General features: G+C 47.2%; 1 protein-coding gene and 1 pseudogene across 2 annotated transcripts; both read right to left on the bottom strand.

Moving 5' to 3' along the window:
• Window positions 1-1,811: 1,811 nt before the first annotated feature.
• Window positions 1,812-20,998, bottom strand: LOC144151713 (uncharacterized). Its single transcript, XM_077682834.1, has 8 exons — window positions 20,562-20,998; window positions 14,277-14,372; window positions 10,469-10,825; window positions 8,691-8,883; window positions 7,947-8,113; window positions 6,981-7,137; window positions 6,204-6,346; window positions 1,812-2,396 (listed from the first exon to the last, which is right to left on the bottom strand). Exons 1-8 carry the CDS (start codon window positions 20,565-20,567, stop codon window positions 1,989-1,991), a joined length of 1,527 nt encoding a protein of 508 aa, XP_077538960.1. The 5' UTR covers window positions 20,568-20,998; the 3' UTR covers window positions 1,812-1,988.
• A 4,149-nt stretch (window positions 20,999-25,147) lies between these two features.
• Window positions 25,148-31,034, bottom strand: LOC144153978 (uncharacterized; annotated as a pseudogene). Its single transcript, XR_013319418.1, has 3 exons — window positions 30,973-31,034; window positions 29,077-29,199; window positions 25,148-25,849 (listed from the first exon to the last, which is right to left on the bottom strand). The product of XR_013319418.1 is annotated as an uncharacterized LOC144153978 (transcript).
• Window positions 31,035-72,089: the final 41,055 nt, after the last annotated feature.

Raw genomic sequence — 72,089 nt, 5'->3', positions numbered from 1 at the left:
GTCGTAGTCGGGGCTCGCGCTTGTTGGTCAGGCGAGGGTGAACCTGCCGGTGACGTGTAATCCACGGATGCCGTTGGAAGGCGTGGTGGTGTGGGCAAAGGCGTTCCTATACCGTGGTGGTTTAGGACAGCGGCTTTCAAGTCGTCACACGCACCGGGTCCTGGGGTCGGCAGCTGGATCTGCTCAATAAGGTCAGCAGGTAGCTGCTGTAGTGTGACGTGGTACCTGATTTCCGGGGACCAGATGTCATTTACATAAAAATGGCTCTCCAGAATGACGAACCATGCAGAGTGGTTTGTGATGGCGCCAAACGGAATCAGCAAGGGAAGGTCTGGGAAAGCGGAGAACGTTCTTCACGTGCCGTCGTCCGCGTTGTCGCTGGGGAAGCAGCGTTGCGAAACCGTGGCGAAGCCGCTTGTCCGGGTCACCAAATTGTAGGCGGCCGATGAGGCGGTGCGGCCGAGCCCAAGTTTATTTCGGTTGCGTTGGCCGTGCCATGGTCAGGACGAGGTGCGTAGAAACGGGGTGCCGTTCCAGACCGGGTACCGGGTGCCGGGTGTCTTCCGTGCCAGCTGGCCAATCTGCTGATGATGATGGTGGCGCTTAAGAAGATGATGATGGTGGCGCTACATGGTCTTTCTGTTCAGACTCTTTTTAAACCGCAGAGTCCACTCGCAAACCATGTTTATTCTCTCTCTCTCTTTCTGAAACCAAAGGACCGCGCCCCGGCGAATGGGAAGAGTGGTGCCGTCTACTGTGTTGGATGCCAGGACGGCGAAGAACCGGACTTGTAGGAGTCTGGGAGGCGATGAAGAGCCCGAATGAAGAAACATGAAGGAGTCGTTTCCAAGGGTGCAAATTCCACACGTACAAGGTCGCAACTGGTCCACCCGCCGCGGTGGCTGAGTGGCTAAGGCGTTGTGCTGCTGAGCACTAGGATGCGGGTTCAATTTCCGGCCGCGGCGGCCGCTTTTCTAATGGAGGCGAGCAGCAAGAACGTCCGTGTGTACAAGATTTCGGCGCACGTTAAAGATCGCCAGGCGGTCAAAATTAATCCGGAGCCCTGCACTACGGCGCGCCTCGTCGCCGGCGTTGTGTCGGCGCGCTAATCAACAGCAACTGGCCAACATTGTGTAAAAATTAACACGCGTCTGATTATCTCAAAACAAAAAAAATAGCACGTGAACAGCGATAGCAGCTCTCCCCCCCCCCTCCCCCCACTCCAAAAAAAAAAAAAGAATTATCGAGTCGACGTTTATCGGACACGGCCAACGCTTTGCAGGCCCCCTACCGGGTATTAACTGTGCGCTTGATAACAGGTTGTTTGTCTTTCGTGCGGGCCAGTTTATTATAAAAGCTTTTACCAGTGTAGGTGGAGAAATATCATATGTATTGTTACACCCTGTTAAGTAACGCCAGTGTTCTGAAGCTTACTACTGATAGTCCCTGGCTATTGAAGCATATTGTTATGTGTCATTGTACGCAAAGGCTAAATGCGCTTTGGGCGGGAATACTACGCACATGTAACATAAAATCGTAACATATTTCATCTCATTGAGTGATGCAAATACGACGAAGGCAATGCTCAGAAATAGTACATGCAGGAAGCCAAGTCTGGCTAACGTGTGTTTAAATGAAAAGTGTCAGATACATAAGTTTAATAACACTAAAAACTTCTTTAAAGCCATAGTTAATCTTGTCTTATTTAGTAATGTGAAGTGGCGCTTTCTTAAGTGTGCAGAGCCCCTGTGCTTGTACGGAAGAGCCACTGAAAGTGATGAAAGAACACAATGACACAGTAATGAGAAAACACGATTTATTGTCTTTAGACGGTAATAACACCTACAGGTTCTCAAAAGCACAAGTTTCTCCTTTAACTGCACTCTGACCAAGTTTTGTGTCTTGTGGGTGTAATGTAAATGTGTGAGGGTCCACACCAAATCGTTGGTGAAAATTACAACACAGAACTCGACACTAAAGTTCGCACGTTAATATTGGTGAAACTTGACGACGCTATGCTGAGGTCCGAGCACTTTGGTTTCGTAAAAGAAGCTACCTGGAGTTGGATTTAGACTCACGAGAGGAACATAGCCTCCTGTGAGCCACGGTACCACGGAAAGTCCTCCAGGGGCTGGCAACCCCTGACGAGAAATTAGTCCCCCGACACCTTGGTTTGCAGGGATCGCCGGAAGCTGTGGCTGCGGCGGGCGTTGGCCTGAAACTGCTTGCGCATTCTGCACGCCTCCAGGGCTACTAAGGGACGCGTCAACGGGACTCTTGAAATTATCGACGTTTGGTCTGTTGCCTTGGACGCTAGCTGTACCGGCGCCTCCGGTATCCTGATGGAAGCCTCCACCGCCACCACCGTTGTAGTCGAAGTTGGGGCCACCCGCGGGCTGCGGTACGAAGCACACAAAACAAATTTATCTCGTATAGCAATAGGGATGAAATTTTCACTTATCAGAGCCTTTCACGCGCAATTTTTACTCGATTACTCGAGATTTATGGTTACTGACTCACTGCACCGTGTCGTTAGCAACAGCTAGATAATAACTGCATGCCCTTCTTGGAGATAATAACTGCACGCCCTTCTTAGAAAGCCTCTCTCTCTCTCTCTCTCTCTCTCTCTCTCTCTCTCTCTCTCTCTCTCTCTCTCTCTCTCTCTCTCTCTCTCCCTGCCAGGAAAAAGTTCGAAAGCTATGAGCACATAACCGCGTTGTGTGATTTTCCCACTGCTGCAAAACTTATAGCGTGAGCTTTACTTCTGTCGCGATTTACTTCGATGGCATCGAATGGGCTTACTACTGCAACTAAAAGTAAGCAGGTGAATAGCGGCGATATTGGCTCTGTGACGTCAAACACGCGAACAGGGGAGCACTTATCAGACTCTGACCGAGAAAAGAAAAAAAATTTCGAACCAGTTCGTTAGTTCTCTGGCCGGCATAGAAACTCGGGGTATGTTCTGGCCACCTAATCCGAGGATCGCACACGTGTGTCGACTACGTTCTAAAAGTATTTCAGATCTTTAAAACGTGAAAAAGGGTTGCGAGGCGTTTTTGTCTTGTATATTGCCGCGAACCATGTATGGGCTTGCTTATTTATTGTTTGTTTTTACTGCCGGGCCACGCTCGGCTGTGTTATCTGCATTCCAAGCAAAGCACGTCTTCCATTCTTTATTTTTATGCCGCACGGGCTATCACATTCAGATAAGCAAACTGTTTCGCCCTAACGTCGCTAGCCCAGAATAATCGTCTGTGATCTACAATGTTCTGGATGTGAATCGACGGTTCCAGAAACACTCGTGCCGAAAGATAAAAAGCCTGCAGAGCAGACGCCTCGGCATTCGATTCTGCGACGCTCGCCTACGCACGTCACTTGTTGACCGCTGCTTCGCCGCCTTTGTATTCTTTTGAGTTGTTAGGGGAGCACAAGTTCGCTCCAATAAACTTGTTTCTTTTCCAAAACAACTGCGTCGTCCTTGGCTTCGTGACAATATTTTAACCTATAATATAAGAGACGCAGCTGCTTTTTCATGCCAGTTTATATGAATAGGTTCCGGAGTGTCTATACTGCGCTTGAATGTTCGATAAAAGACCTATAAGAAATTTATTCACGTACCAAACACCATCAACCAGTCCCTGCTATTGCAAATGAGCTATCCTTTAGCACCGGAAATAATCCGCATAATGGTGACAAACGTGCCATGACGCTAGGCAAGCGAAAATGTAAACGCATACAGAAGTGTAAATGATTTACGTCGTTGTTGGAGTAATGCGAACGTTAAGTTTTTAACAACCCGCGTAAACTGCTATTCCATGACGCTATGTGCAAACCGTTCCAGAAAACCTCAAGCATTCAAGGCAGCGTCCAAGGTTTCCTTTTCACAGCGAAGCTTTTAATTTTACCGTTCTTGACGTTGCACACTCAGAAAACGCTCGCTTCCTTAGTCCGTAATCTACGGGGATGATAAGCGGGTGACATGGCTTCTTTCACCTTGAGGGGGGGTTGTGTGTGAATCCTCTCCGAACAACGAGACCAGGATTTACGTTAACGAGGATTGGGATGAACGACATTGCTGCCCATGAAATTGTGATTCTGTGATTAAATTATGGTTAGCTTCATAAGACCATCATTTCATCGCAGAACCAACATACCCCCTTTCTTAGTGTTCTCTCTCTATAGGTAACACCGCGGTGCGTTCTGACAAGAAACTTTATTACCGTAACGTTTTCTAGAGAAATGGAGAGAAGCGCGAAAGCTTTTTCACATCAAAACTGCGTCAGAAGTGCGCCAAAACCTTCGCTAAAGGTGCGTTCAATCGATCGTCAAGCCTTCAAAGAACCAAATCGCAAACGAGGAACAAATCCATGCGACGATTTTTCGCTCACTAAGTAAAGGCGTTTACGAACGATCTATCTAAATGTACACCGATTCGTGGTTTAGGAGATAATTGTGCACTGTTGTACTCCTTATTCACGATCGATGTGTGTATTATCCTATCTAGAACCATTCCTTTTTCGCGATTTTCAAGTAACCGTTCCGACGCAATTGAAGCCCGATTTCATGCACGCGCCGTGTGGCCACATACTTCATCAGAGCTTTTTGGTCGACCGACCGGCCTACGGGGGAATGGATTAGTTTTTTGACAGTGTGCTATCGATCCCACTAACAAAGCTTTCGCTTTAAATGGAAACTGATTCTTTTTTTTTTTCTTATTTGCGATAAAATTCCCGCTGGCATAAAAATAACCTATTTACAGGTACACATAAGGCACCTGTCTCTCGGAGGAAGGCAAGAAGGAAGCGGTGGTGGGGTCCCTAAAACCACCGCTGGAGGTCGGAGTGTCTGCCAGGATGGAGGCCCGTGCCTCTAAGATGTCTACTTCTGGCTGAGTCTAGTGAAGGACATGCCCGTAACAGATTATCCACATCAGCTTGTTCGGCAGGAGCTGTGCAGAAGAGGCAGGTGTCATCGAACGGGGCATGGTAGCGTGGTGGCGACACCCGAGTCACAGCAGATGAAAGAGCCACTCCAACGCGAAGTCCTCGCAGCAAAACCTCTTTCCAGCGAGCAAGACTACTAGGGAGGTCCGCTCCACCAGGTGGGATGAGGGTACATATGGCGCGACGCGGATCTACCTTCCGTTGGAGAAAGTTTTCTGGTGGACCTGTTGTCAGCATTGACAGCGGTCGAGGAATAGACGTAGGGTAGCTCTATCCTCTGCAACGTGAGGGGGTGTATTCCGCCGAACCCACAAAAGCTGGAGAGGGCAGGGGTACGGGGTGTGGATGTCCCTTCACATTGTGGAATTGTTGGCTACTCAGCGGGAATCCCGTTTTGCCGTCGTAAAGTCCGTGTCAAGTTTCAGAATGTAAACCACTGGGGCGCGCTGTCTACGGACAGAGCCTGTAGGCCATCCCGGATGGCTGTGAGCACCGCCAGTAGACATGGCAGGGTGCGGATGGTTTGGTAGAGGCAAGTTTGAGAGGCGTCTGGGTAGACGGGACACTGCTGTTTCCTGCTTATTGCTAATCAATCAATCAATCAATCAATTTATTAATGTCTGAAAATTATTCATGGGGGTTATATACAGAAGGAGATCCCAAGGTCGGCTACTGTAGTGGGACCTCCAGGTGGTTGAATGTAGATAGAGGGCATTGCATGATAAGCCATGATAAGACAGCTATTACTTGAAAAATCTGCAGTAAACACGTCATGAAGGGCGGGAGGGTTTGAGATGCTATCGTCACTCGACAGGGTTGCGGTACATAGATACATAAGATAACATTTGGGTTGTCAGTGCACTGTTAGGGATACAGTCATCAGTGACCGAGCAAGTTACTCGTGCAGGGGTCGCTGCTGTGCGGAGTCATACGTAAAACAATTCATTCACAGCCCCTATATTTAGATTACGCTTTAAATGAAATTTAAATTGAGATTGAAATTGAAATTGTTTATTGTGTAGCTTTCACACGTACGGATTCAAGCAGCAATGTCTCCGATGTCTTTAGCCATTAGCTAGTTGTTGAAACACAAATATGCAAGTCATAGAAGCAAGGGTACCCTGCCAGCGAAGTAGAAGCACGGCATCGAAAGTTACTGACAAAAGAAATGAACCAGAAATACTAGGAACCGCGAGCGAAATTTGGCAATGTTTGCCACCATTAGTATAATTCGGTAATTGAACTATCTCCTCAACTCACACCAAGCGGTGGGCTCGTGATCACCGAGCCAGGCGGAAATCCAGCGAATCCGGGCAGGCCTGGAAACCCGAGCACTCCGGACAAGCTTGGGGGATTCGGTGCCGTTGCGGTCGGAGGGCCAACCAACGCAGGAGTAAGAGGAGCTGTGGATAGATCATCCTTCAGTACGGGTCCAGCGCTCCAAAATTTATCAATCAATCCGATTATGCAGTCTGGCAAATATACATAACTCCATTATCGTTAGTGTGTCCAACACAAAAAACATGCATTATGCAATAAGATGTGCAACAATGACGATAAACTTTCGGTTTGAGTCGTGTGCTTTGCCATGCTATCGACAAATTTGTGCCGTTAGGAACAGTGTTAAGCCTTTTCTATATATGCACATGGTGCGAATTTCGAATTCGCATTCGCGGCACCACTCGTACGGCAAAACGGTTATTCTCGTTGCTGTAGCAAATTGCCAAATGCTTGGAACAGTTGAACTTATCGTGTGAACACCACCTGGCATTTGGCAATTCGCTGTAGCAGTGAAAATAGGGAAATATATCATTTTGCCGCATGAACGGCTCCGGAGACACGAATTCGCAGGCGAAATTCGCACCATGTAGAACGGGCTTTACAAATGCACTGCAGTGAAGCACGCCCAAGTGGCTGTTTTATATCCGACAAGTACGCCGACTTTTGATGGCTTGCGTGCTCCTCTGTAGCCAGTTCTTTCCCTTTGACTTACATTTTTTCACAAAGCAAAAAAACTACCTTTGTGGCATTATGTACCTGCTGGTATCGCATCCTCCGCGCCAGGAGCTCCATGGACCCCACCGTCAGCGGCGACAGGCGTGTGGCCCACATGTCCGGGACCTTTGTTGACGGCCACGTCAGCTGGACCTTGAGCCCCCTCCACTCTTGGTTCCTTCGTGTCCACGCTGGCTTGCTAAGTATCAGAGTGCATTTAGTTGTTTGTATCACAACGCATGAACCACCGCATCTTCCGGATATTTTTGCCTTCGTTTCCAGTAAACACATTTAAACCTACACATTATCCAACTAACGACACGTCGCGCTAACGACGTTCGCGTATAGGTAAGCGTCGTCGATTTGAATTTCAATTATTTTTTTTAATTGACGTTTATTTCCAAAGCGTGAGCATGAAATATGAATGGGCACAAATTGACTGGGAGGTCCCTACGTAAAAACCGCAGGCGGGACCTCCCATGATAACAGTTAAAGAATGAATAAAGAGCAAGCAATACCAGAACACACATGTTAAAAACAGCAAATAAACACTCAGAATAAGAAAGAGAAAGATGGATACAAAAACGAAAGACAAAATATTACGCTAAGAAATAGTACCCTTAAAAACAACAATGAGTACAACGCCAATGTATTCACAATATGGGATATGAATGCCATATTCACAAGCAACACAAAGCACATAACACTGCAGTTACAGTACAGTCAAATGGGAAGTTTTTAACAAGAAAGTTTCTAGTTTAGATTTAAAAACGCGTAGTGAATTAAAAGGTTTAATATTAGGGCTCAGTGAATTCCAAAGTGAAACGGCGGAGATTTGAACAATGTGTTTGCCATAGTTAGTGTGTATACATGGAAGTTGCAGGAGGGACAAAATTTCCAGAGATTACGACGGCTCTGCCTCGACTTCCGCACATAAGTAAAATTTAAGGTGATAATGGACGTTATACCAATCTGGACATTTTTTTTTTTTGTATTAGCGTTACTTACGTCCCGCTGTCCATGTGCTATATGAACATCTGTCGACACGACGGGTGTGAAGGGGAAACCTCCATTGGCTGTAACCGCTGGAACTCCTGGCCCACCGGAAAACAAACGTGGCGGCAAAAGCCTTGCGCCCGACGGTGGAGATCCCGGTGGACCAAAATACACCAGGGCTGCAAAAAAAAAAGTATTATTTCTGTCACAACTAACGCGTGGCTGGTGCCGAAACTTGACCATGTTCGCACTTCCGGAACAAGAGAACCGAAAAAATGTCCCCTCAATACCATTTTCTGGCGGCTAGCTAAGATACTCGTCCCTCTAGATTACTCAATAGGACACTTGTAGCGCGTCATAAATTTTCTTCAGAAGGTGCACAGACGATGCCAATTACGTATTAAACGAAGTCACGATCAGTAACGCTGAATTATCGGCACTCGAGAAAGGCCAGGCAGTAAATCAACGCACCCACAAGAAGTATTGGTACGTGTAAGCCAAATTTTATCTTCTGTGTCCTCAACTTATGATACGGTACATCAAGAAATGCTTATCTCTCGTCTTGACTGGGCATTCAACTTCAAGGCTCTTGTGTTTAACAAGGTTTTCTTAATCTGTAGCAAGATAGAAAGAATTCCCAGTGCTGCGCAATGCTCATTTATTCAGTTGTGTTGACAAGGAGGCATAACTGCAGTTCGCATAGCATGAGTGATTAATATCAATAAGATACTAATCCCTCCTCTAGCTTACCCTTACCTATTCCTGCCGGCTGTAGCCGCTTGGTGACATCTAAGTCAACTGGGTCGATAGCACCGTGAACGCCCGGCTCGTTAGGTTCACCAGTTCCCGGGAAGCCGCCTGCGTCTGCCTCATTGGTTGGTGTCCCTCCATCCGTGTCTTTCAGTCCATTACCGCCGTCCTTGTTCCCGTCGACGTCCCCAGGTTTCTCCTGCAAAGGACCAACGCCTTGTCCGTTAAGGAAGTCGTAGTCACTCGGCACCTGAGGAACAACCGTTTTAGTTCCTTAGGAGGACTTCATCCACATACCTCCCCTCCCCCCCCCCCCCCCAAAAAAAAAAAACAAAAAAAAACGGCATAACCTCTTTTATAGTCGTTCGCACATTCAAACTATGTATCGGACGGGGAAATAAGTATATAGGCGGTGAAAGTTACCTGCCTGTTTCGCATACGGGTGATGTTACGATTAATGCAGTTCCGCCGGTCCTTCAACTTATATGGTAAGTCTTATATGGAGGCATGTCCGTACAGTACGATCGTAAAGCAGATCAAATGTGAAGTATAGGCGCCACAGGCCGCAAAAACTGGCTAGGTCGTGAATTTTTTGGTGTTTTCAAGTTGTCTTTGCTGCAGGCTTTCTTGCTAAAGGTGAGGTAGATGAGTATCCTGTCTACCGCACTGATTTTCTGTAATACCACTTTGTACTATTTACAGTGCAAACAAAATAAACAGAACTTTTTTCCAAATGGCAACCTCCTTCTGAAAAGTAATTTATCTATTTCTGAAATATTTGTTAGGAGCGTGCCTTTACACTGGCCTAAACGTTGCTGTAACCGTGTTATTTCGGATCGGCATAAGACTAGCTTTCTTACGAATCTCTTTTGCTGGGTCACGTGTTAAAAATTTCTGTTGGGCTGTTTCAGCCCCGGCGGCCACGTCTGCATGTCCGTCCCGCATGACGTGTGGACCCTCGCGTCAGTGATAAGACAATGAAGGATCGCTGCCCTTCATGAGGATACAGTGTACTAGAGGGTAGAGGTGAGTCGTGCGGGAGAAAACCAATGGAGAGTGCGGATCTCTTTTGCGATTAAAAAATTGTTTGGAGCACAGACGTTCCCCGGAGAACTCCTGTTGCACCCAGCGCCCCCAAAAAGTTTTTAAATGAAACTCAACAGCTATTCAACGGGTTTTATAAAAGTTTATACCATAAAATGAAGAAATACGACTATTTATGACAATGAATAAGGAATATTTAAAAAAACAGTTTCTAAAACTAACATGGGATCAGCGGCCGCCAGGGGCGCAACTTACAACAGGAGTTGCTCAGCAAAAATTTTCATCGCAAACGGGACCCCCCCCCCAATCGGCCCCGAACGACACACCTTCCTGCTTTAGTACACTGTAATGAGGAGAAGCGAGTTGATGATGACAGTCCTTCTGCTCTTCCCCACATACGGGAAGAGTGGTATGATGATACCGTTGTTCATTCACTTTTTCAGCCTGGTGAGACTAGGCGTGCCACATGAGAAGCATGACCATCATCCTTCTCCTGACGATTAGAACCGGTATCACAATATAGATTCATTACTTCCCTTTTCAAGGTACTAGAAACAGGAAAAAACTCCTTTCTCTATCGCAGGAATGGCATCAATGCACCGTTTTTAAGAGTGCAAAGATACGAACTGCTAACACAAATTACGCGGTATTTATCTCAAGCATAGAAACTCTACATCACAGCTATAAGCAATGTTATGAGGTTAAATTGAACCAACGAGACAAGAACTCATTAATCTTACGCCCTGGTCACCGAAGTCGTTCGAGTCCGAGCCCCCTCCGGCGTATGGAGGAGGGAAGACAAGACCATCGTCTCCCGTAGCTTCGGAAGAAGGCGATGGTGGTGGGAGAGGTACGGGACCGGAGTTCGGACTTCCGGTGAAGACCACGTCGGCGGGATCTTTGGAGATGTCGACGCCTGGTTCGTTTGAGCCGACGCTGGCGCGAAAACCACCTTCATCAGCTATGTAGTAAACCCTTCGACCGGGGAGGCCATAGAAGCCTCTCTTGTTGCCCAGTGCGTCCCCGACCTCCTGGTGAAAAGCTCCTCCAGCCCCGCTTGTGTCGTACGAAAACCTGTACGGTGTGGCTCCTTGAGTCTGCGTGCAAAACACCGTGTAAGAGATAATGAATTTCATAAGTGGTAAATAGCCCACCTCTTTACCGGCTAAAGCAAGAAAAGAGAAGCTGACCGCATATGATGCATGACACAGATCGACATTTGAGTGAAAGGCCAGCGCTAAGCCAATGCTTACAGCACTCAACTGTTCCCAGTTCACGTAAAAACTTACGCAGTCGGCTAGCCAACTGCGAAGCATTTGGATTGAGAATAGATTGTAATAAGTATGCTTTTCGGCTGAATTAAAATTTGACGAACATAAAAAAACCTGAACCCACGCGAACTAAGGGAAATATACTTTCTTTAAGCACTTGAAACGGCTTGTTTAGGTGAGCTTCTTTCATTTGCAGGGGCCGGTAATATCGAGGCATATTTGTAATCGCTGGCTTTATTAGCACTGCGTTTCTCCTGCGCTCATTTCCGGGCACCTTGGAGGCCGCGCTTGCAACACTGTGCAGCAGGTAATTTCGTTATTGGGGGTGTAGCGTGAACATAAACTAAGTTAAGCAAACAAATATGAAGTAGTAAAGGAAATAACGCGCGCACATCTTTTTCGTCGTCATCTTTGTGACAGTACGGCGTTCGCAGGATGGATTTTGTGTGATTGCTCCTACATCTTTTTCATCCTCAAGAGGACAACGAACGCTTGGAGCAGGGCTTTCGGGTGAGAACTCGTACGACTACGAGTCACAGAACGCCACAGGCAGTAATCGAAGCTTCGTGCGGCTACGCAAGACATCACGATAACATTGTACTAAAAGTTCTGCCTTCACGCGCTGCCTTGCAAAACGTGCTAATGGGAGCTAGCATTAGTGAACCCATGTAGCTAAAGCGGTCAGATATGGTTGGAATACGTAGAGTTTTGTACTAATACATACTAGAGTAACATCTTTCGCAGCAGTTGCGTGCCGTCATGGGCGCTGTCATAACAGCTGAAAGCGCTCCTCTTCAACTTGGCCAGGCTTGCCACATGGCTTCTTATCGCTCTTGGAGCCAAAATCAACGAAGCAGGGTAGCATTATTCAACGTGGCATTAGTTTTTTCTTGTTCGTCTTGCATGAAGCTCTTAGAAAATCTCTGGCGCATACATCTTTCGGTGCTATACTTTTCCATTGATAAAACAACTTCAAATATTATTTCGATAATGATATTACGTTTACATTGGGTTTTTTTGTTTTTTGGCTTTTTTTTTCAGCCACAGATAACCTCTGAGCTTGTACAGGCTATTCCAAGCAACGATAGAACGCTTCTCCGCGCTACATAGCGGCACGCTCGCTGAAGTGAGGCTCGCTGGGACACTAGCGCCAGATGTCTCTCTAGTATACATTATTAGTATGAAAATCTATGCTGGAATGGTCGTTCGCCTGCAAGCCGTCTCCGTTCGCCACGTAAGTGACGAACTTGACCTTCTCTTCAGCGTCCTTGACGCCATCCGAACCGGCTGCGTTGCCCTCCGATACTTCAGGCACCTTGCGCCATGAAGCGTCAACGCCGGCGCCGTGGGCGTGGCTGTATCTGTAAGAGTAGCCAGCGCGTTTCGTGAGCACAGTCAACGTAAAACAGAAAAGAGAAAAAAAATCCATGTTACCACAACCGTTTCGCTTTGAGTGTAGGGTGAACATGGTCTAAGCGCGCTGCCTTCTGAGAAGCTGTAATTGAGGAAACTTGCCTATGCATGGGACATAAATTTGAGAACGGTGCGTCAGCGGGTGAACTGGTGCTGAGTCTTGGAGCATTGAAGAATGGCTCAGGCGAAAGCTTAAAGCTGGGTAGTAGCAGATTCTAATATCACAGCTGTTCACATTAGGAACTCAGGGGGGAAATATATGCTTGAACAAAAGAATGGTTTTAATAAGTTAGTCTGTATTTGGGAAGACGTAATATTTCTACTGAAACTAAAAGTCGTAAGAACAGCGTATGATTATGGCTATGCAGGTATTAGATTGGCCAATCTAAGGAAGTTAATTATGAGTTGAGCTTCTTTCACTACAGGATCTTTTTTATGTCAACCCTTTTTTATGTCAGCCCTTTTATGTAAACCCTATATGAAGAGTGTGCTATCAAATCGTTTGTTCATGCAATCGTGGCAAATACGCAATCGATTCATGAACTGCGTGTCCCATCTGGCGAAAGCACGCGCAAAGTGGAAATCACCTTACAGAGCAACCTGTAATCGCGTAGTTCCCACGGCTTTAGATAAGATGTCTTCCGCATATATTAATGTGTAGGCGCATTAGGCATGCAGCAGCCCCGCAGCGTCCCTAAATAATAAAATGCTGCCTCGTTCAGTTCAGTTGTCATAAAATGCTTCGCCGAAGCTTGTTTGCGGTGGCCCCCGTGTGTTACCTCACACCATTGCTCAGTTAGCAGCGGCAACATAATGAGCACCACGCAAGGTGTGTCCCTGGCTGCTTGGCTGATGTCCAGAAACTTTTGGCGCGTCGCACAACACAGGGACGCCCACAAGCGCTGACATGCCAAAACTGTTTCCTATAGACAGTATTCTTTTAATGATGCTTCATTTCATAAATGGCCTCGGGTGCAGCAAGAAATGCTAAGAAGTAGTGCAGGAAGTATTTTAAGCTGAATTCACGGCTGTGGCAACAGTGAGCGCCGACTTATAACTTACCGTGTCAATGGTTCCAGGAGCTAATAAAAAAAGTCATGTGGTCGTTAAGAAAAAGATATTTGGAATTGGGGTTTTGAGTATCAAACACTCCAGGAAATAACAATATTTGGGAGCTATCACTCAAAACAAGCAAATTAATGAGTGCACAGACACGTACTGAGGCAAAAGTACACATATCTTGCATTTCTGGATATCTCAATACTTTCGCGAGTGAAATACCGCACAGTTTTTTGGTATTATGCAAAGATTTCCCGCAATGTTAATATTAAAGGGGTAGCTGGTCTTGTGTCTAATGTTTAGTTGCGTTCCCAAAACGTTGCTCCCGTTATATTCCGCAGCATCGGCAGCAGCTTTTTACGATCAATTACGCAAGTCCTAAAGATGTCTGACGAATTCTTTCAGAAGGTAATATTTTTCAGAAGGTAATAATATTCGGAGTATTGCCGTTTCAAATCGTTACTCCCAAGCTACTGAAAGGAATGCCTATTGACTGAATTCGCTGAATTGGAATTGCTGCTGAGTGTTGAACTTGAATAGCACGGGCAATAAATGTTCCAGTTTTTATTAACCGTGTTCTCCTGGCATGCGCGATGTTCAGCCAATATCGCAGGCTAGCAACGGGAAATTTTGTTCCCCTCTTTTTTTTTATTTTTTGACGGAACACTGCTCACGAAAAACGATTCACCTGTTGCATGTTTCTTCACGCATTAAGATTCTCTAAATTAGGATTAGGTTTGTTGTGAAAATGGGAACAAAGGGGGCCAAACGTGAGCAGCAGTTGCCACAAAGTCTGCCGACTTACCCCTTCAAGTCCGAACTGGTGCGCTCCACCCGGGCCGTGCGCTGCGGGCGTGAAGGCCTCATTTGTGACTACCGCGACCCAGAGAAGGAACAGGAGCTGTAAGGCGATGTATGACCAGAGCTTCACTTCAAAGCGCATTCCTATTTGCATACAACGAGCGACATGCGCAGGCCAGTGCATCTGTTAGCGCGCAAACGGTTCCCGTTACCCCACAAAGCCCAAACATATTTCCCGGCAAATAAAAATTGCAGATATGTGTACCTTTATTTAGGGCTAATGCGAATTCTTTCTTACAAAAAGAAAAATGAAATTTTAAACCAATAAAAAATTGGGGAAAGTATCATATATGATACAGTGGGCTTTTCTGCTGCCTTTCTGCCAGCTGCAGTCTCATGGCTTGTGGTATTCGAAGAATCTGTTCCGTTGCTTTTTCACGGCGACGCCTAATAGTTAATAATAACAGCCCCATAAAACTTTTGTACACACTAGGGGCGGGCGGTTCATCGGTTAACTTTCCGATTAATCGATTAATGCTATTGTTTAATCGGCTAAAGTCGTGTGAGTGACATGAACGAAGAGTGCCGTGTTAAAATTCTGGGCAAGCATGGAGAGGCTTATACTTGTATTCAAATTTCCCGTCTTACGTCACAGCAGGCACGATGTAAATGTGCTCAGAGATTATAATGATGAATACCGCAAGGTCATAGCTACGACAGACGGTAAAATGTCTATTGGAAAAACAAATATGCACGATAAAAAAACTGCGAGCGGGCACTGACACCACATTACCGTTGCATAGATTGACTCTGGCGGAAGTAAACCACCATCAATCGGTGCCCCCTGCGATTACGGCAAGTGCCGATGATCTTAATTTAATAAATAGTGCGAATTACGAATGCGGTGATAGGCCCCCCGTCATATCAGGGCCAAGACGATCACCTGTTTACTTCACCTGGAATGATTGTGAACAAGGCTAAAGAACACTGATATTACTTTATTGTAATATTATTCCGTATTTTATTAAAATATACTTTTCATTTTTCTTCACAAACAAACGCAACCGATTAATGGATCAATTATTCCAATAAAGCTCCTGATTAATCGCATTAAAATTTTTAATCGACGCCCAGCCTTAGCAATTGCGGCGCATGGGATGTCAACGTGGATTTTGGCCTTGCGGTCAAACTGGTTCCCCTGTTGTATGGCTCTTTTTATGACTGTTTTTGAGCAATTCCTTTCACTATTTGTCGCCTACATGGTAAGACGAAACGATAGATGACCCAGAATAATTATCAACATTTTTCTCATTGATTGTGTCGGAGAGGCCAGCGGTGGCGGGGAACAGTAATCTTCATCATCACTTTCCGACAAGTCACTAAAACCTCTGACATCTTCGCGGGCGATGATGCCGTCTAGTCTAACCTCACTACGTAACTAAACAAAAGAATAGCAAAAGTTAAAACGTTTACAGTTGAATGCTGTGTTGAAACACCCACTGTATCAAATATGATACGCGAAAATTTGAAGCAAGGTCAAAGATTGGGTGGGCCCCAAAAATGACAGCAAGGATATTATTTTGGTTGTACAACGTTTTTTGAAGAATAAATGGCGAAATGTAGGATGAAAGAAAGAAATAGTCCCTGTTTTTTTAGTAAAATGATGCCGGTTGGATGCCACCGCGCTAGCTTCCGCGTGCAGCCGGATATCATGAGCTGTCAGCACACCTCTGGCGGATTTCTCGTGTGTGTAGTTCAGACATGAACTACTCCCATGAGTAAACTCCGTCAGTGTATCAATCTGGGCTTTAGTCTCAGCTTTATATGATTTATCATCCCTTTCTGTCTTCAACCACCGCCTATCAAATGTGATACGCTGGCCGTTGTGGGGTCGAAGTGAAAGATGCTCCGTGGTCTTTTCGCATTACAAAGGCCCTGCAACACTTTTTTAACTTATTTTCGAAATCGTAAATACTTGCAGAACGTAGTCGTCGAGCAACACATCCAGTATTTAGATTACGGGGTCGTAAAATACCTCAGGCAAAAATTACGACTCCACGCCCATCAGAAAGATTAAAATCTTGCTCAGAAGGTTTCTTTCTCTTTCCCTGTCTTGGCATTCTCCGACCGCCCGAATGACGTTATTACAGCGATGTAGCGGCGATTGGCCAGCTTTCCTTCAGTTTCAGCACTGAACGCATTCGATAGATACTTTAAAAAGACAGCCACAAAGCAAAGCAGAAGCGGAAGGCGTATCTGCCGCGACGAGCAAATCACGCAGTGCCGCTCCGTGCTGGCGATAACTGTAGCGTTCGCGGTGCTTCCAGACGAGAAAGAAAGGGTGAAAGCGTTTATCGGAAGGGTTATAGAGTCCCTTTAACAGACCATTTTCTTCCTTCCTCTCAGGTCTAACCTCCATTACGAGTAATATATATTTCGTATTTCCAAATAGGCGTAGCAGGCTGACTTCCGTGCAAAATTGGGTACAGAAAACCATGATATGATGACTGTCGTTTTTTTGGGGGGAGGGGGGAGGGGAGGGGAGAGGGGAGAGGAGGGGGATATGTTTAGCACGATTTCTTAACTAAAACATGTGGGTAATTACCTGACAGGTCGATGCAGGCATTGGCCCGCCAATTTTGTTGCGGAGAAAGCTCCTTGTCCTCTTATGCTGTATAAAATGTAGAGCGCTAATGAGACCTTTGACTCGAGCATTTGTAACTGGCATATCAACTTCCACTCAGTTATAAAAGCAAATCAGTCGTCTTTCGTCTCGCTCCGTCCTCTGTCACTGATATGCTCTACAAACAAACCTGAAGTGATAAAGTTTAGAATAAAGTTTTTCTTTCTATAAGATGTTGATATTTAAAAAAAAATATGTGAACTATGGGCCGCGTCGAGAAGAGCGGAAATTTAGTGGGCGTTGTGAAGGAAAGTGCCCGAATAACGAAATGCGTGTGTACTGGTGATTACTGGGGTAAATACCTTCAAAGCTAAACAAATTTTAGAAATCATACCCAATTTATGCAAACGGCTATCGTGGAAAGGCAGTGTATTATTATACCATTATACTTCACTTTAACATTAACCTCATTTTTGTTTTTTCACGTCCTCTTCACCTTGCTCACATGAGACTAATTCGGGCGGAGCATTACCCAGTCAGTTTGCAGAATACCATAAACCTCTTCAGCCTCGCTATTTTTATTTTGAGAAAACGTTATCTCCAAAATTTTCCCTTCCTCAGTAAAGGTGCCCACTGATTTTCGCGGAGTCGATAAATTTTCTAGGTGTGCTTCGAGATCCCTGCGGAAATAACGATCTATAAAATCCGCTTTCTCGTAATTCGTAATAAAATTTATAACTCTTTCCCTGAATGAGCCCCACATAACTGAATTTGATGAAACAAAGCTCTTTCAAGCTCAGCGACTTAACAACGAGCCATTAGGATTTTCATTTAATCCGGACATATTGTTAAGCTTAACCTCATCTGTATTAATTGGAGCATCAACATTGCCCATGTGCGGCCAATTCTCGGGCACCCGGTTTTGCTGGGTGTGCGGTGAAATGCTTACAGAAATGCGCACTCCCAGACACCGAAAGGATTAGCTTACTGTTATTCTTTCTCGTGAGTTGTTAGCACAACACTGTCAAGACATCCTTTCCCTTTACCCGACAAAGCACGCCCGCGTGGTTGCTTGCAGGGTAATTTTTGCATCAGATACCTGTATTCCTTATGCGACATCTCAATTTTCACCATTTAACTTACTTCTGTACTCGTGCGGAAAAACAACACTTTGTAAGTTCCAGCCTCTAACCAACAGTTAGCTTCGTGGTGGTTCCGAATGACATGCTCCGCTAACTAATTTTATAGAACAACTTCTTATGCAGAATTTCGGTCTCTCAAACATTCTAGTTGACTTATTAAATGCGCTAAATGCTCCAACACCCAGCTCTGAAAATAGCAGCACCTTATTTTACAGAGATTTTGAAATAAACAAAGGATGGATGAACGTAAGACTGCTTTACTTTAGCACAAGCAACTGAAGGCATGTGTTGGCGCTGAAACACAGGAAACATGGTAGGAATCATTACTATCGTTTGTCCTGCCTTGCAGTGCTCACAAGATGTCAGGTATCATGTAACCAATTAGCCCGACCTTTCGTCCTTAATTAGCTCAAAAAATATACATCTAATCTGGGCCACAGAAGAAAACGTTTTTTTTTTTTTACTTTTCTGTACTACGGCGTTCAAATTGAATCCACGTCATCAAAACCACTGCCTTACTAGGGCCCTTTTACGGCATGGCGTTTGTTTGTTAGCTTTATTTTGTTTTTCCACTCAACGTGAAAGCTGTCGGAAGTACAAAGCAGTGATTAGTCATAATGGGCTGCAGCGCCGTTATCCGCTTACTGCTGCCACCCAATGCATTTCAAATTTCGCGCCTTCGCAGTGCTCGCGCGCCCCCTGCCTGAAACTGCGCCAGCGGGAGTTCTGTTTTTTTTTTTGTGCTTGCTTTAATTTCGTATTCTGGAGCTGTTTTGCGTCATTTCGAACGCACAATTTTTTTTTTCTTGAGCGGCTGGAGCATTTCTGCGTCATTTCGAAAGCGCCATTTCTTTCTTGCGAGGCTGGAGCCTTTCTACAGTGAACTAGAATACTTGGGTATTCTAGTTCACTGTGGCCTTTCGGCGCCATTTCGAACGCGCCATTTTTTTCTTGCGGGGCCGCTTTTTTCGCTTGCTATCGTAAAAACCAACCCAACGATCGTTCCTAACTAAATGAACGCGGGTGCTGCCGGTTATATACACAGATTTCGCCTGAAATGTACTTGCAGTTTTCTTATTGGGATAAATAACGGGGAGGTGTATGACAAGCGCCAGCGCATCACGAGGTTCGAACGGTTATGACTATTTCTCAGCGTGACTTCCCTCAGCGTGACTCCCTGACCCCGGCACAGAAGGCTCTGCACTTGGGTCCGTTATCTCGCTGCGCCGCCTGATTCCGGCAGTCGCATCGACCGTTAGAGAGCTACGACGACAAGGCCAGCAAGTAAACTGCTCTGCACTTAAAAAAAGGTACGTTCCACGCCGGTAGTTTCTCGACCACATTCTATTTTTACTAAGTACAGTGAAATCTCGTTGATACGTTTTTCATGGGAACCGGAAAATAAAACGTATTATACGAAAATTGTATTATCCCATGATGTTAAAAAAAGGAGGTAAATATGCATACTCCGTCAGCAACTCGTTTTTATTTTAGCAACGTTGAAGTTGCTGGTCAATTTGTGCGGCACTTTCTTCTTTTCAACGTCCAGGACTGCATTCTTCTGCAACGTAAATAAGAAGCTAGCGGTATTTTTCGCTTCGCCGGGTCCTGCTTTGTATGACAATACGTGTCGTGCCTTAAATAGGTGAATCCAGCCGCCGGGTTCTTAGAAGTCTTCAGTGCGCAAGAAGAGCGCGGACGGGTCAACTTTTTCGCGTAGAACTCACCCTTCGACGTTGACTCCTGCCGCTCTAACTTCCTTGAAGCATACAAGCAGGACGTCTTCCGGTGCGATTATAATTCCGGTTTAGCAAGCTGGCGCAGTGTATCGCCTGACGTATCATCATCATTGTACGGAGCGGCCACGCCTGGCAGCGATGTTTTCGCCACAAAACCGGCTCTGCCGCGGCCTCGGCGGCTCTGCAACTTGCAGATTGTGCAGTTTTGGAAAGCGGTTTGAGCTAGTATAGCGAAGAGTAAACGTAAGATTTCTATAAATGGCGGTCAAGATCCACTTTCGCGATTACATTATCCAATTTTTAGCAATACTGTGATCGTATTAAACGCACAAAGGTGCATTTTTTTTTTAATTCTAAGGGTCGTTGGCCGTGAATAAAAACAAAAACGTATTAGGCCGAAAAACGTATCAGTGAGATTCCACTGTAGATTTCAGCGGAACATTTTAACCTGGGGCGGCGACAAAAACAGCTAGGTAATCAGTACAACGAAGTTAACGGTATACCCCTTTATAACAGCTAGGCTGTGCGTTGCACATCCTAATTATCATTAACAGGGCATCTGTAGGGGCTAGTTGGTGCTGCATAGCTTGAGTGGGGGGGGGGGGGGGGGTGCTTAAACTTTGACTAGTAGAATAAGGACGAGAAAGACTACAAAACAGGGCAAACCGCAACTAACAACTGTCTTTCTCGTCCTTGTTCTTCCAGTCAAAGTTTAAGTGCCCCCCCCCCACTCAAACCTAATTATCATGTCGTACTGGACTCGAAAGAGGAAGCAAAGTACTTGCCTTCATGTTTATCCGTTCGTGTCGTTCGGCGCGTAATAGGTACGTATTACTCAGAAATGCAACAGCTGCTGCTCCACGACACGCCTTCTTCGTTCTGTCCCTTCATATATCGATGCGATGCGCTAAAATGTCACCTCGGTAGAGCCAAGAGCGGTTGATGTCTTCCAGAAGAGGAGACGATCTGACGCTACGAATTCGTGGATCGCCGCGTCGTCCTCCGAGCCCTTGCTGTCCGAGGACCGATGAGCTTTATTAAGTGAAGTCCTGGTTATAAAACACACACACAACACGCGCGTCTCACGTAGCAGGCGATAATAGCGGAGACGGTTGCCGCCGGCTCGCCTGCCAAAAGGAAGCCTGAACACAGAGCCTTCTTCGCGATCTAGCCCTCTCCGCCCTCCACAGCCTTACAACAGCTGGTGCGTATAAGCGTTAAGATGGGCTCGGTATTCTCCTAGATAAGCTTCTTCTTAATTGGCCTTGCCTGCCATCAATTTGCGTGCCTCGCTTGAAGGGAAGAGCGGACTCTTTCTTCATTTTGCGACGTAACGACCACGATGAGTCATCATCGCAAGGCCTGCTCGGAGGCCCGTGAGGGTATACATGTACGCTTAGCGCACAATCCATCTTTACCTCTCGAGCCTATTCTGGTCTTTCCTCCGTCAACAGTTCGCGGAGCTCGTTACGACACTGGATGCCTTCTCGTTTGGGATACCTGTGTCGGAGCTTGAGTGTGCGCCTGTCATCAAAACGTTCATTAAATAGAAAGGCGAAAACACGGGAGCGGGCGTGCTTTTAAATGCAATACAGACCTGTAATACCATCCCCTGTGTGAGAAAAGTGAACCGCAAGTAACGTTTCGAGATTTGATGAGGCGTGCTAACAGAAGGCGCACACGGAGATGATATAAACAAGCCTGGATGCTGGGCCATTCTGATTTTTTCTCCTGCTCAGCGGCATTTATTGATAAGATCATCGCGTTGCAGCGTTGCGTGCACAGTTCACCACTCCAAATAACCTCCAGTTAATTACTAATGGTAAGGCATATTACTTACGTAATGTGTTAGGTCATCGAGCATAGAAAAATTATGAGTCATTCTCTTCGGTCAAGGTAGCTGACCCAAAAATTTTGAACTTTTCCTAGTACTGGAGCGACCTAGGCTTTTACCGTTGCACGCAGGTCGTACTGCAGTAAAAATTAGAGGCGACGGCAACGCCAGTGGTGCGGCGGAGTTGTTGCGTGCTTTGTTGGCAGGGTTAAATTTTCTGTCCCGCCGGACCCCTGCTTCGGTAACAAGCAAGCACGCCAACCAACAAACGCGCGTAGACGAATGCCTCACGCCATGGAACGCCTCGCGTTTCAAAGACAGTAGACCCTCGGAATTGGGCTCCAGCATGAACGACTACCGCCACCTTTGTGGAGCGAGAGGAAGCTAGCCACTCACGTAACTGGAGCGCGGACAGGGGGCAGTGTTTTTGTTGACGCAGAACGTAATGCACGAAACACTAGCCATAAACTGCTCCGCTGTAAAACCTGAAACTTAGTCGTGTCTTAGTCGTGTGCACGGAGCAAGAATATAACAGGAGGGGAAACGGCCCATTGCGGCAAGCGCGGGCGAGTGACCGGATAACGTCACAACAACAACCAACGCGGACTACAAATGTGCGCAGCTGTTACGGCGAAAAATAGGGTACCTGCACTAGAAAAACGATTTCATAGCGGCCACGATTCATTGTGGGGCTGTGCAGTGAAATACCGATCGCGTCAGCCGGGTAGTTTCTTCTGGTCGATGTTCTGGGCCATATAGCCGCATCTAAATGTAAAGGGACAACGTGCTGACTTATTGTTACATAGTGACTCGCCGATCATGGGTGTGCAATATGTCAACGTGAGGCCCACAAAGGCTCGAAATTACCAACATATAATCATGTACCTACATGATCTACTCGCAACATATGAGCAGGTGTACAGTTGTCCATCGGCACTCACACTGCGTGGTATAGATTATGGTATTAGGCGTACTACAACAGACGCTTCGATCACGTACGCGCTTCAATTATGGCCAATATTTCCGCACACCATGTGACTTTCACGAGTAATTTCTTTACATTTATGAGCGCTAAAATTGAGAGTGAAAGTGCGATTTATCTGTAGTATAACGCTTTACAGGCGGCTTAGCAACTCCCTTAGTGGTGAAAGATATCAGGCTTGAACTTTATTGACAGCAAATTAAGACGACTAATTCCGGAAACATTTTTGAGGTCTCTAGAAGTTTCTCTCTATAAGCTAGTATTCAAGGTAACGGCTTGCTGGAAACAAAATATGGCCTTCATAAATTGTTTTACTTGGTTCTTTAAAGGAGCACACAATGTCTCACATAGACGAGTGATGCTTCGAATATAATGATTGGCTGCACTAGACATCTGTGTAGCCTGCCAAAGCTTGCTTGCTTGCTGACAGAATGTTCCTACGCCAACCTGTCCGAGTTTGATACCAACTTCCACTGGTAGAAGGCGCTACGGCTAAACCTAAATTGCCTTTTAATGGCATTCTCTAGCTTCTGTCAATTTATATTAGCTTTAGGGATTTTTTCTACACGTTGAGGGTGTTTAGTAGACTTCGCAAAACTTGCCTTTCGTGGATATTAGACGTAATAAGCAGAATCAGACACAGTGCAAGCCGCACTGAGCGTTCGAACTTATGAATGACTACTTTGGATTGTTCCATAAAAAATAACCAGAAATAACATCAACATGAATGATGGCACCTTGAAGCAGACGCCACCTTTTTTCTAGGTGGCATTTGCCACTGCAAATCTGTTCCAAGCTCTGGGCCGCCCATTTTTTAACGTGGCGGAATCTGGGGGTGTAAATTTGGTGGAATTTATGGTAACATTAAACTTTTTCGCAAATTATTTATTTGAGATAAAAATCGTCAAAAGAACTCTTGTTTTGGTTCCCTTTGGGATACGAACTCTCGTATCACAAATAAGGCAAAGATGTCTGCTTTTGAAAATGTCCCCAATTAGTAAAAGCGGCCGCTGGAAGCAAGCTACAGAATGTATCTGACCATCAACTTGGACCACGCACACATGGCGCCAACTAGAGGCTTACTGCGAACGTTATTTCCAATCTTTTAATTAAGCAACTGCTAAAACGGACCCGAAGCTAAAGGCCCTAATTGTGAATTGTGATTTGTTTTTCTAGAATTAGTTCTCTTGCGTAAAAAATGCCACCCAACATTATTTCTACACGTTTTAAAGCGCGTCATTCTGTCCTTGTGTACTCCCAGGGCGCATTTTGTCAACTTTCTTTAAAATGTCCTGAAAGCTGGTGTCTTGCTGCTACAACGCCGGTTGTAGGAGACCCTTGTCACGGAGCTCCTCTGTCACAAAGAAGAAAAACCAGCTCCTATTAAAGATAAATACAGATCGCTTCACTATCTCGGGGCCACGGCGCGTTCGCTAGCCGCGAGCGGCTGCCAAGCTAGAGAAAATATTTGGGTTCCCCGCTAAACCAACCAAAAATAACGCCTGGTTACCAGGGAAACCAATGGGAGCAGCGCTGCCTCGATCAAGTTGTGAAACAAGAAGAACGAACAGAACACCGTGGGGTTAAAAATGCATTTTTCAATACAGACTCACATCTTTCTACTGTACCGGAAGGACTGAGTGCCTGTTACAAGTTCAAGGCATCCTTGGAATGAGGACGCTCCTCTGGCTGCTGCTGTTTGTGGTTTGTGGGAAAGGAAAAGGCAATGAAGTGCACTGGGGGATATTTTTGAGGTCGGGAGGGGGTTCAGCTGCATACAACCCAGTGCGGGGGAAGGGAAGTAGAGGGAGAGTGAAAGGATAAAGTGGATTGTTACAGGAAGATTGAAAGAGGAAAGATACAGGGCTGTCAGTCCGGGCACATCAATCAGTAACACGGCAGTCCGGGCTACGGCCGCTGTTTGAGGCCAGTCGTCTACAGGTAATGGAGCAGATGGACGATGACTTCCCCTTGGGTTGCCGCAGACCCCTTCGGGAACAGAAGGTCCTCCATGCCGGCGCAGGGAAGGCCTTGACACTGGAGCGCTCGGTGGAGCTCTGGTCTCGGCGCCGCGTGGTGAGGGCAGAAGAAGAGTAGATTCCGCACGTGTAGGGGAGTCCTTGCGCCCATGTCGGCGACTCCTCTCTCTCTCTCTCTCTCTCTCTCTCTCTCTCTCTCTCTCTCTCTCTCTGGCTCTATCTTCTATTATGAAACTTTGCATGCTTTAGGTCCCGTTCCGGGACCAAGAGAGGGCTCCCAATTTTTTTCGTCGGTAAGGATCCTTCGGCGTCTTTTAGGTCGCTTCAGGAGGAGAAAGCAGCCTATTGCATTTTTTTATTGAGGCACTGCGCAATGCAGGAAATAACAGTTCTGCATGCTAGCAGTCAGCGGCCAAGAATATTCTCCCAATGCAAACATCTTAATAGGCGTTTGCCAGAGACGGGACGGCATTAGTCATCCAATAAACGGTGCTTCAAAGCAAGCTTGGGCTGAGTAGCTCCTTGCAGACCTGCCTGCCTTCAGTCACTCACGCAGAACAACAGCCAAAGGAAGCCTTCAAGGACACCCATCTTTATTTCATCTTTTTTTCACACTGACAAGAAAGACACTGTACACGCGTTCACAGAGAAGAGATGGCACACGAGGACAATGGGAATCCAACACGCAATGTTCGTTTTCCTTCACAAAATAACTTAGTAGTGCTTGCCGTAGCCAAAGCCGAGACCAAGACCGTATCCGTGGCCGTATCCATGTCCGTAAGCGAGACCATGGCCGATGGCAACACCGTGTCCGTAGCCGAAGCCATGTCCGTATCCGAGACCGTGTCCGTATCCGAGACCGTGTCCGTAGCCGAGACCGTGTCCGTAGCCGAATCCGTAGACGGGAGCGGCGACAACCTTAGCGACGGGAGCGGCGGCGACGGCGATGGGAGCGGCGACGACCTTAGCGACGGGAGCGGCGACGGCGACGGGGGCAGCGACAACCTTGGCGGCAGAGACACCGACGGCGGGGACGGCGTGGTGGGCGTTGTAGGTGGCGGCGGCGGGGTGGGAAGCGGCGGTGCCGGGCTCGTTGGTGGCGATGTGGGCGCGGAATCCGTGGCCGTCAGCGACGTACTTGACCACACGGACGCGACCGTCGGCGTCGGTCAGACCGTAGGAGCCGACCTTGTTGCCCCAGGCATCACCGGCCTCCTGGCGGAAAGATCCACCGCTGGTGTGGGTCTCCTTGTAGCCGAACTTGTAGTTGCCGTGGAGCTGCGGGAATGCGGGAACGCGAGAAGATCAAAATTAGCTGACAAATGTCATCGTAAAAGTTCCCCGAAGAAATGCTGCTTTAAAAACAAGCACCACTTAGTTTCATTCAGCAGAGGTGCAAAACGTCTTGCGAATAACTGTAGAACAGGAAACGGAGGCACTAAGTACTCCTCTTAGTTCACCGCATATATCAACAGGTTCGCGATTGATCTGGATTGCGAAGTAGTTTTATATTATGCACTAGAGTATTTGACTTGGAAAGCAGCAATGTGGTCAGATTTTTTTTTTTTTTTTGAGGGGGGAGGGGGGGGGGGCGCATATTGGTCACGCAGAGCTTCGAGTTGTAACTTTTCAGTTTATTCGAGTGCGCGCGAATTTTCATGTAGCGAGAAGCGGAAAAAACAATGACACTGTTTGAAAGGAGCGATAACTATTTTATAACAAGGAATAGAAGCTAAAGCTTGAGGAGCAATGCCGGTACATGTGATGTTCTCAAATATTGAATATATAAAAAAATTCCTTAAATTCAGAAAGTATTTTTAAATGTGGCTTTAAATTTGGGTGCCCATTTCAGTCCCTGCGCGTTTGTCCCATGAAGCTTGTCTGATCTTGGCCTTTTCAAATTGGTAACTTGTTTCGCTATTCGCGGAAATGTTCCGCGGTGTATATGCATTAATATTGCAAGTATTGCAGCACTAAAGTATAAATAACTAATATCGGGACTTTCTTTCAAGAATAATATCACCGCCAAGAACCACGGAGGGGTAAAGATCGTGCCAAGATTATGTCAGCGGAATCTTTAACCCTATCCACGGGACACCGAAGATAACACAGCTTTGCTATGAACAGGAGAATGAAGCGTCGTACGTTTTCTCAGCATTTGCTCTTCGTTCAACATTGCGATTTCAGAAAAATCGAAAACAGATTGATGAACTGAGTTATCAGGTTCCCAGACCTCTTGTCGCTTTATCGTTTCACTTGCTTTCTGCCACTTTCCACCACTCTCTACCACTTTCGGCCTTTTCGACCTTGAATGGGGGCAATCGTGTCTCGCATCGTTAACAATAAAAATGTGGAAAAATAAAGGGGCCAGCAAACACGGCGCAGAAACACGACGCGGCCTCTAAATTCTCGAATTATCGAACATAGGTCGGACTCGGACGTGCGTGTTAGCGACTCGATATCCGGCCGTGGGTGCGGGGCAGATTGCGATCTCGTGAAAAAGCGCCGTGCCACAGCGAACGTGTTCCGGGCGCCAGGTGAAACAAATACAGCGCTGATGTGTGTCGCGTGCGCCGCCTGGAGAGTATTCAATCAATCCGAGCGGCACTCACGCGTGTCTATCTGTTCCGTTCGCCCGCTTGTAGGCGGGCCGGCGTTGGCGGGTACAAGCTCGGAGAGGAGGTTTCGTCATCGCGGTTACAGGGCCGATATCGCGGTAGCCTGGTGTGAACGTGTTCTGGCAGTGACGAAACGACGCGAGCTGAATGTGTTACGACGCTCGTGAGGGATCGGACACTTCTGAGTACTTTCCACGATGTCCCCTAACCTACACTCATCGTGTCACATCGTATGCCGCATCATTCCCGCCCTTTATTACACTGGAGTGAAAAGTTTGCCGCACAAGCAAGCCTAGCAAACACGCTTTTAACTCCCCGAAAAGCTGCCGTAGTTGTACATGCTTGGTACAGAAAATGGCCGGAAATTTAAAACAAAAACGCGTGTCAGTATATACTGGTATTATGAGCCCGGAACTCCAGGGTACGATCGAAGTGCGTTATCTTATCCCCTACCTCGGCACGTTGACGATACCTGACGGTAAGCTGTCGTCATATCGCATGACAGGTGAACTTCACGGCGCGTACGTAGGACATGTGCATGCCAACCACGGAATCCTCGAAAGGTGATTTCGGGAAAGCTCTGTCGTAGTTAGCAGCAAGTCCCCGTTCCCATAAAGTCAAAAGATAGGCTTCGTTCGCAATCCACTCTTTCTACAGCCATAGAAATGCATAATTAATGCTTATATTTATTTCCAAACGAAATGTCTTGTCAGTGTTTGCACGAACGCCTCAACACGCACCGAACAAATGCTGCACACTTTTCTCGCCGGGCCGACGGCTGCGTGCATGTTCCTACGATCAAAAATTAGTCTAAGAAACCGTGGTTTGTACGTTATGTAGTAAGACTAGCCTGACAAACATTCTTAACACCTTGCTTTTCCAAAACACACCTGAATGGCCGACCGCTGCGTCCAAGGTAGCAGATTTGAATAACAACGTGGCTTCTATTGCGTAATATCACAGCGCAGACCTACGTTTTTTCATTCAAACGGCAAACTGGGCCTCGTAATTCGCATGCTTGGCCACTTTGATCGCAGTGGTTTGTCATTCACATGGGTTGAGTGACAGCAAACCCTACAGGTGTTTTGAAGCCCGGATGTCTATGTAGCAAGGCTAGCGGCTGCGTGTACGTACGCCTATACATGCCAGTTTGCCGTCACGGAGATGTGATGGCGCTGGCGTCGGTAATGATTGCCATCGAATTAGTGGTGGCTGCAAAACTGTATGAATTCCGACAACGACTAAGGGTGCGTTCCAATTTACCCTTTCGACGGCTTCATTGCCGTCTAAGTGGACAGTCCACCATGTTAAGCCTTGTTCCAATTTGAACGAAGCAGTCAACGAAGACTGCTTCGAGGAGACAGCATCGAAGTCAGCAACGATGCAGGCTCTCTTCCTGTCTAAACTAATAAGTGACGTCAGCGCCACCTTTTTGTGTAATAATGTTGTTACAAAGTAACGTGTTCTTATATTAAAATATTTAGTATCATTTACATGTGGCGAAGATGTTTTTGTTTAATTTTGAAATTACGCAATGTTTGCAATAATAACGGCGATATTATTTACGAAAGCTGTGGCTTACATGGCTCAACATCTCTGCTACGAGGTTGTCGTCTGCGTTGGTGACCGCTGCCCCGTTCCAATTCTGCTTCCTTAAGACGTGTAGTTAGTCTGCTTCGTAAGCTGTGTTCCAAGCTGTCCGTGAATTGGAACGCAGTTTAAGGTAGTGATCTCCATCAAACAGCAAGCTGTAGGTGGCGGAACTGACATTGTTAATGAATTCCGTCGAAATAGTGGTGACTGAAAAAGTGTAGGAATCCCGACTACAAGTAAGGGTATGATAGCCGTCAAAAGAGCGAAGTGTATGCCGCGAATGCTTATACTCACGTCCTGGGAGCGGTGCTGGGAAGAGTGTCCTGCCTCGGCGACGGCGGCTACGGCCACGTGTCCGTGGCCGTGTCCGACGAGGCCGGCACGGGCGACAGCGACGAGGGCGAGAAGGATAACGGCCTGGGCAAAAGAGAGGAGGGGGAGGGGCGAACCATAACAAATTAAACCGCTGCGACACACCGTTGCCCATTGAGGGCGAACGGCTCATTGATTCGCATTGCAGTAAGCATAATAGTAGCAACTTAAATACAAATATGACAAACTAACAGCTCACTGAAATTATTTCCACTTAAACCAAGTACGACGCAATCGCATTTAAAACAGAGAGAAATCATACCGTGTTTTGGAGTAGTACGGCCGAGTGTGAAGTTTGTAAAATACACAAAAAGATCGAGGATGCGCATAGTGAAATGTTCCGCTTATTCAGTGGTGTAGTGTTCGATTTTGCCATCATAAAATTAATGGATATCAAGAGGAAACGCATCACATCATTTCATAATTAGGAAGCTTAGAAGACGGTGCCGAATCCGCTCTCCTTTCTTTCCTAGGTGAACCATTCGAGTTCGCCTGAGAAAGCAATTATCGTCCTTCTATTCGGCTGCTTTTTCATTCATATAAGCAGCGCAGAACGAGCGTACAATGTTTCAATGAAATCTGATTTTTTCGTCGTAATAATACGTTCACTAATCGTAGCAATCCTGCTAAACCAAACATGAACCATTTTTAGTTTCGACTTACCAAATCCAAACTGTTCTGTTTTATAAAAAGGCTGGCTGTTCTAGGTGAATCCCAAAAGGCGACCTGTTTAAAATCGTCGACCCATTCGTTATCGATTCATGGACCCGCTACGCAATCGAGGTGTAGGGCTCTGTATTTCCCGAATGTTGTTATTTCTTAAGCTCATCAAAACTTACGGCGATATTTATTCCTCCAAACCGGTTAACACTGATGAAAGGACCGGAAATGTATGGCCATAGAGCGCAGTTAATTAAAGACATAAAGGCAATTATTGAAGCACTTCTCTAGGCAATTGTAGCAAAATAAGTTCGATGTGATTTCTCCGAAAACAAAGGATGCGATATGTTAGGAATAAATTTTATCTATTATGTTCGTGTTACCACCTATGCTAACGTTAAATTCGTTTCTTAAATTAGAACTCTGAAGGGTATGTCATAATATTGGCACTGGGAATATATAGTAGAGTCCCGTTAAAACGAACTCGAAGAAACCGTGCAAATTTCTTCGCATTATCAGAAATCTGTCTTAAAAGAGGATGTTTTTGTGACATTGTGAACGTTACAAGAGAGCAAAAAAGTTGCTCGTTTTAACCATAGAGTTCGTCTTAACCGAGTTCGTCTTAACCGGAGTCTACTGTATTCGCTTATTATCACAAAAGCGTGGAGTGAAATTCTGCACGTCTCTTGATTAATATGCATTGCATTTGGCGTTTGCAGTATTGAATCTCCGGAGCTGGTACCGCAGATAGAACGAACATTTTCAGTTAGGCGTAAAAAATTAAAAAAAAAATAGAACTGACATCGTAAATCAAACTTTCATTACATAACACACGCATCTTAAGGTGGCATTAAACAGTCATTATGCAAGGATAGTTTCTTTTATGTATTGTTGTTATAGTGTCATCAACTCCTATGTCCTGGCACGAGTTAACCATTAGCTCCGTTTACTTTGTGTATTCTTTAGTATAATTAGTATAATAGTTGTGGCAAAGCAGATCAGCAATCGTTAATGACTTGAAAGCAAAAGTCCACGCCGTGGTTTGCCTGTCTAATCCATGGAGGCAAGCACGTGGTCGACAGTCGAGGCGAGTATAATCCATCCGGGGACGGCTGGAGGGCCAAGCAGTCGCAGGAAAGCGTGTGCTACGAGCCGTACCTTCATTGTAGGACCTGCTGTTGATCCGGTGGGAGCCGACAGAAGTGACATACCGCAGCCATGGAGCTCCTTTTATACTGGATCAGACCGACCGTGCTCGCCACTGCTGCAGGGAACGCAGGTTTAGATGACGTCACAGCTTGTCGATGAAGGAGGTGGGCTGCTAGCTCCCCGGACACATGCGGAACGGAAAGGGCGCGCACCCCCCCGGGGCGATATACCAGAGCCCAAGATTTGACCTGCCTCCATACCATAGCTGTCGCCACAGGCTTGGCTCCCGTCCGGCGGAATGGTCCTTCATCGGCGCGGACGTCCGGCCGGTAGTTGTCAGGACTCTTTCCTCCTCTCTTTCTCCGTGGCACGCGTTGCATTGGTATAATTGTTCCAGCTGGGCATAAGATAAAGGCGCCTTACTTGGTGAGGGGTTAGCGAGGTCGTCGCGGACAAAAGCCGGGCAGCGCCTCGGGCGCTGGCCGGTCGCTTGCAGCTGTCGCTTTGGTCGATCAACGTTTTAGTAGTGCAACGCGCGGCGAACCATTTACTGGATCGTTGTTGTGTACCCCGATTCGTTGGCGGCCCCGCGAACCTTGACAGTCGCGGCTCCTCGCCACCCCTGTCCGAAGTGCCCGAGGTGCAGGGCGGGGTCTGGGACCGCAGGAATGCACCCCTCCCCTCCCCACCCACTGCGAGCGCGCGCCCAGCAGGTATGCGCTGTTACGAGGTTCGCCTCTAACGAGGACCCAGCACCCCTCTTACACCCATGTCTTTCGCCAGTTTGTGCGGAAGTAAGGAGCACAAAAAAAGAACGCCGGTCGCACGCGCGCGCGCCAAGCACGCGCCAGCGTTTCTTCGTTTGTTTCAATGTCCGCACGCCGTGATTCGGTATAACGGCGTTCCGGTTCGCTTCTCGCACTCTATACACGCTCGTGCCGAATGCGTGAGCACGCGGCGGGCGGGCTATCTTCATATTTCCACGAACAGGAGCAGCTGCCACCAGCAGTGGTCAGCGAGAGAAAAATTGCTGCCTCCTTTTTTGCGATATAGTATTGAGTGGCTGGGTGGTACAAAACGAATGTGGGGTTTTCTGTGGATAAGATTTCTCGCACTCAGCGGAAGTTGGGAACTGGGTCGAAAATGAAACGGGTGTTGACGGAGGCGGTAAGCAAGATTGGCTTGATTTGGGTTATGGCTTCCCTTTCTGCTTGCGCTCACTGCGGTGTGCGTGCCAGAAACCTGGAGAAAAAAAAAGAACGACTGCTCTGCAAGGCTTGCATTCTGGCATTGCGGCAAGTGTTAATGACCTGAAATTCTTGGCGGACTCCGCTCTGGGTTGCTGCTGCTGCTGCTGCTGCCTCGTTAATCGTGTTTGCGACAGATGATGTTTGCTGATTTTCAGCGCTGCCCGTATAGCATTAGCGACCTCCAAAGGCGACGTCCTTAGTCGCGGGATACAGTGTACTCATGCATGTGGGTACCATTTCTCCTATTCTACTCTTCAGAAACCCGCTTGAAGGTGAGGGCATCGCATGGCCCCGTCCGGTTATTCGTCAATGTCTTTCCCAATTTATGTGGCGACGCACTCATGGTTGATATTGTTATAGGCCTACAGGCTTACGTACCGAAGGCAAAGGCTACTGAGCTACATATAGACACACCCTACAGCCGAGATTTTCCATACGTCGCCACAGGACTAGCGGTTCCGACACTATTGGCTCCGATGGCTAATAAAGTCCCCCCCCCCCCTTCTCGCCCAAAAAACGCGCTTCAGGTAAGCTATTTTGCACAGAACTGCAGTCAGTATATCAAAGTATTTTTGTTCCAGTGTATGTCTTAGCGTACATTCCAGTTAGTGCCATGTCACGAGACTTCTTATTCAGGTACTAGCTGATTGTTTGCGAGCATTTCTTCCATTTCAGGGTAACACGCAGAACACGTGTGAAGGACGCATTATTTTATTATCACTAGGCAAGTTATAACTGGCATCAACGGAGTGTGCCTGGTTACTCGCCCTTTCAATAAACAAGGCGCGGCGTGACAGAGAGAGTCTGACCGACTCATTCGGCCGCGTAAGGCTTAATGGAGGACTTTCGGTGCGACAACCGTCCACCTGAATAGAAATTCAGGCTAGAAGTACCATCTAAGTCAATCCCGTGGTTCATCTTCAACACAATGCACACGATAGACCAATCTACGTCGCCAATAAACCAAAGTATGCGAATAACAGCAACAATCAAAACTCCATGCCTGCATTGCGTGTTGCCACCGCGCATACCAAATTTTTCAGTCAGATCGTCATGCTTGACGCCATCATGCGCCTAAATTTCATCGTTAGGTACGCGGATTGATCAATGAAATGCACTGTGGTGAAGCTGAAGCAGCGGGATTGCCTTAGAGTGTAGCTAATTCAATGCAAGGCAGTTCACACAATACGACAAAATTCTTCCCACAACTATACAGACTACACATCCCACTACACCCAGCGTTCCACACCCCGTGTTCAACAATACCATGTGCTCTGTTTTTAAATACTTAGCAGAAGTAAAATTTTTGAACCTAATTTCATACCACGCATAATCGCAACCTGGCCTTCTACACCAGCCAACTTCATTGTGTTTTACTGGTTTTACTTTCGTTCTTGTTGAGCGATTTTAGTGTTTTGAGCTTAATCCCTCATACATAACTACTGTTTTGGTGCTCTTTGCCCCAGTTTGCTTTGCACCATTAACATCCAACTCTCATCATCATCACCACTGTCATCTGCCACTTGTGGAATTTCTTCTTGTTGCAAGTGCCAATGCGCCTTAACAAAACCTGGCTCCAAAAGTGTGAGTTGCTCTCCTTGTACTTTTTAGTTAGACACTCTTCCTATTTCTGTATTGCCAAATACTTTTTTGAAAGCGTGTTGTCAAGGCAAAACAGACGTCACGCAGTGTCGTTTTGAATTGGTGTAGCCAAGGTGCCGGACTGTTTCACACTCTGCTTAACGAGAGTCTTAGACTGCCTACCTGCACTGCTCCCCCAACTCGACCCCCTCTCCGCGCCCGCGGCCTCATCATCGCCTGCGGAGCACACCATGCGTTACAAAAAAGGACGAAAAAACTTCCCTCCAAATCCAAACTTCGCCTGACTTCCTCGCGTCCCCTCCTTAACTTAACTATCTAGCGAAGGCTTCATCTCTATTTGCACAATAATTCAACACCTCGCCAGAAACTTCTAGATCACGGCACTCTCTCTGTCGGAACGAAGGTTTTTTCAATGCATGCCACTAACGATATCTACCCCTTAAAGGGACACTGAAGTGACATGTAAACATTGCGGGATTACTAGCGCAAATTGTAGTCCGGAATCCCCAGGCCATGTTTCGATCACTCTAGGCGCGTTTACGCGATTTTATTTAGTAGCAAAACTAATTCGAAAATGCTGTCCTCCTCTCTTTACGCTCGCCCATTTTCTGTGGCGTTTTCGTGTGACGTCAGGAGGGGATGAGCTGGCAATTGGCTGCGCCACGGCTGCGCTACTGCACGGCTCCCCGGCCGACAGAGTCAGTCGGCCCAGCGTTTCGTCCGCCGGCCGCCGGCGGGTCGTCGCAATCAAGGAGGTTAAAAAAAAATTGCTTGGTCGCAATTCGTTCGCTTAGTTGAAACGAAGCCAGGACACGTTTGTGAATGGAAGAATGTGCCTTTCTTTACTTGGTTTGTTTGTACACTGTATCTAGCTCCAAGTCAAGGTCGCTTCACACAAGCGCACATGCGACGCTTCGCTGACTGGTACGCCAGTAGGAAAATATAAGGCCTCTTGAAGGCGGGAGAAGAGTCAGCGAAGTCAATATAGGTACTAAGGAAATAAAATCAACTGATATTTTTACCGTACAGCGTAAAACTAGGGCGCGGGAAGCACTTTTTTGCGCTGGGAGAACAAGCACAGCGGTCAGCAGCACGACTACGCATCTGCGAACGCTTTTCCGTCTACGAAATGCAATTGCTAGACGTGAGCTACTGTGGAAACTCGGGCGACGCTTACTGCACGATCGCAGTACAACAAATAGTCACCTAAGCTACTTGAAATGCCAAAACTAAATAAAAGTGTAAACCGTTTATATAATACATACCCTATATTAGCAAGGCCTTCGCGTCCGGCTCCGTGGCTCAGTGGTCGGGGGCGTTAGGTATGTTACCGGAAATGTTCTGCAAGTCACGAGTTCGAATCCCCGCGGGTACGTGCTTTTTTTTTTTTTTTGTAAGTTAACTTTTTTGTTTTCCGCCGATGTTTTCTGTATTGAGTTCACCTTTTTTTGGGCCACAACGTTCATGGCTACACGAACTAGTTCACAAAACGCGCGCAGGCTGGCACTGGCGCGCTAGCGAGTTCTCGTTGGCGTGCTGTTGCCATAAGCACCGACTGCATGCAGGCAGTGGGCACTGGCCAGAATAAACAGACCCTTGGCCTGGTGCGAACACGATTTTTACGATACAGGCATGAGGGAGGCAAGCTCCAAATATGGGGGAAAAGCGCATGACATTTGGGCGGCTGCGGGTACGCGGAGGGCGTTCATGCACTGCGTAGGTCTCGGCTAGTGAATGCTACGACTACAAGCCGTCCTGGGAGGCTTATCTTGTGCATTTTACAGCCGACAACATGGCAGAAGCGCGGTACGATGATTACTGAGATATTGAGAATGCCCATCCAACAACGCCATTGGTTATGTTTTACATAACCGAAACCGAAACTTGTGTGATTGCTAATCTTGGGTATCGTCCAATCACGGCGCCCCTCCTCCCAACGTCACAGCCTTAGTTGGTGCGGCCGCCGCAAACCGCGCATGGTAGTTTTTCTTCTTTCGCGCTTTGTAAAATAATTACCGATTTGTCAACCGGATAAACGATGAAAAGTGTGCTAATTTGAGCCAGTCTACGCAGTGCAAGCAAAAACGGGAGCTTGACAAATTCACTTCAGTGTCCCTTTAATGTGGTTCTGTGCCAAATTTTCTGATTCCCGCGTATTCTCACCATCTAAAAATACCCCTCGACTTCCATAGCACTCACACTGTCCACACCGTGTCATCACAGTCACTGCACAAATTTTCATTTATGATGGTCTAACACGAGTATTCTACTGCTGTGAGCCTGCTCTTCAAACCAACTCATCCCGGTAATCCATCCCGCCTGTAAAGCTCCTTGAGTACACCCATCAACCTCTCTGCGCCTCAAGACTCCTCAGAAACTCCCTCTCACCAATTAAAGCTCACCATCAAAACGGGACTAGCGCCCCGGTGTCTTTCTACTGGCATAATCCAGCATCATTCAGCCGCCTCCTTCTGCGTCTAATTTAACACCATATTCTCTGATTTTATTGCGCAGTGCCTATGACCAACACTTACTCTGAGAAGGGTGAAGTGTTCTTGTTGTTCTGTCCGTGACTTTCTGCTGTCAAAAAGCGCCCTCGCAAGAAAAAAAAAGATCCCGGGCCATCTCCACTAACGTTAAACCTAGTGAGGGGGGGGGGGGGGAGGGGGGGGGTGAACCATCCAGTGTATAAGTGTATTCTTGGCATCTTGGCATTTTTGCCAACGGAGAAAAAACGATTTGGGGGGTACAGGTTCACAGCTTTGCTGTAAAACTCTCTTGGCTTCGAAGCACGAAGCTCTCAAGCGCGAGGCGTAAACGAGTGTCCCGGTGTTTTTTTTAGTACTCGTTACGAAGCGCTCCAGCTCGAGACGTAAACAAGTGTCCCAGTGTTTTTTTACGACACGTTAAGTTCTAGCGCGAGGCGTAAACGAGTTTCCCGGTGTTTTAGTATCGTGACTACATGAGACGAACGGCGATTACGACAACGACGACGACGACAGGAGACGCCAACAGCCCCAGCCCCCAGGGGAATTCGCCCCTAAAAAAAGGAACTTGGGTTCCATTCCACGCAGTGAAGGAGGTTGGATAGGGAAGCTGCGAGTATTACCTGCAACGATGGCCCAATGCACTATATGAAAATCACGACCGGGTTCATAAGAATACTTACCAGAGACAAGTAAATGCAATTTACTAAGATTTAAATCGTAGCTCCGTTTATTTTTCCTTCACTGCTCTCCCCGTACTGACGTTGCTCTTCAGGATTTCTCACTATGCGATGCCTCTCCATTAGAATATTGCAACGCAAATGAAATACCCAACTAGGAGACCCTCTTTTATATATGAACGTCTACAACCACCTTGTCTTGTGTTGTAAACTGTGATATTAGAAAATGCAATTCGGTTATGTATGTATTGTATATATTTACTAGTTGTTAAAAAGTTTTATTTACAATGCATAACGGTAAACAAGTTAACAGTGGTTGGCGACCAAGGTCGTTGGTTGAGTGGTTACGCAGGCCAGATGCGATTAGATCCTTGTCGTATTCACCGTCGACCTCCTAGCGGGCTATCCTAGAGCTGCTCTGCAACAATATGTATGTTACGTGTACTATATCAATTTTATATGTCCTTCACACCCATATTTTATGCCGCACCAATACTGACGTGGCACCCATGTCGGAAGCGAAAGTCGCCACAGCCACTTCTGCCATCCTTAGGCGCTTCCCGTTGCTAACGAGTGCCTTATCATTCATCATGTTGGTGTGAGTCGTGATTTGTGCTCATTCTTTATTGAAACGAACACTATGGTATGCGCTGTTCGGGTGAAGCGAAACGCCCACCACGCGTGCTGATGTCACGCGTCCGCTGTTCGGCGTCCTCTTTTTTTTTTTTTTTTTTGCTTTATTTTTTTCTCTCCTGCTCATTACTCGTTCTACAGAGGTTTTTTAAAGCAAAGCTTTACCACTTTCGTCCAGCGGTTTCACCGCAGATGCGCAAATTCACCTTTTGACCTCAGACACACCCCCTGAGACACACCCGTAGAAGCGCATCGCGTGATTCGCCGAGCCCGCTTTCGGCGCTGCGCACAAGGCCCCGTTTTCAGTCGTTCTGCTCAACTGATCAGCTGAGCGGCGCGCGGTTGCGGGCACTCAGTTGATCGGCAGCCGACCAGCCCGCCGCCTCCCACGCATGCGCCGCTGGGTCGTCTCGGGCTACGTGACTCATCTTGCGCCCGCCAAAGAGGAACATCGCGTTCGCCGCGAATGAAAGCGAGTTTATAAGTTATCTAACGGTATAGCAGTAATTTTTGGCTGAGGTACTTTGCAACACGTTAACCAAAGTACTGGATGTGTTTGCTGACTACGTTCTGCAGGCATTTAAGATTTTGAAAACAGTTGAACAAAGGGATGCAGGGTCCCTTTAATGTAATCGACCAATCTGAACAGACGAGACAGTAACATGTAGTATTTTACAGTTCCTGCACAAATGGTGCTCTTTAAAGGTACGCACAAACAAATACGGTGCAAAATAAGGCCCCTCATACCGGTCCAGTTTTATCACCTTGCTCCCACGCAGTGTACGTCCGCAGAGAAAGGTGCCGCCTGTGACAAGGCCGCAGCCGAGAGAGGCGCCTTCCTTGATGCGGGGTGCGGCAACTGGTGGCCTCGTCTGTCATATAACTTGCGTCATTAGATGCCCCGAGCTTGCTACGCAAACCTTGAGCGTTTGCGTAGCGGCCTTTGCAAGTTCAAAGCTGACGTTGGAATGTGGCCCCCGCAAACGGATGCATATGGCAGCAGGTCACATTGGTTTGTATCAGCTATTTTTTTTTTTCGCAACGCGATGCATGAGTGATGCAGGACGGTCGCGTACACATTGAGTTGTCGTATAGCCTAGTTGCGCATATGACACGATATGCAGGCATTTCTGGATGGAGCCCTAAGACGAGAACATCAACGATAACACGCACACTACCACGTTAAACATTGGGCCTCTTCGATTTACAGTCTCGGGCTCACCGCGGACTCCCCGAGAAGCAGTCCAACATTCGATTTTCCCGTGTATCCCTATGGCTTCGGAGAATCCTCGGACTACCCGCGGGCAGCCCGCGGGGAGCCAGAAGTGGAAAATCGAAGAGGCCCATTGTGGAGGTCAGGCGATCGTTAATGTCATGCTTCGTTAATCTTTAGAAAGCTATATTGTTGTGCTTTTTTGCAGCAACGAAGCCGTGCGAATTTGAGCAAATGGAAAGAGAAAGTGCAACACTACGTTCTAGGGGATAGTTTGTGTCTATTAGTGTACGCACGCATGCACACACACACACACACACACACACACACACACACACACACACACACACACACACACACACACACACACACACACACACACACACACACACACACACACACACACACACACACACACACACACACACACGAACACAAACACAAACACACACACACACACACACGAACACAAACACACAAACACACAAACACAAACACACACACACACACACACACACAAACACACGCGCGCGCGCGCGCGCGCAAGCACGCATATGTATATGAAGTGAAATAAAAATTTGCATCTGGAGACACGGGATTTTAATCCGGGTCTCCAGAGGGTAGACACGGACAGAAATTGGCAGAATTTTGGTACAGTTCGCTTCGAGGCCGCCGCCGATGACAACGACGACGACGGCCACTTTTCGCATTTGATGAAACATATAAGGCTTTCGTCTTAATTTTTAGAACAAGCAGTCGACAAAACACAAGTCCTTTCCACAACAGAAATTATAACAATAACTGCAAAGACGCGGGCACGACAATACATAAAAAAATTCCCGGAATTTCCCCGAGGGGAAGAATGTGAAAGTGCGAATGCACGAGTTGAATTTGCGCGGTTCTGTAATGTTCGCGAAAGAGAGATCACACACACACACACACAACTACAAAGAAAGAAAGATGCATTTATTCACAGACACCTATTTGTGTTGTCGTTGTACTTGATTGCTAGAGCGGATCTCAGCTTTTAAATTTCGTGTCAGTACTCCTTTAAGCGGGTGCATTAGCCCTTCTCACGCCCAATTCCTGGCCAATCCCCCACGTGGGTATGTGCCATGTCAGCGGCTAGGCAGTGCGCGCCCATCTCCCCCCGTTGCCAAGGAAGACGAGGAGATTCCTGGCCAATCCCCCACGTGGGTATGTGCCATGTCAGCGGCCAGGCAGCGCGCGCCCATCTTCCCCCGTTGCCAAGGAAGACGAGGAGATTCCTGGCCAATCACCCACGTGGGTATGTGCCATGTCAGCGGCCAGGCAGCGCGCGCCCATCTCCCCCCGTTGCCAAGGAAGACGAGGAGCGCGCGCACCCGCAGCTGTTGCTATGCGGACGGCGGCGGACGCTTCAGGCTCGCTTAAGAAATGCATTCGCACTTAAAATTAAAGCCATTCCACTCAATGTGAAAGCCGTCGGAAGTGCAGAGCAGTGATTGGCCAAAATGGGCTACAGCGCCGTTATCCGCTCACTGCTGCCACCAAATGCATATCAAATTTCCCGCCTTCGGAGGGCTCGCGCCTCCTTCCTGAAACTGCGCCAGTGAGAGTTCTGTTCTTTTTGCGCTTGCTTTAATTTCTTGTGCTGGAGCTGTTTTGCGTCATTTCGAACGCGTAATTTTTTCTTTCCGTGGCTGGAGCCTTTTTGCGTTATTCCGAACGCGCCATTTTTCTTTGCACGGCTAGAGCCTTTCTGCGTCATTTCGAACGCGCCATTTCTTTCTTGCGCGGCTGCTTTTTTTGCTTTGCTGTCGTAAAAACCGACCCAACGGGCGTTCCTAACTAATTGAACACGGGGGCTTCCCGTTATATACACAGATTTTTCCTGAAATGTACCTGCAGTTTTCTTTGCGCTAAAATAACGAGTAGATGTATGACAAGCGCCAGTGGTTGATTTGAACGGTTATGACTTTATTAAACGGGCTCATGAACTGAAACCCTTCCCGTTCCACCGAGGTATAACGGGCAAATTAAATACATTGAAAATGGTTGTTTGGATTTAAAATAAAAAATGTAAAAAGGTAATTAATAAGATAATTACGCAGAAAATGACTCACTACAGAACAATGATAAATACAAAAGATCTAAAAGCTATTATCGCGTTATTTGCCGCTGACTTTGTTTCTGCGTGTGAGTGAAATTGTGACAAAATATTTGAGGGGTTAGTATTGTTGAATATTAGCGTTAATTAGTATTGTAATTTCTTCTAAAATTTTTAATGTTTTTGTATGTTTTATTAGCTCCGGTTTCCTTCTTACGAGATGATTTCTATGGATATCAAGAGGTTGTTCTCTGTATTTGTTTGTTATTGGGCAGTCCTGTAAATAGTGGTCAAAACTGTCTGCTGGTAGGTTACATTTACATATGTTATTATTTGTAATGGCGAACCTATGAAAATAAAACGGAAATCTACCGTGTCCGGTGATAAACTGTGACGTGTAGTAGTTGGTGGGAAAGTGGTCGGAATTTTGTGAATATTCTTTATCCATTGGAATGTGTAGCTTTCATTTCCTTCTTGTTGCCACTCAACATTCCAATGTTTTCTTAGATTAATATTGAGCTGTTTTTTTTTTGATAAATCGTAGTGAAATAGGCCAGTCAATTTTTTCGCCATATTTTGCTGCTTTTTTAGCCATTTCGTACGCTATTTCGTTACCGACATTGTCACTGTGACCTTTAATGTAAGTTAACGTTACTTTGACCTGTTTTGCTATTTTGTTTAGCATTTCTTTAATTCTAAATATATTTGGGTTCCGATTATTTGGATTGCTAATTCCTTTTAGGGTTGATAGGCTATCAGTATACAACTGTACGCTACCTTCTTTGAAGCTAGTTTGGAGGTATTCAAGTGCTTTTAAAATCGCGATTCCTTCTGCCTCAAAGTTATTGCTGTACTCCGGAAGTTTGTATTGTTTGGTTCCTACTATTTTGCCGGATTTGTCTAGAATTATAAAAGCTGCTCCTATGTCGGTTTTATCTTGCGAGCAGTCTGTACATACTACAAAATCTGTCTGCGAAATTGGTTGGGTAAGATAGGTAAAAGATATCTTATCTGCTGGATGCAGCTGCCATATATCTACTTTGTTACTTATTTGGTCTCCCGTAAAAGCGCGGTTTTTCCAGGTGAACATTTTTCCGGCGAAAAGTACGTTAAATGTTTCGATTTCTTTTTCGATCGTCAGATGAATTGGTGGGACATTAGTTATGATGTTTAAGGCTGGATTGGATACTGTTTTAAATGCTTTGGTAACTTTAATGAGGCTTGTTCTTTGAATACTTCTTAGTTTTTTCTCATTAGTACCTCTTTTTTATACCAAATTGGAGCGGCATAAACTATGATTATTTCTATAGCTCTGATATAAATTTGTTGTAGGTGTTTGCTGGTAAGCACCCAGTTGTATGCTGTAAATTTTCCTAGGCTGTTTATTATTTGGTTTACTTTTTCCTTTAGGGATAAAACTGAGCTTGTTGTCTATATAGACGCCTAATATTTTAATTTTTTTACAGAATTTAAGATTTTTGTTGCCTAGTTTGATAATGGGAGGTCTTTTACTGTACTTGTCCCCTATTACAGTGAATTTTGATTTTGTTGTGTAAAATGTAAGTTCTTTGTCTATTCCCCAGTTTTCTACTATTTTGAGCACTTCGGTTGCCTTTTGTTCGGTATTATCTCTTGAATTGCCTCTTATTACTAAGGTTATGTCATCGGCAAAAGCCTGAATATATAGATCGCTAGGAAATTTGCTGTTTAGGATATCTAAAATTGTTATGTTCCAGAGTAATGGACTTAAAGGGGTCCTGAAATGCCTTCCGCCGATGCATGGATGTACATGTAACCAAATAAAGCAATGTATTAGCAATCTCCTCCTGCAAGAATTTTGTTAAAGCGATGAGTATTAGCTGAGAAATCGTAAATCAAAAACCGCGAATTATCGTCGCGCCGTATTTCCTCCTCCTTTCAACTGTTTCTTCGCTGTTGGCCTCCCCTCCCATGATGCTCCGCTCCTCAGCGGTGACGTATTTCCGCTATTGCGCTCCCACAGACTGCCGTCTGCTACGGGCCAGCTCTTTCGGCTTTTTCATCTCTGTAGACACCATGGACACAGGCTGGAAAAGCGAACGAATGACCTGGCCGCATGTGTGCGGCCTGGCCTCGCCCTTTCGCGATGTACGTAGCTGCAGTTGGCATCGCCGGCGAACTCGCAGCCGCGTGGGGAGAATCGTGCGCTCGTTCCCTTTGGTGCACCGCGCACTGTTTATCCAAAAAGCGCGGTCTCAGATGTGGCCCCGCTGGTGCCGGGTGTTATTTTGCGGTGGTTGTAATTCCTACTACCGGCGGCATGTGAAAAAAGACATTTTCAACCGACACAGAACCCGTGCACAAAACGCGCCGGATCGGATCGCTTTATCAGCGGCGATGAACGTGAAGGCGAAGAGCAAACCAACGCTGCACTCGATCAGCGAGAACCCGTGTTCTGACAAGCTGCACCCATGTGTTGCATTCAACACTGACGGGAAAGCGTTTGTTTGCACTTGTTTGGATAGTCGTAAAATGTCCAAACACTCCGGCACTCCGCTAGCAGATCAGCCGGCGAGACATTTCGGAAAACATTTGACAGATGGCGCCGTATGCATTAGTGTGTCGCTACGCAAAACTGATGAGACGCTCTACTAAAACTCCCATCGCGGTGTCACGTAGCGGGACGCAAAAATTTAGCGTTTAGCGCATGCAAAGGCCACAAACGCTGTACTAAAACTCTATTAGCAGCAAAATAGCGTGCGTATGTGAAACCGCTTGCGTTTACAAAGCTGCACGCCGAGCGCGTACGTTTCAAACCTAGTGACATCGTTTAAATACACTGGCAAGCACAGTGTAACGTAGTCAGATATCAACCGTGTGCTCAGGCGACAAGCAAGAGCTTGTTTTATGTGGGGCGGAGATTGCGCATAAAGGCCCGTTCGCACTTGCGACGAAAGCGAGTGAGAGCGGCAGGAATTCCGTCGCTTTGTCGCGCGACGATCGTTTTTGTCGAATGGTCGGGGCAAATTTTGGTTGCGCGACAGAATTCCCGTCGCTTTCGCTCGCTTTCGTCGCAAGCGGGAATGGAAAGTTCTGCCACTGCCGTCTGCTACGCAGCTCGGAGGTAACCGCGCGATCTGCTCGGGCCGGATGAACGCGCACACTCCCGCACGGCAGCGCCCCAAGCGGCAGACGGCCGCGTACATCGCTCCCGGCGCCCGCCTGGAGCCCGCCCTCGGCACACTAGCCAGTATATTTCAGGCACTATAATGGTGGAAAGAATTTTTGCTTCCGATGAACCTAGTTCTTTGCCCCTGTGTTTTTAAATACGTGAAGTGATTAGCACGTCGTCCTCACGCAGCTCTGTATCGTCGTAGCATCGCTGATTGTCCGAACGAAGCTCGCAGCTAAGCCAATGCAGCGACCGAAGCTGTGTGTGTGTGTGCGTGCATCGCCTCCTGTGTGTTGTGGACGCGTTCGTTTCGCGATGAAATGCGACATTGTACTTCTGCGGGTGGATAGTGCTTCCCATGGTCTGAATTATCTTTCTCGAACGACGTACCACTCAACCTCGCATGGGGTATGTGCAGTGTGCCTGGCTAAAAGCCTTCTCGCTTGCGCGCCAGAGTTGTGACTTGCTGCTCGTCCCCGCAAACCGGGTGTGAGGTGAGTGCCGAATTTACGACGGGCAGGAGGAGGCAACTCATCGTCTGTCAATCGCGGTTCAGACTTGCAACGCATGTTGTGACGTTGCATTCGTTCGAAACGCATCTCTGGATTGTTTTGAAGTTGAATAAAATGTACGCGTCAAACCCGGGCATTCGGCTCAGGGCGTTCTCTGCGATTGCACCAAAGAAGTGCCACGGGACTTTCTTTATGGTACGTACTCACGTAAGATAAAATCCGCGTCGTGTTATGGCCGTGTTGCATTCAATACAAACGGTTAAGCGTTTGTTTACACTTGTTTCGTTTGTCGTAAAATGTCAAAGCACTCCGGCACTCCGCTGGCAGATCAGCCGGCGAGCCGACGCTAAGCAGACGACTCTTTGCCGGAAGTGCGTGAAAAAGCCGCCCAATAGCAGGATGTCTAGCTCATGACGAACATCTGGGAATCGATGATGTAGACATGTGAAGATGGCGGCGTCCAAAAACACGAAGGAAAGGGTGAGAAAAAAGCGACAAACTTTGCAACAAAAGTGTGAGCTTTCCGCTGCGCGTAAAAGAGTAATACTTGGCACAGGTGACGTTGGCGACCCAATCTAGCGATTGCGCTAGTTCATTTAGTGTGCTCAAAATGCCTTTCAGGGCCCCTTTAAAGGTGACCCCTGCGGAGATCCTGACTTAAGATAAAGTTGAATTCTTGATTTCTCCATGTTATAGATAATTTTTCTATTTTTAAAAAGCTATGAGTAGAAATGATCAGATTTCTCGGACACCCTGATTTTTTTTAGAAAGTTTACAATGACCGATGATTTGATACAGCTAAATGCGTTCTTTATGTCTAAAGAAATGACAACACATACCGCTTTATCTAATCTTGCTTGATCAATTTTCTTTTTTAACTCGTTTAAGGCGATGGTTGCCGACGTGTTATGGGTAAATCCGAATTGTTTTTTACCTTGGAGTTTTTTCTTGGTTAAGAAGTAATATATTCTGTCTTTAATTATTTTTTTCAAGTATTTTTCCTAGTATAGAGTTGACTGCTATGGGTCTGTATTTGTTGGCTCCTTGGTTATCTCCTGATTTTGGTATTAGGATTACATTAATTTCCTCCAACCGTGATGGAATGTATCCTATCTTGATACATGCATTGTAAAGATCAAGAAAGAATAATTTTTGGTAATTATATAGACATTGTACAAAAGTGGCTCGTAGGCCATCTGGTCCAGGAGCTAAATTTCTGCGTAATTCAGAAATGACTGTGTTAATTTCATTTTCAGTAATAACACCTTCATCGCTACGCTTTCAAGAAGAAGAATTTCTTCGTCGTCACAAACCTTGTCGACGTCGTATAACTCTGTTAATGTATGTTCAGCTGTTTCTTCGGTTGATTTTGTTTTTCTCCACTTTCTTTTTACAAACTTGAAATGATGATTGGTTGGTTTACTGTTCCTCTGGCTCGTTTATACGGTAATGTGAATGGATTTTTATGAACTTGTGAACAAAGTTGTTCCCAACTTTTTCTTTTTGGTGTGGCTAAGCTATCATTGTAAGCTTTGTGTTCATTATAGTACTCGCGCTTAAATTGTTCCCTGATTTCTCCGTGCGATTTTTGACACCTCCTTCGTAGTGCTCTTACTCGCTTTCTCTCAATTTCAAGTTCAACTGTCCACCACGATTTTGGTTGTGTGTGGGATGGTTTAACTTTTTTGCTATGTTTACTTACTAATTTTTCTATTTTATCATACAATGTTTTTACGGTATTTTCGATTTCTTCTGTTGTTTTAATCCGGTTTCTAGCGGTTTCGAACCAAGTGTCCTTTTTTAAATCTTCTAGGACATGTTTCTCACCTTTTAGGGTGAGACGGTACTTGGGTTTGTTAACGATATCGTATAAAAGTAAACTAATAAATTTGTGGTCGCTGCGGTTGTAATCTTTGAGTACTTCCCAGTGAATAACTTCTGGTAATAACGCTTGCCCTAAAATGGTTACGTCGATCCAACTCCTACCTATACTGTTTTCGAATGTCGGAGGTGAGTTAGGGCTATTTATAACATAAAGGTCGTGCCTAAGGGAAAGTTCAAGTAAATCGTCACCCTTTGTATCGGTTATATCTCCTCCCCATACTCTGTGTTTCGCATTGAAGTCACCCAGTAGTACTACGTGGTCTGTAGAAAAATATTGAAAGAAGAGTTCTAATCGGTTTAACGTGTTTTCGAAATCGTCTCTGGGAGGGGCGTAGCAATTAATTATAATGAATTCCTTTTCTTCCCAGTTTACCTTCGCCGCCATTATTTTTTGGTCGATTATGAGCGGGAATATTTTTACATCTGGAGAATGATTTACTAGAGCGACTTTGGGGTTATTTTTGTGTGCTATGACTAGATGTCGGATGGGAAAACCTATAACCTTTCTTTCAACATGATAAGGTTCCTGTATTGCTGAGATGTGATTATGATTTTCGTTATGGTAGAAACTTAACGCCTCGTTCTCTTTGGCACACCTTGCCAAATTAACTTGGATAATTTGTAGTGATGACTGTGGCTGCGAGATTTTTCACTGGTCCGAGCACTTCTTCGCAAAACTGTTATGTGTGTGTTGTGAGTGTTGTAGTGATGAGAGTGTAATTGCGTTGACCTATCCATAGCAACTCACAATTTTAGAGCGTCCAACTTAGTCCACTTCACGCAACACTGAACTTCGCTAAATGTTCAATTACTTGCCGCTTGCGTTGTCAAAGCAGAGCTACACCAGTCGGCTCAATTCAATCGGAAGAGAATCGCCTCTTGTTCTTGTCGCTGCCTCTGAATGTACGTCGGGCATGTGTTCTCCATCATTGAGTGCCTTATGTCGACCTTCTCAACCATTCCATGGCTCTCTTCTGCACAGATGCAACAATGAGGTTCTACACTACCGCAGTTCTGGTAGTAGTGGTTTCCCCCACATTTGGCGCATCGTGGTCTCCTGTTGATGTCGCAGTGTTTTTCGGAGTGGCCGTAGCTGGCACAACGCTTACATCTTGGGAGGAAAACGTTGTTGAAGTACCTGCAGCTTGTCCATCCGATGTAGAGTCTTTCTTTAAAAACGATGCTCTCATAAGCCGGCAGTTTTGTTGACAGAACGGCTGTTGTGCCATTATTTCCCTTCCAATGGTTGAGAACTTGGATGTCGTCGGGGTCGCAGGATAGTCTATTCTGGTTTACTAAGACTGTCGGAATGTCTTCGACTGAAACGTCGTCTTGGATACCTATTACCTTAACCTGGGGAAGTTTTGTCTTGTGTTCCCTTGTTTGTATTTGGTGGGTTGCTAGATTTTTCGCGATTTCTTCAGACAGTTTCTTCAGTCCTTCCTTTGGCGTCGAGGTCACTACGACGCCTTCTCTTCCTTGTCGAAGGGAGACTTCTGTTAGGCCGATTTTTCCTGGGTCAATGTGTTTTTGGAGTATTTCAGCTATCTTTGTTCCTTTTAATGTGGGTGACGTCACCACTAGCGCAGCGCGAGGTGGCGGCTGGTTGGTTCTTGTTTGTATTGGGTCTTTGTCGTTGGTTGGTTCTTTCACTTCACTTCCTTGAACAGTTCTTGCATAATCAAGACCTCCTCGGTTGTGTTTGCTGATAGCCTTTTCCATGCCTGAGATCTCTCCTCTAAATCGCTGCACGTCGTGAGATGCTTTTAATGTGAGCTCCTTCATTTGGATGAACTCTTTGAGCAGTGTGTCGACTCCTTGCTTCAGACCTTTCACATTTTTAGTAAACGTCGCGATTTCCATGAGTGCGCTCATGAAACGTTCATCACAGCTGGTTATTTTTGTTAGCAGGCCACTGCTGTCATCACAGATCGGAATCTCCGATGTAGTGTGTTCTCTGGCGGGTAGAGCGGGGAAATCTTCAGCTATATCAGTTCCATCCGGCGATTTTGGTTCGTGGAGACTTCGTTGGTGGTCTTCACCGCTTTCTTTAGTCTCAACTCTTTTGTTTGAATTACTCATGCTCGAAGGTTCAGGAGGAGCGCTTGAGCCCTTGTTGCTTAGCTGTGAGCCATCATTTTGCCACCTGTCGCGTTCTGATGAGGCTCTTTCATTGCCGTTGGTGGAAGTTGGCTTGGTTTCACTTTTTTTGTTGGGTCTGCAGATTGTTTCTTTCTGCGTTGTTTTTTTCATCCTTTCACTACTGGGGATCTCCCACTTGCTTTCGCATGTTTCTACATTTTCCGTATCCACGAGTCTCCTTCGCGAGCGCTACACTTCCGTATTAGGCCTCACAATGCGAAAGCGACTTTGAAGCGTGGGAGCGAGCTTTTATTAGTTTTTTTTTTTTTTTTGTTCAGATAGCTGTTTGAATTTTCGGCTCGGTTTCGTTTTACCCTTCTGGAGACTTTCGTTTAAATTCGGAGCCCACCTGGCTCTCCTCCGGCAACTATGTGTTTGTTTACATTGTCCGTAATGGCTGCGCCCAGGGTCCAGTCGGCCGAGAATGGTAAGACGGCTTTTATGTCCTTTTTGGGCCTATTTTGGCGGATATTGGCTCGTCGATGTCACCGAAAATGTTCGTGAGTCGATTAGGACCTAACACACCATCCTCCCGGCAGTTGTTGTCTTGTTTGGAGGTCTTGAAAATTTGAAGCGGTGGGTTAGGCTTACCCGATTGCTCTTGCTTCCGAAGCTTTTTCCGGAGCCTTGAGTCGTTTCCAGGTAATGCCTTGGTGTGCAGGGGTTCTCCGGATGTTCCGCTGGCCTTGGATGCACGAGGGAAAAGCGTGCGGACGATACGTTCGAAATGAAGTACGTTGAATGCAGAAGCTGGCGCGCACCGCTGCTAGCGAGTTGGCTGTGACGTCACAGTTCGAACGGAACGGTTATGACTATTTAAACCGCGTGGTTTTCGAAGCCTCACCGTGACTCCCTGACCCCGGTACAGAAGGCTTTACTTGGGTCCGTTATCTCGCTGCGCCGCCTGATTTTGGCAGTCGCATCAACCGTTAGCGACCTACGACGACAAGGCGATCCCATAAAGCGCTTTGCACTTTTAAAAATAGAGATTCGGGCAGTGTGCGCCGCATGCTTTCCACTCTTGCTTAGTTTATTTAACACTCCGAAAGCAGTTAGGGCAATGGTCAAGCGATGGTCCAATTTTCGGCGCGGGTGCTCCTTCCTGGGGTTCTGTACACAAAACTGATTTCAGTGAATCCTATGGTAGGTTGCTCTGATAGTAAAACACCCACACACTTCGGGATATAATACTCAAAGATAGATGTGCTTGTATTCACCTATAAATACCCATAAACTCTGTGCGCTTTCAGTGTGCTCAACACCTCTACCCGTGTTGTGCAGGAGGTGAGACATACCCACCTTAAAACTCCCGTAAAAGTAAATGTAAACTTTAGAATCCGGTATTGATTTACTGGCACGTATAACTTTTCGATTTCTGTAGCCGCGATGTTTGTAGTACTAATCGATATTAACTAAATAATCAACATTTCTAAACTTTTTTACCGTGAAAGGGTGAACCCACATCATCAATATCATCACCAGCCTATCTACGCCCACTGCAGAACAAAGGCATCTCCCATTAATCTTCAATTATCCTGGTCCTGTGCTACCTGCGACCAATTCGTCCCCGCAAACTTCTTGATCTCACCTGCCCATCTGACTTTCTGCCGCCCCCTGCCACGCTTGCCTTCTCTAGGTATCCACTCTGTCACCAGTAATGACCAACGGTTATCTTGCCTTCGCCTTACATGCCCTGCGCACGTTCATTCTTCTTAATTTCTACTAATATGTCCTTAACACGCGTTTTTTTCCCTGACCCACTCCGTTCTGTTCTTGTCCCTTAATATTACACCTATCATCTTCCGTTCCACTGCGCGCTGAGTCGTCCTCAATTTAAGTTGAACCCTCTGGGCAGAAACTCGGAGGCTCACTAAGAGAGACAAACCCACATGGGCCACCAAAATTCCTGAAACGTTGGCAGCGTTCGTATTTTTATGCACCTCTCGCCTCTACCTCATTTGCCTCTCGTCGTGTATCGTCCACAGCGTTGCTTTCCTCATCGCTTTCACCGCCCCGCTGAAGTACTGCGGTCACCGGTTCTGCAGCAAGGTCGGCGGCGGCTTAGGCCGTGGAACGCGTTAATTGGATTTTCCTTTCTATATGGACGCCTTGCCTGTCTTTCATTAAATATGTGTGCGGTGGATGTTGCACACCGCATGAGCCTTGCCCCTGATTGATTTGATTAATTGTGGGGTTTAACGCGCCGACGCAACGCAGGCGATGAGGCGCGCCGTAGTGGAGGGCTCCGGATTAATTTTGACCACCTGGGGATCTTTAACGTGTGCCGAAATCTCGTGCACACGGGCGTTTTTGCTTTTCGCCTCCATCAGAAAAGCGGCCGCCGCGGCCGGGAATCGAACCCGCGACCTCGTGCTCAGAGCCTTGCCCCTGCCAGCTTTCCTTTACTAAACGAGCTTCCCACCAGGTTGCCTCACACAATTTCAGCTGCTCACTTTAGTTTCCATTCTTTTACCACACAGGAAAGCTAGCGGTAAATTTTAATAAAGCCCGACTTAAAAATGATGGAAGGTCACACTAACGCGTAATATTTGAAGGCAGCGAAGCTGTACGCAACCTTCACTATACTATCACGAAGGTTTAGATACACGATTGCAGCCGATTTGCTTCTTCTTCGCTGCCGCAACGACCTTTACTCCATCGTTGTTTCCATAAGTGTGAGCTTCCTTCATATTTTTGGAAGGGATAAGTAGTGGACATTACCTTGGAGGGGTGTACGCTACGGCGTGTCTTTCTCGTTCCCAGCAAGTGTTCCCCCGATTACCGATTACAGCGAACGCTAACGTTTTTTGGGGACAGTCTTGGCCAATCTCCCTAAGTGGGCACGCATGGCTTGACAAACATGCGCCAGGGACGCTGGGTGGTCGCCGCGAGCCCCGCGCTCACGTGCACGTGCTCAGCAATTTGTTGGTACTTTTAACTGCGGACGCGAAAACTTACGATTTGCTAAACAGCTTCGCTGTTAAAAAATTGCCGACGCTTGCACTAAGTCTTGCTAGGCGTGATGAACCATAGTGAAGCTGGAGAATTTTTATGTCAGCACTGAAGGACACACCACCACGCATTGTATTGGGTTTGAAATTGCTTTATTACATATTCCGTCATCGCATTTCACTGTCGTAGCAGTAGTCATCATGATATCCATCTATATCGTGATCTTCCTCATGCATGACTGGCGGGGCAGGATCGTTTTTTTTTTTCCACGGGCTTTCACGTTTTTCTCCCAAACTGGAACGCGTCAGCCCGCGCTAGAACCGGCGGCAACCGGCTCCGCTAACCGGGCGTCTGTAGCGCGAGCTGTCTTGTGCTGCCTATTGAGGTGCGGACGCACGTGGACTGTTTTCTTTGTATTTTTTGCGAGCGCCACGCGCAAGCCTGGACGACGCCGGGGGCTGCACGTGAGACGCGTGCTCACGTTCGCGGTAAACGGAGGGAGTAACTACGAGCCAAATGTTTGATGACGCCGCACACCACGAACATTACGGCCAGCAACAACAGCTTCGTTGTTAACATACTGTAAGATTATGAGCGTATGAAACGTGGGAGTTTTGCATGAAATGAACAATGCAGAATGGGCGGCATGCAGGACGGTAGTTGTACAGGAGAAATTACATGGAGGGTAGGAGGGGAGTCCCGGGGTTAAACGGGACAAACAGTACACCGGAACCAGAATGAATTGCATGCACGGAACCTCTATACAGGATCCATATAGGAGCAGGCGTCTGTTCTAAGGCTGGCTATTATGTTGCATAAACGATATGCGGTACCTGCTTGGTTTGCGCGTGCTTTGTTCCGGGACGCCACCCATGCACGCATGGGCGACTTGCAAACAGCACAGCCAATCAACTCCTAGATCAGTAAAAAGAAAGCACAGATCAGCCTTTCAACAATACAGCCGCTTGTTTATCGAAATAGTTGAGTGCTCTCAGAGGGATTCCTTGATTTTTTTAGCCGCTAACTTTAGATTGGCTTCTGTGCTGCGGCCGCAATGTAGGTACAGAGTGCAATACATCTGAAAGAAACAAAAAAAAGCTTAACTGTACACAGTTTGCTTGAATTCACATATACTGCTCAGTAGTACACAGGGCACACAAGTTCGGCAAAGGGAATTCACAACAACCATTGCCAAATGATCACACTAATAAAAAAAAAATCCTCGGCCATGTCCACTAACGTGAAACCTGGGAGGGGCGTATATAGCGTGCAGCGTATAGGTGTATTCCTGGCGCCTTGGAATTTTTGCCAACGGAGATGAAACCATTGGGGGGTAGAGGTATACAGCTTTGCTGTAAAATTCTCTTGTCTTTGAAGCACGAAGCTCTCTAGCGCGAGGCGTGAATGAGTGTCCCGGTGTTTTTTTAGCACGCGTTATGTTCTAATGCGAGGAGTAAACGTGTTTCCTGGTGTTTTAGTACCGTGACTACATGATACGACGATTACGACGACGACAGGAGACGCCAACAACCCCAGCCCCAAAGGGGCTTAGCACCTAAAACGTCACAGAAGGTGCAAAGAGTAATAGACAGTGGAATCTCATTACTACGCTTTGAGAGTGCGAACAATCTGGGGACTCTCCTTAAGATACGCACTCACGAGAAAGCAACCTAGATAGCGTCTCATGCAGCCCACGTGGATTGATCTCGTGCCATTGACTCTCGATCCAATCGGTCATGCATAGCCACGCCGTAAAAATTTTCTCACATTTTTTTTCCTATTTTGAATTTCGGCACTTGCTCCTTCGGAACGTTCAATAATTGTCCCGTGCCAATCTTGGAGATATCAATCGGAATCACCCAGCAAATGCGACTACGGGCTACCTGCGCGACTTCCTCCTTGGCTTTGACGATATTTGTCCTTTTTTGGCGAGCCGGTGTTCTCAGACCTTAGCAGGGGATGCCAAGCCCTTCCGAAATGTTTATCTGGCTGCTCCGCGTACGCTAAACGCCAGTGCGGGCTTGTGCAACCGGATATTTCATTTATTTCCTTCCTAAGTGTTTCGGTGTCTCAGGGAAAGTCGTTGCGCGCATCAGAACCTCTGACATTGTTCTTGCGGCTCGTGCTTTTCGGAGAGGGGTGGCCGGCCTCGCCGTGCACACACGCGCATGCGCAGTTGGGTTCTGGTACGCGCCACCACTAGCGTATCGTACGCTAGCCAACATGCTAAAACTCTAATATGTTTTAACACAAAACAAGCGCTGCGATTCAAAGAACTTCGACTGCGCTGCATTTTTTTTTGTCAGTTTCTAGCGTCTTATTAATTTTGTTTTCCTACTTGATCATTATTAAACGCGAAAACTATGTTCGACATGAATATGCAGATGTGTAAAAAAATTACCATACCCGACAGCTTTGTGAATCTCAAAATTGTTACGCAACTTTCTAGGTCGGAGGAGGGGGAAAATACTAAGAGCCCCCTCCTCGCTTTGCATCCCCCTCCTCACCTAGAGCTACTGCTCCTCTTCCGTGAAATCACGCTCCATCACAGGCTACCACGCACCATCCTTCCGCCCCCTCACCCCTCGTTATCCCCCGTAGAATCAGCACTCCAGAGACAAATTCAAACCCATTCCCTCCCCACTCGATCCATCCTCACCCACGTATCGCCATCCCTCTTTCCCAACCCCACTTCTCCACACTGCGGGGAATACTAAGATACCCCCCGTCACTGACGCTGCCCCGCCCTGCTTCCTCCTCCCTTACCCTACCCCCGACTCCTGGCTCTGTGCCCTCGTGCGCTCGGACGCCCAGTCCCAGTGCGCCCTGGTCGACAGGGCTGGGGCCCACAGAGCTGCCCTTCCTCGGCTCGAACGTGCCTACTAAGCCTGGCCAGGACGAAAACGTCTCTCTCTCCTTCTCTCTCTCTCTCTTTCTCCCATCCTCGAACGTTGAGATTCACAGCCCGTGTGCAGCTCAATTCGCTAAGGCAGCGACACGTGTGCACAAGGAGTAAAGCCGCCGTTGAATGGCAAGGTTTCGCTTGAATGGGGTAGAAAAAACAAAACGAAACTATATAAACAGTGCGCATCTTCCAGTGGCGACAAAAGTGATAAAAATTTTATATGCTTGCTAACAGAGCAAATGCAAAAATTATGTGTGAGCACAAGTTCAGGCCGTGGTGTTTAGCAACCCGAAACAGGCGTGAATAGTTTTGCGATACCTGCCACAAAGTAGTAATGTTGCCTAAAAACAAAAGGGGCCGAGGTAAAGGAACACTAAAGTAAGCCTCTACGCACTGTGTCGTGAAAAACGAGTCTTCGGCAAAGCGGAACGTTTTATTCGCTAAGCGAAAGGAATACCTACATATGAATACATTCACGCACTCAGAGGGACTGGCGAAGCACGGTCAACAGCTGTGGGCCACCTGTCAATATAGCCATGAACCGGTGCCGATTCGCCCAGTCGTCCATCCCATTGAAAATTCGGGCTTGTTGGCTTGCGTTGCTGCATTGTTACTGGGTTGCATTGTTACTGGGTTACTGGGTTACGCTGGGTTACTAAATTGGAAGGGTAATTTTCGCACTCAGGGCACTCGGCGACATTTCCAAAGGGTTACGGCAATTTTACTATTTTACTCATTTCTACATAAATAAATCATCGTACCGTTTATGCGTGATCTCTGCTCCTAGTATGAAATTTTTTACAGCCATGGAGGTTACATCAAACCCGTCGAAACTTACAAAATCTTCGAAGCAAAATTATCGACATTTACGTAGGCTAGGAATGCCGTCTAACATTTTGATTTTTCTTACTATCTGTTCGGTACAACTAGTTAAGCGCATTACCCAACAACGTACAGTTCTCAAAGAAGCTGAAACTGCCCGTCTGATTCAAGCTTTCCTCATCAGTCGCCTCACATACGGAGCTCCTTACCTGTCCCTCAAACCAGCAGAACATAAGAAACTGGACATTTTAATTAGACAAGCGTAGAAAACTGCACTCGGCCTCCCCACTAACACCTCCACTGACTTACTCTTACTCTTCTTCTTCTCCCCCCTTTTTATTCCCTGAGCCCCATTCTCCCAGTGCAGGGTAGCAAACCGGGCTCTACACCTGGTTGACCTCCCGGCCTTTCCTTTCTTTTTTCTTCTCTCTTCTGCTCTTACGCTTGGGAATACACAACACTTGGACAGAGCTGTGGGAAGCTCAACAAAATTCGCAATTTCAACGCATCAAGCTTACCCCCACTGACTGCAGTACTTTAGCTCGCCTGGGCTATCCGACCCCGACTCAGCCTCACCGCCTGGCACGCCTCCCTCCGCTACTGCGCACTCGCCTTAAAGTCGCCTCGCTGCCCCCAAACATGCACCCAGGCCTGCATGGCTGTCGTCGCACCGCCCGAACCAACTAAATCTGCACCCACTACCAGCATCTTCCGGGCACGCTTTACGTCGATGCATCCCCATACCCCAACCGATCGACTTACGCTGTCGCGACTGTAGACAGCCAAAACCGTAGCGTCGCCACTGCCTCCACGCGAGCCTCAACACAAACTGAAGCTGAGGAAATAGCCATTGCGCTCTTCCTTACCTCCACTCGTCGCGACTACGTGATAGTAATCACGGACTCGCAGGAAGCCTGTCGACATCTTCAAAGAGGTGTACTTCCTCGCACTGCCCTACGCGTCATTGAACACTCCACTTACCTCCCTGAGGAGTGCCACATTCTATGGACCCCTGGCCATTGTGGATTGGCCGGCAATGAAGCGGCGCACGACGCGGCCCGAGAAGTGGTACACCGGGCCATTGTTGCCGACCCCCCTCCTCCCACCCTGGATGCCCGCCACCTACTCCCGTACAACGATATTCTCACACACTACAAGCTTTCTCGCCGCACCTTCCCTCCACCTCACCCCGATGAAATCACTCTCCGTCAACTTCAGACCCGGACATTCTCTCACAATACACTTTGGCATTTGATCTTCCCCACCTCTCACTCACCACAGTGCAAGTTTTGCCCCGAAAGGGGTACACTTTATCACATAGTATGGGAATGCTCTCACACACCCGACCTCCCTCCCAATCCCAGCCACCCCCCCCCCCCCCCCTTCATAGTGGGTGGCGCAGCTGTCCAGCTCTGAACCCGGCTCTCAGCTTAACCCGGTGAGCCGGGCCCGGACTGCAAGCCAGAGCCAGGGACTCCTGGACTAAGGAGTCTCCCCACTGGTCTGCTTCCACACACGGAGTCGGATTGGGCCTCAATAAAAGTTTTATCCTCTTCCTTACTATCTGTTCGAAGCAAGTGTAAAAAATTCCCTGTCATTACACTCTGTGAATGGTGGATGACCAGTGGTATTGTTTGTGGATTTATTGGTTGGCCACAAGCTTTCGCTCAAACTACGTCGTCGCGCCGGGCAAGCGTTCAGCGCGACTGCAGCCACACCGATGTCTTGCTTTTTCCACCTCGCGTTATTCGGGGTTTCGACGGGCATCGCGCTTCCGCTTGGTGGCCGCGGCCCGATCCTCGTCGGTGGTCTCCTTCCGCCGCGTTTGCGCCCATTGCTGCCTCTTTTTTTTAACAGCGATAATTTTTCGGGTCCGGAGTTAAAAATACAAAAAAAATTGGCCACGTATCTGCTCCTTTCGTTGAAAATGTCGTCAAAAGACGATATTCTTTATCGACTTTTGTCAAGTAAATGCCTCCCTTCGCTTTGCCGCTCACCCCTCATGTTGTTCCTCTTGCATCGCGCTCCTCCCAAGGTGAAGACGCCAACGGTTTGCTCAAGTCAATTTAAATTTACCGTGTTCCACTGCTCCAGGCAGGGTGTCTTGATGCCAACGCTGCCGTACGGCGGAGACGCGCGTGAATCGAGGCGCCCTACTTCAACGTTGGTAGAACCACGTTGCCCTACTCCACGTGCGTTCCAAGCAGAACGTGGTACCTATCTAGTCGAACCTTTCGTAACTGTTGCCGGTTGATTTCTTAAAGTGGCGCCAGAAGCTTTAGTGGCGCGGGAGACAGCAGGCGACGGCGGATGGATTTTTTTTTCTGCAGTTGATGAAGTATTGAATTTCGCAAAAAACAAGCACGTATGAATTTTTATAAAGGAACACTGCAAATATCACTTGTGTATTAATTTGTTGTCGTATATTTGCGTAATGTCTTGTTCTTCTTCAACAATGTTGACAAGTATGAGCATTACACCGGACTTAAACAGGTAGATTTGGCTGTGACTATATAAGACCATTGCGCAGGTCTTGTTTTACTTTGGCCGGGAGGCTGAATCGAGTCACAGACAGACAGACAGACAGACAGACAGACAGACAGGCAGACCAAAATTTCTGGGTTTAAGTAGCCCAAGAAAGACTATAGTCTTTATAAAAATTGCTGAGCGCCCGCAATTGAGCGCGGGCCTCGCGGCGACCCCTCAGCCCTTAACAAAACCAAGACTATGGCGAGCACTCGCTTGTGCGTGCCTCACAGCGACCGCCAAGCTTGAAAGCTTGGAAGCTAAGTTTGAAAGCTAAGCATACCCACTGAGGGAGATTGGCCAACATTAGCCAAAAAAAATTACACCATCTTCCCATTGGGGAACCCTGAGTAGTATGCGAAGCAGCCATGGGGTTGATTCAAGCGCCCATTAGTTTTCAGTTAGTCGTTTCCGTTAGGTTGAGCTACGTAGCTACCGTTATATTTACCGTTTGGTTTCCATGGTAACTACCACACTTTTCACTTACCGGAACTACTAAATGGGAAATCGCGTTGACCCCATGGCTGCTTCGCATTACTACTCAGGGTTCCCTACGGGAAGATGGTGTAATTTTATTGGAGGGGGGAGGGGGTGTTAGAGTGGAGAGGCATAAAGAAAGAGAAAGAGAGAGAGACGTTGTATCTGGTATGGGTTTGTCTTTATTTAATCGTTATCATCATCATGTTCAACGTAGGTGACGTCGAGCAGTGGTTGGCGTTCCGCTTTGATTATGACCGCCTTATAGTCTGTGAAATGTGAAGTCAAGGGCTGTTGTAGTGGATGAACCCTAAAGTTGCTGAAGATGAGGTCGTTGCACGTTCCCCGGATGGTTGTGGGCTGCTTGTAATCACGGCCCGCCGAGACTCGCCGACGCACGCCGCCGCCGACGACGATGAAACGTCGAAGGCGCGTGAAGCGTGCTCGTCTCGTGCCGGCCCAGGAAGACACCGGCAACACTGTCGCTCCAGGAGCCCTTATAGGGAAAGCGTGCTCGTCCCATGCCGGCCCAGGAAGACACCGGCAACACTGTCGCTCCAGGAGCCCTTAAAGGGTAAGACACCACCGGGCGTCCAGCAAGCCGAGCATGCGCAGTGGGGGTGTGGACGCCGCACGGCGGAGGGAGGGACATAGCCCCGACCATAAGATGCTTCGCATCTAAAAAACCTCCAGCGTTCGCCTTAAACGTGGCAACACTTGCTCTGAACGAGAAAGACATGTCATAGCGTACGCCCCTTTAATCATTTCCAAAAAAAGGAAGGAAGCTCACACTTATAGTAACAATGATGGAGTAAAGGTCGTTGCGGCAGCGAAGAAGGAAAACGGGCACTTAAAATCTTCATGGTGGTCGCGAAGGTTGCGTACAGCTTCGCTAACTTCAAGTCTTACGCGTTAGTGTCAGCTATCTTCCTTTTTGGGTGTGTGTGGGAAAGCAAGCTTACAAAGACCAGGCTTACTCCGATCTGCTTAGAGCCGGCGTCAATTCTGGCTTCAATTCTGCCGGCTCAATTCAATTGCAGGAAAGACACCTTTTCCAGGGGAATGCACGCCATTTTATATCAAAATACGAAGCACCGGAGACGAACAGGTGGGCGAAGGGACAGGGTGCGGCCAAGTCAGGAGGAGGGGGCGGCTTTTTTTCTGTTTAAGAGCGCAAAAAAAAAAAACAGGGGTGTTAGCTTATCACAGTTGTAAAAATTATCGGTGTTTGTCAAGCTTGCCAAAGTAGTTACGAACTTTCACAGTTTTCGCTCTGTGTACTGTTCACGCCGCAGTGGACATTCTGGGTACATTTCCGCGTCCCGCGTTCAACCTTCCACGTTTGTTTGTCCTGATTCGTTTTTGGAGACAAAAGTGGTGTCCCGCCGCCCAGAGCGACACGGCCTTGGATAAGCCCGACGTACGGAAGGCGTTTCGGAGTCGGCAGGGCGTGGGTCCGTAAGAGCAAGGCAGCGAATTCAGCGATTCCGATACTGATATCCACGCGACTAATGCTTCTACCAGAAATTAGGAGCAATTTTCACGGCGTGATTGGCATCGTCGATTAGTACGGTATTTCCCGTTACTGAGGTTTTCGCTCTTTCTTCTACATTTGCGATTTACGCGCGTGTTTAAGCAGAAATAAGGAAACCCATTGCAAATATACGCCAGCAATTAGGTAGTGAAGTTTGGCAAATATTGTTGTTACTTAAACAGATCACCACTCACTATGCTCCCAACTATACTACAAAATTAAACATGACCTTTTTGAGTGCAGACAGACTCGTCGTGTGACAATACGACGGCACTACATTGATGCTGAATTATGTCTCCCAGAAGTGGCCGGAGTGAAAAAAAAAAAACGGTGTTAAACCGTCTGCAGCTGTAACCAAACTATATCACAAATGTGCGAACGCTTTTGAAGCGGGAGCGAATTTCACCTTTACTTCGGCAGCCATTTTAGAAGCCATTTAAATGGGCCATAAATAAAAAAAAGCACAAGTTTGCTCGGTCCCCATGATAACGATGACAATTATATCGCAAACTGCAAACAAATAATCGAAGTACTAAGAAAAGCAGATGAAATAGCGGTGACTCGCCAGCCTTTCTCTCAACCGGGTTAGGCCAGCAAGCTGACCTGAGGTTGACGTGAGGATAAATCTAGAGGAAGAGCGTCATCTTTCCGCCCCTGCCTAAATGCTAGTATCCCAAGTATTAACAGCGAAGCTGCTTAGCAATTTCTTAATTCCGGCGTCTTACAAAACTATATAACAGTATGAAGAAAAGATTCGAAGATTCAAAGATTCAAAGATTTTTATTTCCTCAGAAGTACGAGGAGGCAGGTTGGGTCTAAAGGCTACAAAGCCTGACAGAGGCCCCAGCCCCCTTTGGTACAGTACAATGATGAGGCAAAATCAAACAAGCTAGAAATTCTAATGTGAGTTACAAAAATACAAGCAACATGTAGAGCAAGGGACATTACAGAACAATAAGGGAAAGGTACAGTAACGAACATTAGAGTACAAAGGAGTAAATTAAAACAAAATACAAGTGGACAGCAGCCCCGGAAAGAAACCAGCAGCCCCGGCAGGACTGGAAGCTGTGTCTGGTAGATCAACGGACTTAGAGTCAGTCGTCTTACCCACTCCATTACGACCTTTTTTTAACACGAAAGTGTTTCACTCCCGGGTACACGAAGATTTCGCTGACGTCATATCCGTCACGGAAGTGACGCCAGCACAACGAATCAAACGGCCTGAAAAGGGTGCACCCCTGCACACAGGGTCTTTTTGCAGGGAAGCAACCTTTAGTACTAAAGAGTACGTTATACTTATGGTTGTTCGTTTTCATGTTTTATATTTTAATACGAAAGTGTTTAATGCCGCGATAACTCAAGATTTCACTGACGTCATATCCGTCACGGAAATGATGCCAGTACATCTTTGTCGAAGCGACCCGCCAGCAGGATGTCGCTCGCCAAGCACACCCACAAGACAGCCGCCGACCCGCAAATCATGCTCAGCTGCATATTTCGCTGAACATTTCACTTTCGTGTTTTACTGGTTCCTATAACAAAGGAATAAACCACAGTTTTTTTCTTTATTGCAATCGGCTACGACCGTTAGTTAGTAAGTAACCGAGAGACAAGCGGCTTACTCACTCGGCAATGATTGTGGGGAGAGGAATCACGCCACGTGCTTGAGACAGAACACGTTGTAGTGTGCACTGCACCGGAGGGCGCCTACTTTAAGTGTGGGCGTTCCGTTCGTTCGTTCTGCTTCTTCGATTTGCTTGTTCTTCGCCGTTATAGGAACAAAGATGGAGTAAAAGTGGTTGCGGCAGCGAAAAAGAACCAAATCGGCTGCAATCGTGGACTTGAACCGTCGTGATGACTTTGCGTACAGCTTGGTTAGCTTCAAGTCTTACGCGTTAGTGCGAGTTTCCTTCATTTTTTTATTTATATGTTCGCCTAATTGGCATGACTAGCTCTGATGATTTTTTTAACTTAGCAGTGCGAGTTTCCCTCATTACTTTATTTATATGTTCGCCTAATTGACATGACTAGCTTTGATTATTATTTTAACTTAGTTGCTACGCCTTCTTCCGCCTTCGTAAGGAGCCAATCAGCTTCAACATTTTTGAACTGTCCATTTTCAAGATGTCCCAAGCTACGAACATCCCCCCTTCTACTCCCGCTTCCCCCACTTGACCTAGCATCTTCGTTATGTAATGATGTATTAAAGGCTCTCTCTCTCTCTCTCTCTCTCTCTCTCTCTCTCTCTCTCTCTCTCTCTCTCTCTCTCTCTCTCTCTCTCTCTCTCTCTCTCTCTCTCTCTCTGTCAACGCCCTTAATTGGTGATATTTTATATCGAAATCCTTACATATACTGCTTATTAGATGGTATGGAATGGTTGGTGGTATGGAACGGCTCCTCCGCAAGCGCTCCATACCAGGAGGCGTTCAATAGCACGAGGTTAAACTCGGGGGCGCGAGAGGTGCCTCTTTCGGACGCGTTCCATAGCACGAGGCGTTTCCTAGCGCTAGCTCAATCTCGGCAGTGCGAAGCGCTTAGCGCTAAGATAGACACAAAGGATTTTACCTTTCGCAAAAGTTGTTTAAGCCTGCTCGTCACGGTAAGACTGCGGCGATCACCTACTCCTACTATAGCCGCTGGTCCGGTCGCTTTACGCCGCAGGAGCGGCGTTTTCACGAAAGGTTTGGCCGTCCCAAGCATTTGGCAATTTGGGGCAGCTCCGAAAATTGCTGCGAAAAATTGCGAAGCTTGCTGTGCCGCACAAACGGAGCATGCAGAACAAATTTTGCACGTAAATCCGCACCATGTTGTACGGGCATGACGATAGGAACGAGTAGCGGCGCAACGGGTAGAAAACAGACTGAAGCCATTCGAAAGCGTTGAGTTAGATCTCAAAGCAAAATGTTTCATGTGGTCGGATTACAAAGCCCATTGGACAACGTGACGAGGAAGCAAGACGCCTCCGGCGTTAAATTAGACATACATGCTTTGGCATTCACAACCGGTAAGAAGTGCTTAGGTGTCCTCGGCCATTTTCTTTCGTCTTTTTGGCGTAGCTTGTTCAGTCTTTTTTACGCTTTTCGCTCTTCTGATTCCCCGCAATCGTATTACTTCCCCTGCTGTAGCGGGACAAACAATTGTAAAGAACACATCGTTCGTACGCCTTTTCACCTACAGACTCGCCAGCCCACAAACGGCCGCCTGTGTCGATAGCAAAGCAATTGTTTCCCCGTGGACTGCAATCAGGCAAGCCGGCATCGCCGGAGGCCCCCGCACCAACCGATAGCTGTCACGATGATCAAAACGAACTCCCTCTACGGCCGCAAATTGGTCCGTTCCGCTCGTGCTCGGAGATCGGCATAAGCGGCCTTGTCAGATGGGTTTCTATTCGGTTCGGCGTTCTTTCTATCGCCTACGACGCCGTACGAGCAAAACATAAAAGAGCACGTTCGCACGTACGAGTGGTAAGTTCGTATCGCGGGCTTCCTGCACCAGTGCCATGCGTGCAACGCGCTCGGGAAACCACTTCCAGCGGGAATGCGGGCGGACGGCAGGAGACCGGGCTCCTTCGCAATCCTTGGCCCGCAGAGCCGCCCACGATAACGTCCATCACGGGCAGAAAACCATTCCTCAAGAATGTCACGACGGCGTCGATGTTGATGCTGACCTTGCCAAAGGCGGGCGCTTTTAAATTCGGACGTACGCGTGTCGCGAGTGCAGGGGGGCGCTTTGTGAACGTAACGGCCGACCGTAGTTTCGGAGTATTATTTTTGCTGCTTGTAAGACGCTCTGCCGCTTGCCGCGACTACCTACTTCGCAAATGTCTTATTGTGTAGATATAAAAATTAACTAAATGTGACATGATGTTTAGAACACTAAACACAGCGACATCTTACCTCGGCATTTCAACAACAAATAAAAAGGTGCGTGTAGTTCACATATACGGAAACTTCGCTTACAGCGGACATCATGGTTATGAACAAAAGGGCTTAAAGGGGGCAATTAGCCGTCCTGGTGTAACAAATTTTCTGATGTGCGTGCGCTCCGTTATACCATGTAGCTTTCATGGTTGATAACGTACGTTGTCGCCGTACCTGCTAATAATTTAATTAACAGCTTGTAAGAAAAACTTCTTCCTAAAGAAATCTGAGAGAAGAGCGAAAACTTTCCCACGTCAAAAGTGCGTCAAAACCCTAGTTCATCCAACTATCTCTAAAAGTGCGTCCAACCACCTTCGCTGAAGGTGCGTCCAATCGATCGTCAAACGTTGAAAGACCCAAATCGCAAACAAAGAACGAACCCATGCGACGATTTTTAGCGCACTAAGTAAACACATCCACGAGCGATTTAAATGTATACCGATACGTGGTTTATGAGATAAAGGTATACTGTTGTACTCATTCATGATTGATGCGTGTATCTAGAGCCGTTCCTTTTTCTTGGTTTTCAAGTAACCGTTTTCACACAATGGAATCCCGGTTTCGCGCACGCCCCGTGTGTATAGAGATCTTATCAGTGCTTGTCCGTCGACCACCCGGTGTATGTGGTGACGCACTAGTTGTTTTTTTTTTTTTACAGGACGCCATCGGTCGCACTAAGAAAGCTTTCTCTTAAAAAATGATACGAACATTATGTGGCCACCCAGAAGATAGAAAACGTTATCAGTTGACCGCCAAAGTTAGTGTCCGCTGCCAATGCAATGGTGAGAGTGGAGGGGAGTGCAGAGGTTAACACGGGTGCAGCGTCGCTGGAGGCTTTTCCGAGCCTTGTTATCTCTGTATAACTTCCTGCGAGAACTATAGAAAGGAACTCTAGATTAAGACGTCCCCTCAATTCTTGGTTGACGGCAGGCCGCTAAGCCGTGCAACAACCGGCTGCTGTTATCCGACTGCATACACGACACCATTACCAGTGGAAAGCCGATACTTCGGCTGTGATGTCCATTACCAGTCAATTAGGAATGGCGTGCTAGTGAACTACCCCGAATCCGGTGGCGTCAAATCTTCTGTCATGGGTCCTCGCAGGTCTCCTCGACATCTTGGTTGACGACTGATTTCGCCCCTTCACGTTGTAGTTTTTCGGTGGGGATTATCTTTCAAACGAAACTTATATGGCCAGGACAGGATTACTTGTATTTTTTATGTCCGATAACAAAAATTAAAGCCGTTCCACTCAATGTGACAGCTGTCGGAAGTGCAGAGCGGTGATTCGCCATAACGGGCTGCAGCGCCGCTATCCGCGCCCTGCTGCCACCCAATGCATTTCAAATTTCCCGCCTTCGCAGTGCTCGCGCGCTCCCTGCCTGAAACTGCGCCAGCGGGAGTTCTCTTCTTTTTGAGCTTGCTTTAATTTAGTTTGCTGGAGCTGTGCTGCGGCATTTCGAGCGCGTAATTTCTTTTTATTGCGCGGCTGGAGCCTTTCTTCGTCATTTCAAACGCGCCATTTTTTTTGTGTGCGGCTGGAGCCTTTCTGCGTCATTTCTAACGCGCCATTTCTTTCTTGCGCGGCCTCTTTTTTCCGCTCACTATCATAAAAACCCACCCAACGAGCGTTCCTAACTAAATGAACGCGGGGGCTGCCGGTTATATGCACAGACTTTGCCTCAAATGTACCTGCAGTATTTTTTTTTTTTTGCGCTAAATAACGGGAGATGTATGACAAGCGCCAGCGGTTCGCGAAGTTTGAACGGGTGTGACTCTTTAAACCGGGTGGTTTTCGAAGCCCCAGCGTGACTCCCTGACCCCGGTATACAGTAGGCTCTACTTGGGTCTGTTATCTCGCTGCGCCGCCTGATTCCGGCAGTCGCATCGATCGTTAGCGAGCTAAGACGACAAGGCGAGCCCATAAAGTGTTCTGCACTTAATATTTCCGCCTGTTTGAAAGGCGAGGCGTTGGAAAACGAACGCCCCGGTGTGTGCACTTGTGCGTTTACCCCGCGGCAACCACCAAAGTCGCACGCCGTCCAAAACATAATTTGGACCTCAAGATAATATGTCTCAACACCTTGATATGCATTTTGAGTAGGTTAGTTATGAACGGACATCATTTTTAACATATGATGGGGGAGTCAAAATAAGTCAAAATAAAAGTGTGTGGTGTGTGCGTGTCTTTTTGTTGGGATGACCGCCGTGAACGCTCAAGAGAAATGAAATTTGCTGATACCTGTATCCTTAATTCTGATTCACCTCTATGTCGTGCGCCAGAAAGACTGGCTGGTCATGCGCCATCAGAGTGGAGTGGCTCACGATTTCTTCTTTTTCGCATAGTCTATTCTGCAAACAAATCACGATACGGGTTTGATGCTTCGCCCACCCGCGATGCGCAAGCAAAACATATTTCGAAACTCCTTCAGCATTGCTTATCCGGGGCCACTATAAATGCTAAACATATAGCGCCTCCAGAAGGCACCAAAGGAACAACTTGTATTTGTTTTTTTTATTGCTGTTCATTAGTAAACTCTAGTCTTCTTTTCTCCATGATATTGCGTTATGTTCTGTTAGCATTGTTTAAGTAATTCTGGGTATAAATAAACCAGTTAACGTTTAAATTCGTTGGCACCTAAGGCCTCGCCTAAACGCCGTGAAGTTTGTAGATGCGCGGGTGAGGCCCACCGGAAGGGCATAACAGCGACCTGTCAAGAGTTGGGATTAGCATGCGCAGGAAAACGTAAATGTCGGCTTCACGCCAGCCCACCCCGCTACGTATACGCACGCACTAAACACGGTTGCTGCGAGTGGAAACGTTCAACGGAGATAGCGGATAGAGCCAGAGTTGTGCGAACAAGATTGATCCCTTCATTAGCATTTACGTGAAAGTATAATGCCTCCGTTCCCGATCAATTCCTAATCAAAAGCGGCAGGCGTTACTTCGGCTGCCAGAGACCTGACAGAAGCTGATGTGTAAAGCTGGCTGTTTATTTTGGACGTCGCGCCACCGTATCTCTCAGTGGAATCAGCACGGATTGGACGTGCGCCAAAGATCGAATCAGGTCTCATGCAAGAGAGAGGAAGTAGTTCGCCTTTTACCGTTTTTCGAGAAGGTGTGACCCTTTTGAAACATAAATTAAGTCGCATAGAGTGGTAACTGTGAAATATAAGTTAAACAAAGTCATCAGTTAGCGGGTAATTCGTCGTATGAAGGTCGTTGCAAAGGAAATGTCGTATTTTTGTTCTATTATCTATCCGAAAGGGGAAAATTGCCTTGCCTGGCATTTCAGCAAGTTCAAATGACGCAAATACCTAACAAAATTGCTAAATTTGCGAAAAAATTTTTTTCTGAGAACTTAAGTCTGCTTACGTGGTTTGAAGATGAAAGCCTAGCGATTGTCAAAGACACGTGTACGCTACATCGTATTTGCCTCTTTTAAAGACCATAGTCTTTCTTGGGCTACTTAAACGCAGAAATGTTAGCCTGTCTGTCTGTCTGTCTGTCTGTGACTCGATTGAGGCACCTGGCCAAAGTGAAACAGAAGCTGCGCGATAGTCTATATACCCACAGCCAATACTAAACGTATAAGTCCGGTGTCAATGTTCATACTTGTCAACATTGTTGAATAAGAACAGTACATTACGCAAATATAAGGCATAAAATCAATACATGAGTGATATTAGCAGTGTTCCTTTATAAAAAAATTCACGGATGCTCAGTTTTTGCGACAGCAAATGAAATACTACATCAACTACAGAAAACCGTCGCCTGCTGTTGCTCGCGCTACCTGGCGGCATTTAAAAAATCGAATGGCAACAGCAACGAAAGGTTCCACTAGATAAGTTCCACGTTCCGCTTGGAACGCTTGTGGAGTAGTTCTATACGTGGTTCTATAAGAGTTGTAGCGGGGTGCTTCGATTCGCGCGCGTCTCCGCCGTACGGCAGCGGCAGCATCGCGGCACCCGACATGGAGCAGTGAAATGCGGTAAATTTAAATTGACTTCAGCTAACCTTTAGCGTGTTATCTTGGGAGTAACGAGACGGGAGTGGAACAAACAGCATGAGAGGTGAGCGGGAAAGAGAAGGGAGGCATTTACTTGGCAAGGGCGCCAGTCGACTATCGTCTTTCGTCGACATTTGCAACGAAAGGAGCAGATACGCGGCCAGTTTTTCTTCGCTTTTGTTCCTCCGTCTTTCTACGCAAATTACTCTGACAAGCAGAGTGACCGCCATTCACGCGGAGCCTCCTCCCAGTCAGAGCTCTCCACGTGCATCTGTTCTACTCGTGTACTGCCACGTTCACTGGCCTTCCGGAACGCACCAAGGCCGCCTTAGAAAGTGGAGGGAGGTGTCTTCGCAACGCTGGCAACGTTATCATGGAGACGACAAGTCGAAGCGTGGCTCGCTATCTTCCTCTGCCTCCACAGGTCTTGTGATTCCCGCCATCGGTGTACGCGTTGCAGAATCGAGTGTGCAAAGAAAGGTATGGTCATGGCGGCGAGGAAGTGTCAAAGCTGGTGGTTAACAAGAAAAGCTACAGGCAGCCATTGCGGCTGCTAAAGCGAGAAAACGTGGCCACTGAGATGCTTTGAGCGCAAAGCCCGGTTGGTGCGATGTGCGAGGGACGTGCGAGAAACGCCTCGTTGCCGTCTTCTGAATCCGTATCATGGCGTACGCAATGGCTGAGCTTCAACTCGGCGAGGAAGCGGGGCGAAGTGGTCGCGCCTCCTTACAGATCCACCAGTGAATCTTCAATTATTTTTCAATACTGACTGAATGGGGGAGACTGTTACAATCTAAGCGACGGCACTGAGCAGCGCCCGTTCGAACCATGGCACAGCTGGCCTGTTTTCCACCATGCCCTGCTCTTACCACGTAGGTGGCTGCTTAGTACACTCACCCGGACGTCCGTCCGTACGTCGAAAAATAAAGTTTTCGGATATTATTTGTGTTTCTCTTTTCAATAAACGTTCCCTCTGCATTTTGTGCAGCGAAGCAAAGAAGGATACGTGTATTTTTATTACGTCGTTTTGTGCGCTATCCTTATAGCCAGCTAGATCCACCGACATGGTTGTTGAGAAGGCCAGTATGTGCGCGAAGCAAGAGACAAGAATTCCCTCGTGCTGTATCCTTCGTTGTTTTCGTAAAAGTCACATATCTCGCTACCCCTCTCGTTTCCTTTGTTTGCTGTAATAGTCAAGGTAAAATCAATACTTTTTTACCTTCTTCTGGTACCTAAAGAAGAGGAACAATGGACACTCCAGCTCGCTCTATTGACACTAACATGGAGGTCAAACTAGGCGTTTCTTGCGAAAAGCGAGCATCATTTTTTTTCTTGGCAATTACCAGTCTTCTCTACACTTTTCCTGCAATCTAAAATGAGACTGCCTTTCGAGAATAAGGTAGAACATATGTAATATCACTGAGAGGGTTTTACGTACACGAGGCACTAGTATAGTGCGGCGGCTCATGCACTCAGATATCCGCGCAGAGCCGTCCACCAAGGCGAGGCGCGCGAATCACAGCCGCCTGCACGGCGCCCACAAGACAATGAGCCAGAGTAGTCCGTCGACTTCCTTCTTTTATCCCGCTAGGCCGGCGAGAGAGAGGTACGGTCCGCTACACGAGAGCGAGAGAGAGAGGTCTTAACAACGCCGTCCTCGTGCGTCCTTTCTTACGTAAGTGGTCCTCGCCGTAGAGCTCGGGGCTACCATGTGGCGGTGGCCTCCTCATTTCTGCAACGAGGAATGCGCGACAAAGCCACGCAAAACCGCGCCGCCCGGGGCCCGCTGCCCATTGGGACACCTGCCCACACGCATTTCTCGCTTTGCGCTCATGTTCGTCCCTTTTCTTGGCGTTTTGTTTCGCTTTCTCCGTCGTGCCCACGTTATACATTCGCCGGGGTTTCCTTCCTCAAGGTCGTGCAGCCAGCACCCTGACGTGCTGAAGGGAAAGAAAAATACTCGCGCAGCGACGAAGGGGACACGAACGCAACACGCTGCCGACCTCGCCCAAGGGGCCTCGCCCAATCGCGGAACGAAAGAAAGCCTTGCGTGTGTCTGTGCGTGTCCAAGCGGCCAGGAGCGTGCAAGCAGATAGCCGCCGCTATTCAGAGCCCGGCGAAACGACCGCTGCATCGCCAAGTTGGACGCCGAGCCCTCTTTCGTTCTTTCCGTGTTTGCCGTTTTGCTTTTGTGTGTTTGCGAGCGAGCGCCCGGACTTTCCCGCTGACATTTCGCTGTTCGTTTATTCTCTATCGATAGATATTGAGTGCCTGAGACCTTCCGCTGCCCGCGGCACACAATCACCCTGAAATTCTAACAACCCACTGGCCCGCTCCCCAGCTCTGCGAACGACTCGTATGCCAAGCCCGGCGTTGTCGCGTGTTTTTTTGGTGCGAACTTTTCTTTCCGGTTGAGAAGGTGCTTAAGAGCTGTGCGCCGCGGCTCAGTGTCTTCTAAACGGACCCTGCAACACGTTTTGCAACTGTTTCTCTAAATCTGGTATGCTTTTTGATGCAATCAAGAAGCGCATCCAAAACTGAGAACCTCAGACGCAAAGCCTCAGACGCATATCGCTACTTTACACCTACCATGCACTTTTAAACTTGCTTGTTTGCGCGCTTGAGGGACTTCACTCCACCTGGTCATTGGCCGGCTGCCTTCACTTGCAGCAATCAACGCCTTGGATGGCCACTTTAAAAAAATCGCGACAAAAGCAAGGTAGAGACTGGGCGGCGTATCTTCTCCGAAGGGCAAATACACGCAGTTGTACTCTGTGCACGTGATAACTATAGCTCTCGTAGCGCTTCTAGGCAAAAAAGGAAGCAGTGAACTCGTTTATCGGCAGTGCAACAGAGTCCCTTTAAGGCCGTTTCCCTTCCTTGCTTTAATGGCGAGACGGTGCCCAGACTTGACCTTTAGTATTTAGGAATTGAATAATAGGAATGCCAGCGCAAAGAAGGGGCCGGAATGATGCCCCCCGCGTTCGCAAGCGCAAGTTTTTCGGACAATCGACCATATTATCCCAATCTGCCGCTTAAGTCGCGAACGCGGACGTAACTCTAGAGACAGACAACAGTGCGGATGGCTCTTTATCACTGACAAAGCTCAGAGCGTCGTTCATTGGAGTGCAATTTGGAAACCGCGAGGCCTTGAGTGTGAAGCAATGTGATAACCAAAGGATGGCAGTACCCAGTGGTTAATTCCTCGCGGCTAGTCCACGTGTGCTTTCAGTGGACTGGCACATTTCAGACTTTTCACGCTGACGTCACCCGGGGAAAGAAAGAAGCTTCGTCCCATTGCCGGAATTCCAATATCCAGTGTATGCATTACCGAGCGGTAGTGTGCTAAATACTCCAGGTTTGGGACGCTCATGATTAGGAAGTTCTGTAGACTGAAATAAGAGAACCACTTGAGGTATTTCGCACGCCGCACTATAGCATCGCATTGATAAGCGCAGGGTTCGCATTTATCGCGTCACCGGGTTGCGTAGTGGCAGCATTGAAATGGTTTACATGTTGTTGGCTATAAATGAGTTTTCACTCAACAGCCATGCAATCAAAACAAAATACACATATGGCTCATTAAAAACAGTGCTTTGTTCCGACAAGAATGATAGCAATTTTACCACAAACGTAAAAAAAAGCTCGATATTTAGAAAAACAGGCCTTCTGGCAAGGTTTCCGTGACGTCACCGAGGTGTGGCAACCACGAGCCAAACACACCGCCAAGAAACAGGCTCGGGATAGTGCAGTCGGGCTTCTGGTTCCATTTAATCGCATCACTTGATTGCTTGCGTGCATCTAACGCTCCGGACAGCTATGTTTTAGTGTTTTCTGATATTGTGTCACTGCTGCCGCTTGTGTCACTGTTGAAGTCGATTAGCGTGAAGTTTAAAATATTTTCAATATCTTCTTTTGCATTTTTGTTTCCTATAAAACGTATGTCGTAGTCGAACTAGAGCTCAGTCAGTTGCCAAAGGCTATAACTGCGTTCAGCGCAGTAAAGAAAACGCAGGACGAGGGAGACTATGAACAGCGCTACTTACAACTGAGTTTTAATAACAACCATGGGACATATAAATAGAAAAGAAGTACACTCTTAGGCAAAAAGGACTAAAATAGGGACTAAAATACAGCCGTTAGTCTTCGCGGGCGACCGTTCATCTTCAAGGGGAGTATCTGCGGCAGATTACGTGCCGTGTGCATAAATTCGGACTAACTGTTCGTCCCCGCCGATCTATAAGGAGTAACGGGAAGACGAAACGCATACAGTTAGTCTCTTTGCTGCGTCGTTAATCCCCTAATGGAGTCGTCGTTGCCCTTTCGCGCATATGTCTG

This window comes from Haemaphysalis longicornis, unplaced genomic scaffold (genome assembly GCF_048455015.1).
Source record: "Haemaphysalis longicornis isolate Haplotype H1 unplaced genomic scaffold, Haemaphysalis longicornis Haplotype H1 scaffold_9, whole genome shotgun sequence".
Classification (NCBI taxonomy): Eukaryota; Metazoa; Arthropoda; class Arachnida; order Ixodida; family Ixodidae; genus Haemaphysalis; species Haemaphysalis longicornis.
The sequence above is the reverse complement of the archived record's forward strand: the minus strand, read 5'-3'. Positions and strand labels throughout refer to the sequence as shown.

Coding starts and splice junctions, on each gene's coding strand:
- LOC144151713 (XM_077682834.1), bottom strand. Junction 10,826..14,276: donor ACCAGTTCGGACTTGAAGGG/GTAAGTCGGCAG, acceptor TTTTGCACGCAG/ACTCAAGGAGCCACACCGTA. Junction 8,884..10,468: donor ACGACTTCGGTGACCAGGGC/GTAAGATTAATG, acceptor GGTCCTTTGCAG/GAGAAACCTGGGGACGTCGA.